This window comes from Dermochelys coriacea, chromosome 2, assembly GCF_009764565.3.
Source record: "Dermochelys coriacea isolate rDerCor1 chromosome 2, rDerCor1.pri.v4, whole genome shotgun sequence".
In the NCBI taxonomy this organism is placed as follows: domain Eukaryota; kingdom Metazoa; phylum Chordata; order Testudines; family Dermochelyidae; genus Dermochelys; species Dermochelys coriacea.
Genome location: NC_050069.1, coordinates 22,342,907 through 22,414,995, shown reverse-complemented (window position 1 = coordinate 22,414,995; position 72,089 = coordinate 22,342,907). Strand labels below are relative to the sequence as shown.

General features: G+C 42.7%; 1 protein-coding gene across 1 annotated transcript; it reads right to left on the bottom strand.

Moving 5' to 3' along the window:
- Positions 1 to 11,592: 11,592 nt before the first annotated feature.
- Positions 11,593 to 67,964, bottom strand: TMEM65 (transmembrane protein 65). Its single transcript, XM_043507374.1, is given in 9 exon segments — positions 11,593 to 17,228; positions 17,231 to 17,259; positions 19,294 to 19,413; positions 27,971 to 28,013; positions 30,673 to 30,727; positions 31,990 to 32,057; positions 34,822 to 34,866; positions 58,307 to 58,387; positions 67,343 to 67,964. Coding segments are annotated over 9 exon segments (834 nt in total). The 5' UTR covers positions 67,662 to 67,964; the 3' UTR covers positions 11,593 to 17,154.
- Positions 67,965 to 72,089: the final 4,125 nt, after the last annotated feature.

Below are 72,089 nucleotides of genomic sequence, written 5' to 3'. Positions count from 1 at the left end.
TGCACCATAAAGGAGCCTCTGCAGGGTCTGGAGGCGGAAGACATGGACCTGAGTAAGCAGACATTTGAGGCCCTGCCCTCCCTCCTCCACAGGTAGATGGAGAACCCCTGCAGGGACCCAGTGCAGTCCTGACCAAAAGAACTCCAGAATCGATGTCCGCAGGTTGGTCAGGAAAGCCGGGGCTGGGACCAGGGTGTTGAGCCGGTACCAAAGCATGGACAGGACTAGCCGATTAAGCACTAACGCTTTCCCTCGAAGGGAGAGGCACCGGAGTAGTCCTGTCCATTTCCGGAGCCGCTTTATCACCCCGCCCTCTAAATTCTGCCAGTTCTCCGGCGGAGAGGGATGCGTGGCAGAAAGGTAAATGCCCAGATAGAGCAGCGGACCCGTGCTCCACCGGATGGCATGAAGCGCGGGTGGGAGGGAGCTCGCCTGCCACCAGTCCCCTACCACCAAGCCAGAGCTCTTGACCCAGTTGACCCGCGCAGAGGAGGCTGCTGAATAGATGGCCTGGCAAGCCTCCACCCGCACCAAGTCGCCCGGGTCCTGGACCATGAGGAGCACGTCATCAGCGAACGCCGATAGGACCAGCCGCAGCTCCGGCTCCCTCAGCACCAACCCTGTCAACCTGCTTCGGAGGAGACAGAGGAAGGGCTCGATCGCCAGAGCGTACAGCTGGCCTGAGAGGGGGCACCCCTGCCGTACTCCTCGCCCGAAGCTGACCGGTTTGGTCAGGGTCCAGTTGAGCCTTACCAGACACTCTGCGGAAGCGTACAGCACCCGGAGAAAGTTCACAAACCTGGGTCCAAAGCCAAACGCCTGCAGAGTGCTCAGGAGATACCCGTGATCCATCCTGTCGAACGCCTTCTCCTGATCTAAGGACAGGAGGGCGAACGACAGACCATCCCTACACCCAAGTTCCAATAGGTCCCGGACCAGATATAGGTTGTCGAAGATGCTGCGGCCCGGGATGGTGTAGGTCTGGTCTGGGTGGACCAGGTCCGCCAGCACGGACCTTGGCCTCAGGGAGATGGCTTTTGCCACGATTTTGTAGTCCGTGCTGAGGAGCGAGTCGGGACGCCAATTTCGTAAATCGCGGAGGTCCCCCTTCTTCGGCAATAAGGCCAGCACGGCTCGCCTGCACGAAAGAGGGAGGACCCCGCTCTGCAAAGACTCGGCCCAGACGGTGACTAGGTCTGGGCCCAGGATGTCCCAGAACACGCGGTAGAACTCCACGGTCAACCCGTCCATGCCCGGAGATTTATTGGTGGGCATGCGACGGAGGGCTTCCGAGAACTCGGCCAGAGTGAGGGGCAGCTCTAGCCGGTCTCGGTCGCCCACGCTGACCGTCGGGAGCTCCTCCCACAGCACTCTGCAAGCGTTAGGATCGGTCGGCTCCGGGGAGAATAGGCTTGCGTAGAAGGCTCTTGCCCTCTCGCACATCTCCACCGGATCCGTGAGGGGGGTGCCATCTTCTGCCAGTAGGCAGATGATACGTTTCTTAGCTCCCCTCTTTTTTTCCAGGGCGTAGAAGAAGAGGGAGCCGCAATCCATCTCCCGAAGGAGACGGATGCGGGATCGAACAAAGGCACCCCGGGCCGATGGTCCTCGAGGGTCCGGAGCTCCTCCGCTTCTCCCGGCACGCTCCGCAGAGGGGTGGATCCTCGGGGCTGGCGGCCAGACGCCTCTCCAGCTCTAAGACCTCCCGTTCCAACTGCTCTATCGCTGCATCCCTCGTCGGGGTGCCCCGGGTTAGTCAGCAGAAGAGCCGGGCGCGCACCTTCCCTACGTCCCACCACCGCCGTGCCGAGGGAAAGGCACGCCGCTGCCCTCTCCAGGCCAGCCAGAACTCCCGGAAGGACGCCACGAAGCCCGCATCCTCCAGCAAGCTGTTGTTAAAATGCCAATAGGCGGCCCCGGCCTCTCCGCGCAGAGGGAGGCTGTCACGGTGGCTATGTGATGGTCAGAAAATGGGGCCGGCCGGATGCTGGAGGAGTGGGCTCGTTCAAAGATGAAAGCGTGATAAATAAATGCGGTCCAACCGAGAGTGGCGCGACCGATGGGCCTCCACCCGGACAAAGGTGAACGTGGAAGTGTCATCCGGGTGGTGGTCGCGCCAGACGTCCACCGGGAGTGGTGTTCGACTATCTCCTGGAGGACGGATGGCGGCGGGTCTTGCTCGGTCCCCGAGCGGTCCCGTTCCTCAAGGGTGATGTTAAAGTCCCTCCCAGGACCAGGCACTCCTGAGGATCCAAGGTGCCGAAGAAGGCGGACACCTGCTGATAGAATTGCAGCCGCTCCGGGCTCGCTGCTGGGGCATAGATGTTGACGAGGTTGACTACGAGCCCCTCCATGCGGACCCGGAGGTACAGCAGGCGACCCGGCACAGCCTCGGGACCCCCAGCACTCGGGCCGTAGGGGGGGAGAACAGGGTCGCCACTCCACCCGTATGAACTGGAGGTGGCTAAAGTAGACCCTGTCCCCCAATCCAGCCGCCAGCTGTCTTCGGCCGGTCGGATCCGTATGGGTCTCCTGCAGGAAAACACAGAGTACCTCCCCTCTGAAGGAAGGAGAGCACCTGGGACCTGCGGAGACCCATCCTACAGCCACGGGTGTTCAATGTTGCGATGGTAAAGGGTGCCATGAGGAGGGCTGGGGGGGATCTCGCCGGCAGGGATGCTCGTGGCTCCCGGCGGGAGCACAGCAGTCCGTGACCCACCCCGTAGGTGAGTAAGGAGTCGGAAGTGGCGGACCCGCTGGTAGGCCGCGGCGCCTGCCCGGTCCTTTTCCCCTCCCATGAGGGCCCTTGCGGCCCGGAGGATTTGATTAAAGTCCCCCCATCGCTGGAGGGCAAGCTGGACTTTGTTGCGGGAGCCACGGACTTCTAGGAACTCCGCAACTCCTCTCGCAGCGCATGGGGGGCTGGGGTTATGGTCTGGTTGCTCCCGATGGGGCCCTGGTACAGCCCCTGGCCCAGCGAGACGGGCAGACAGGGTGCGGACCCCCGACGGGGCTCCTGATGGGTTGACCTGAATGCTGGGGCGATAGGGGGCGGCGGGGAGGGAGGATAGCAGCCCTGTGGGTCGGGACGGGCAAACACAAAGGCCATTCCCTGGAGTCATCTGTTGGAAAGGGGAAGGAGACAGTCCCAGGGGTGGCAATGATATCTCGGGAGGTGGGCGGGGATAAGGGCAGGGGCAGGGGTAGAGGTGAGAGTCTGGGTCGGGAGAGGGCTCTCACGATGCCGGGCGCAAGCTCTCTGGTGGATTTGGCAGCCACGGCATCAGGAGGTGGACTTTTTCTGTAGGGTCCTCTCCCGGAAAGGAGGTCGAATGCTCCTCACCAGCGAGGGATGCCCTGGTGGCTCAGGTTCCAGCCGCGTGGCACTGGCTGTCGCCTCAACTGGCTCGACGGCTCTCAGCGGTGCCTCGGCAGCGGGTTGATGGAGGAGTCCAGGGGCTCTCGGAGGGTGGGAGCAGAAGCAACGGTTAGGGGGAGGGAGTATGGGGAAAGGGGGGTTGGAATGAAGTCGCCCAGATCGAGGCCCGCGGCATAGGATCGTCCTCCCTGGGTGACCGGGGTCAGACCCAGGGCCTCGATCTCCTCATGTAGAGAGGGGAAATTGTTTTCCGCTACCCCGGGATTCTCCCGCCGGCACCTGACGCGACGGTTACTTCGGGGCACACTGGGGTTTCAGATGGTGCCTCGGGGGTCTTGGGGGGAGGGACTCCCGTGGAGGGGAGATGCCGCCTTCCAGTGTGCCACGTCTTCCAGCCAGCTCTGGTGGATGGAACACACCGTGGGTTGGAGCGGAAAGGCTCAGCATCGGTGCACCCTCCTTTGGTCTTCAGGGGGGCCTCCGAGTCAGAGGGAGGAGCAGAGCTCGAGGCCTTACGCTTGCCCCGCTTCCCTGGACTGGGCCAGCCTCCATGGCATCATCCGGGGGCGGGCTAGCGGGGTTGTGTCAGGGGGCAGAGGCGAGGCTCAGGGACTCGAGGGGGTAACGGTGGGGCAGGCCCTCTCCCATGCTTGGCGGTGGTCCCTGCAGCACCCTCCTCCACCAGGATCGCAGATGGCAAACAGCGGGGACGGGGTTCTACGCTTATGGGCATAGTGGGGGAGGTGCCCTTGGGCCTGAGCGGGAGCAATGGGGACTGGGAAGGAGGAGGGGCAGTTCGGGCGACGGGAGACAGGGGCAGGGGCGGGCTGATGGGGGCCGGTGTACTGCCGGGGCTAGGGTGTTGGATGCCACTTCTTCCGGGCCAGGGGGCAGTCCATCGGACGTGCCCATCGCCCGGCCGCAGGGTAGCGACCGGGCCTCCCCCGTGGAATGCACCTGATAAGGGGTCCCCTGGTAGGGGACTAGGAAGGACACCTCAGTGCTCTCCGTCGCGTGCCCCGGCGGCAGTTGAAGCTGCAATTGCCGGAGGAAGGATAGACGTGACGGAGGCGGGTCTTTGCAGCCCAACGGGAAGAGGGCTGATGACAGAGATGGGCTTTCCCAAGGCAGAAAGGGCGGGTAACAGGGCGGCATTGGGGAGAAAGGGAGGGATGGAGGTCAGGACAGGCGGATGGACGCCCAGGTCCTCTAGAGGCTCTAAGGGACGACACACGCCCCCCACTGCCAGGCCTCTCTACCGCTCCTGGGCGGCGGCCTCCGATGCTAGAGAAGAAGACGACCTTGCCATACATTTTGGAGGCCGCCACAATGGCCGTGGGCCCCACCACCCTCGCCAACGCCTGCACATAGGTCTCCACGTGGGGTGAGGCGGGCACCAGGAGGCAACGGAGGCTGTGCTTCCTGGTCATGGTGGGAAAGGGGCCCCGGCCGCTATAGATGGTAGCGGAGGAGGCGTGGCTGGAGAAATGATGTAGCGGCAGCGGGGGAGCTGCCGTCACCTGGGCGTATCTGGGGGCCGGGGGAGGGACACCTGCAGAGCTGGTGGAGGGAACAGCGGGGAGGGACGCCCCAGCTGGAGATGGGGCCGGGGCATCGGGGGCAGCCCCTGCCATGGAGGGCCTGGTCTTTTTAGCGGGGCCCTTCCCCTTCTTCTTCCCCTGGCCCTTCCCACCAGCTGGGGGGGCTCCCCCCAAATCTGAGGGGGAGAGAGACGTGGCAGCAGTGGAGGTCACCCCGGTGCCCGTCGCTGCTGGTGCCCCAGCGGGGGCGACGGCAGATGGTTTGGCAGCGGAGGTAGAAGCTTGGGGGGGTGACAGAGGGGCAGGCGGGGGAGGGGGAGCTCGGGCTACTGGCGAGGTCTCACCCGTCTCATCCCCCGCCATCATGAGCAAGGAGGAAAGGGAGGACATCAAAAGGAGGAGGGGAGAGGGGAAGCAGGTCGACCACTCCTCCCCGCTAGGCTGCAGGCAGGGGAGGAGGGCGCCAAAAGGGGTGGGCTGGACAGGGGGCAATCAGGGGTTAGGGGTCTGTCACCGACACAAGGTGGAAATTCCGGCTCCTCTTGGTGCACTATGGGGGGGGGGGGATTCAACAACATTGAGGGTGCAGTGAAGAGGGTTGCAACTAAAAAGGGGAATTGCACAAGCGCATGGGAGGGGGCATGGGCACACGGAGCGAGGGGCTAAGCGGTCTGGGGGTAGAACAGGGAAACCAAGGGGCTAGCTTCAGAGGCTGGGGCGGGGCAAACAAACAAAGGCTGCAGAAGGAAATGGGTGGGGCAGGCAAACAAACTGAAGCTAGTAAGAGGGGCTGGAGCAAAAGAGGAGGCAAAGCAAGTGGCAAATGGGGCAGGTAGTAAAGGGCAAAGCTGGGGGGTAGGCAGTCCGAGGGGGTACATGTGCCCATGTGCACTTGCACAAGTCTTTTTTAGCTGGCTGCTGCTTCTGGCCCAAAGGGTGGAAATAGGGCATGGCAAGCCAAGCAAGCAGCTAAGTCCAGAGGCAGGAGCTGAGGCAGATGGTATACAGTCAGTGGGGGTGGTGGAGGGGGCAGCGGTGGTGGTAATAGTGGTGGGGGTTGGGGGGGGACACAGAGATGGATCGGGGGGCAGCTCCACACCACACCCCCCGTGTCCCTACAAACACAGTCAAAACCCCCACCACAAGAGCACAGTTTGAAAATTACTCAGTCTTAGGGCCCCCTCCACAGTGGTCTGCAAAGTCTCTAGGTGCTGCCCCACTGGCAGATGATCCTCTTCTTCTCCTCCTCGGGCTTCAGCAGCTCCAGGCAGTGGCCTCTACAGCAGCAGCAGCTCCAGGAACTCCAGGTAGTGATCCAGGCAGGCAGAAAGGACCTTCTCAGGTGGTGGTGATGGTGTTGATGTCCACAACAGCAGTGGCTGGGGGTCCCACTCTTCCTCTCTGGGGAGTGGGCTAGCAGCCCCCCCCCCCGGGGCTGCAGTTGGAGCAATAGCAGCACCTGAGAGTGGGGGGTCCAGCAGCCAAGTAGCAGAGAAGGGGGGGGTGTCTGGCCCAGCCATGGGAGCAGCTGCAGCAGCAGGGAGAGCTTAGGGCCTAGCAGCAGCAGGAGTAGCGGCTTCCCACCTCCCTCCAAGCTAGAACGCTATGGGAGAGCAGTGGGAGGGAGAGAGAGAGAGATTCGCTCCACGCTAAACAAATCCCTGGTACCAGGGTAAGTGAAATGGCAGCTGCTCCAGGTCAATTAAGACACCTGGGTCCCATTAATAACTTTCCAGAAGGCAGGGAGAAGGCTAGGTTGATTGGGACACCTGAAGCCAATCAGGGGCTGGCTGAAACTAGTTAAAAGCCTCCCAGTTAGTTAGGTGGGTGGGCATGTCAAGAGCTGTGGGAGGAAGTTGTGCTGTTGGAGAGATTGAGTAGTACACACCATATCAGGCACAAGGAAGGAGGCCCTGAGATAAGGGTGAAGTGGAGCTTGAGGAAGTGAGGGCTGCTGTGGGGGAAGTAGCCCAGGGAATTGTACATGTCATGTTTCTAAAAGGCCAGCTACCATAGCTCATACTATTAGGGTCCTGGGCTGGAGCCCGGAGTAGAGGGTGGACCCCGGGCTCTCCCCCCTTTACCTTCTGATTAAGCACTGAGACTGGGAGACAACAGAGACTGTGCAAGGAAGGATAACTTCTCACCTCCCTCGCTGGCTTACGATGAAAATGGCTGAGTAGACTGCGACCCTTGTCTCTAGAGAGAGAAGGGCTAGGTGGAGGGTCACAGTGAGCCTCTGAGGCTAGCAAAATCCGCCAGGAAATGCGGGACCCATGGAGGCAAGGACAGAGCTTTGTCACATTATGTTTATATGCAAGTTATCACGCACAAAATTAGAGTGCACTGAACTTTTTGCCTATATATTTGTCAAAGTTTGGCTGATTTTACTTCCCAAAAATTTTCACATTTAGTACCTATTTAAATACCTCTGCAGAGGAGAGAATACCCTAGCTTGAATATACTAAACACACTCACCTGTAGCACCTCATATGAAAAGAACCAAGGTAATTGGTTATAACTTAAATGCCAATTCCTGCATTGCTTATTTCAATGGGCATTTTGTGTGAATATTAATGGGCATTTTTCCCCACAGACTGGAGGACAGTCTAGTTATGGAACACAAAAAAAGTTCACTGTAGCAAATATTTATATAAAACTCAGTAGTTTAATCATAGACTCATAAGATTGGAAGGGACCTCGAAAGGTCATCTAGTCCAGTCCCCTGCAATCATGGTAGGATTAAGTATTATCTAGACCATCCCTGACAGGTGTTTGTCTAACCTGCTCTTAAAAATCTCCAATGATGGAGATTCCACAACCTCCATAGGCAATTTATTCCAGTGCTTAACTACCCTGACAGTTAGGAAGTTTTTCTGAATGTCTAACCTAAACCTCCCTTCCTGCAATTTAAGCCCATTGCTTCTTGTCCTATCCTTAGTGGTTAAGGAGAACAATTTTTCTCCCTCCTCCTTATAACAACTTTTTATGTACTTGAAAACTGTTATGTCCCACTTCAGTCTTCTTTTGTGCAGACTAAACAAACCCAACTTTTTCAAATATTCCCTCAGAGGTCATGTTTTCTAGAGCTTTAATCATTTTTGTTGCTCTTCTCTGGACTTTTTGTCCAATTTGTCCACATCTTTCCTGAAATAGGCTGCCCAGAACAGGATACAATACTCCAACTGAGGCCTAATCAGCGTGAAATAGAGCAGAATTACTTCTTGTGTCTTACTAACACTTCTGCTGATACATCCCAGAATCATGTTTGCTTTTTCTGCAAGTGTTACACTGTTGACAAAGATTTAGCCTGTGTTTCACTATGAACCCCAGATCCCTTTCCGCAGTACTCCTTCCTAGGCAGTCACTTCCTATTTTGTATGTGTGCAACTGATAGTTCCTCCCTAAGTGGAGTCCTTTCATTTGTCTGTATTGAATTTCATCCTGTTTACTTCAGACTATTTCTCCAGTTTGTCCAGAACATTTCGAATTTTAATCCTATCCTCTAAAGCACTTGCAACCCCTCCCAGTTTGGTATTATCCACCAACTTTACAAGTGTACTCTCTAAGCCATTATTTAAATCACTGATGAAGATATTGAACAGAACCGGACCCCAAAATGATCCCTGAGGGACTCCACGCGACATTCCCTTCCAGCTTGACTCTGAACCACTGATAATTACTCTCTGGGAATGGTTTTCCAAATAGTTATGCACCCACATTCTAGTACTCCATCTAAGTTGTATTTCACTAGTTTGTATATGAGGTCATGCGAGATAGTATCAATAAGCCTTACTAAAGTCAAGATATACCACATCTACTGCTTCCTCCCATCCACAAGACTTGTTACCCAGTTAAAGAAAGCTGTTAGGCTGGTTTGACATGATTTGTTCTTGACAAATCCATACTATTACTTATCACCTTATTATCTTCTAGTGTTTACAAATCAATTGCTTAATTATTTGCTCCATTATCTTTCCAGGTACTGAAGTTGAAGATGACTAATCTGTAATTCCCCAGGTTGTCCTAATTTTATAGATGGGCACTATATTTGCCCTTTTCCAGTCCTCTGGAATCTCCAGTCTTCCATGACTTTTGAAGATAATCACTAATGTCTCAGATTTCTCCTCGGTCAGCTCCTTGAGTATTCTAGGATGTATTTCATCGAGCCTTGGTGACTTGAAGACATCTAACTTGTCTAAGTAATTTATAACTTGTTCTTTCCCTATTTTAGCCTCTAACCTACCTCATATTCACTGGCATTCACGATGTTAGATGTCCAATCGCTACTAAACTTTTTGATGAAAAACAAAAAGTCATTTAACATTTTTGCCATTTCCACATTTTCTGTTATTGTTCCCCCCACCACCTTCACTGAGCAACAAGCCTACCCTGTCTAATCTAATAGAAGACAATACAATTTGGGCTGTTTGAACACGAATATTCATGTAAAAGTATATGACACGAAAAGGAGTCCAGCAGAGCTGGCTGTATTTTAAAGAAGCCTTATTGAGCGCGCAGGAACAAACCATCTTGATGTGAAAAAAGAACAGCACATATGGCAGGTGACCAGCTTGGTTTAACAAAGAAATCTTTGGTGAGCTTAAATACAAGGAAGCTTACGAATGGAAACTTGGACAGCTGACTAGGGAGGAGTATAAAAATATTGCCCGAGCATGCAACAAGGTAGTTAGGGCAAGTGTCGGACCCTTACTGAATGGCGGAGGCAACCTAGTGACAGATGATATGGATAAAGCTGAAATACTCAATGCTTTTTTTGCCTTGGTCTTCACAGACAGACAGCTCCCAGACTGCCACACTGGACAGTACAGTATGGGGAGGAGCCCTCAGTGGTGAAAGAACAGGTTAAGGACTATTTAGAAAAGCTGGACATGCACAAGTCCATGGGTCTGGATCTAATGCATCCAAGGATGCTGAGGGAGTTGGCTGATGTGATTGTAGAACCACTTTGAAAACTCATCGTGATCGGGGGAGATCCCGGGTGATTGGAAATAGGCAAATAAGAGTGCCAATCTTTAAAAAAAGTGAAGGAGAATCCAGGGAACTACAGACTGGTAAGCTTCACCTGAGTCCCTGAAAAAATCATGAAGCAGGTCCTCAAGGAAACCATTCTGAAGCACTTAGAGGAGAGGAAGGTGATCAGGAACAGTCAACATGGATTCACCAAGGGCAAGTCACGTCTGACCAACCTGATTGCCTTCTATGATGAGATAACTGGTTCTGTGGATATGGGGAAAGCGGTGGATGTGATATATCTTGACTTCAGCAAAGCTTTTGATAGGGTCTCCCACAGTATTCTTGCCAGGAAGTTAAAGTATGGCTTGGATGAATGGACTATAAGGTGGATAGAAAGCTGGCTAGATTGTCAGGCTCAATGGGTAGTGATCAATGGCTCAATGTCCAGTTGGCAGCTGGTATCAAGCGGAGTGCCCCGGGGTCAGTCCTGGGGCCAGTTTTGTTCAACGTCTTCATTAACGATCTGGATGATGGGATGGATTGCACCCTCAGCAAGTTTGTGGATGACACTAAACTGGGGGGAGAGGTAGATACGCTGGAGGTTAAGGATAGGGTCCAGAGTGACAAATTGGAAGATTGGGCCAAAGGAAATCTGATGAGGTTCAACAAGGACAAGTGCAGAGTCCTGCACTTAGGGCGAAGAATCCCATACACTGCTACAGGCTGGGGACTGACTGGCTAAGCAGCAGTTCTGCAGAAAAGGACCTGGGGATTACAGTGGATGAGAAGTTGAATATGAGTCAACAGTGTGCCCTTGTTGTCAAGACGACTAATGGCATACTGGGCTGGTGATTATTACCCTCTATTTGGTACTGGTGAGGCCACATCTGGAGTATTGCATCCAGTTTTAGTCCCCCCACTACAGAAGGGATATGGACAAATTGGAGAGAGTCCAGCGGAGGGCAACAAAAACAATTAGGGGGCTGGGGCACATGACTTACAAGGAGAGGCTGAGGGAACTGGAGTTATTTCATCTGCAGAAGAATGAGGGGCGATTTGATAGCAGCCTTCAACTACCTGAAGGGGGGTTCCAAAGAGGATGGAGATAGGCTGTTCTCAGTGGTGGCAGATGACAGAACAAGGAGCAATGGTCTCAAGTAACAGTAGGGGAGGTCTAAGTTGGATATTAGGAAAAACTAATTTCACTAGGAGGGTGGCGAAGCTCTGGTATGGGTTACCTAGCGAGGTGGTGGAATCTCCATCCTTAGAGGTTTTTAAGGGCCGGCTTGACAAAGCCCTGGCTGGAATGATTTAATTGGGGTTAGTCCTGCTTTGTGCAGGGGATTGAACTAGATGGCCTCCTGAGGTCTCTTCCAACCCTAATCTTTTATGATTCAATGAATGACAAATATACAAAGATAAGTTTGTGATCATGTGTCACGGTTACAGGGTGAGCTGCGCTTTTAGAGCCCTTTCAGTCCCTCTTAAGTGCTCCCCTCATGTGACAGGCCTGGCTTCCAGCACTTCATTCTGGGTGGAAACATGCAGTCTTACCACTCAGACTGACCTCTGGGCTGCAGCCCCGTTTACCAGCTGTGTTAACCTGAGGGGCACCAACTGAGGTTGGCACATGTAAGCCCTCTTCCTCCAGGAGCCTGTGACAGAATAAGTTTGTAGTGACACTGAAACAGCTTCTTCAAAACAAAGTAATATTTATTTGCCAAAGGGAACTCAGCATTTAGGAAAAGAAGTTAAAGCAAAAAAAGTGTCCTATATGTATCCTGATTTACCGATGTGCAGCCTTTCTATGCATAGCTGAGGTAGGTCCAGCTTATTCCAGACCTCCCTCTGAGAGTTAGTTCGCATCTTCACAGACCCTCTCTGTCTCAGTCTTATCAGTGTGTCAGCCTCAGTCTGCTGACAAGCCTCTCTCCCATCTCTTTCAGCAAATCCTTTAATTGACTGAGGTCTTTTGATCTTTCTCATTAGCCTTGACAAAGCAGCTGTGTAAGCTTGTTGGCACCAGGTAAGTTGTTTCTCTACAGCTAATAACCTGGCTACTATGTTTTGCTGAGACATTCCTTATCTAGGAGATTGTTTTCCTTTTCCTGCTTGGTTCCTCTAACAACCCCTTTTGATCTTACCCCATAGCAAGTAACTCATCATAAACACACGGAGGTATGCACAATATTCTTAAAAAATAAGATATTTCCCAGTTTGGTACACACCATATTATCAAATGCATGTTCTTTGCTGGTTATTTCTAAAAACTGTCTCTGAATCTATCATGGGCAATGGAAGCAAAAGGAATGGCTCAAACTACAGTAATCACTTGAATCATTTGTTAAAAACACACTGATAATGAAATTTAAAGTTACAATGAAAGACAGTACTCCTTTTCATTTCAGAATATAAACAATTTCACATCTACCAAGTTTTTAATGTTAAAGGCCCATTTTACATACAGTACAAAACTGATAGAAATAAATGAATGGAGTAAGAACAAAGTCTCTTAAAAAACTTGTATGGACAACATGGTAGTTCTTCTGTTATATGCTTGGTCTTTTCAGATCTGTGTTTTTAAGAACAGAGCCAGAGTTCTCAGGATTGCCCTTGTTCATTTACTAAAAACACATACTGAGAGATTCATAATACTGAATATGCACAAATCCCTCATTCTGGATCAGGCAAATACCCTATTTTCTCACTACTGAGGTACACAAAAGGGTTAAATCTTGTAGCCTTGTTGAGCCATCCCACATACAGGGGGACATCTAGCCCCATTGAAAACTGTGAGAACTTCCCCACTGGTGACAAAGGTGGCAGGATTTCACCCACAGCATTCACTATTCCTTTCCCAAATCCTGGGAGACCTAGGGAGTCACCTTCATGATCTCCCTGTCCACGGCTGAACTGAGACACCCAAGACTATTTCCAACCACATGTTGCCTGCCCATTATACTTTTTCATGGCCAGGTCAATAGTTTTAAAACAAAATCACATTCACTTCTTTGAAGATCTTTTAGTTCATCTTTTCTTGTTAAAAACACTTGTTGCAGAACAATAGTTTACCATACAGTATCAACAAAATGCACTCAATGTACATGCACAAAGTAATAAACAATAGTACATGGAGTTAATATTGTCATTTTTAAATGAGCACTACTACGACAGCTGAATTTAGCTATGTATTTGTTCTTACAAGCTCTCAAAATAATGAAAATGAAGTTAGTGTTCCAATTTTAAATCAGTTAGTGAAGTACAGAAGCTTGAGTATTGCCTAAAAATGTCAATGCCAATATTGTAATGGGAAACACTGCTGAAACTATTCTGTGCAAAATACTATACATTAGAGTTTGGTACTTATCTTCAGCAACATGTTACACTTTGAGAATTAGAGGGCCCCCATAAATTGATGAATTATGTCATGTCCATAGCAAAATAACTGTAAATACAGTTAGATTGCTATCCAAAATGTGTTTTATGTGTTCTCCATCTTAAAAAAAATATTAAAGGGACTAATTATAGCTTTTTAAAGAAAAAAACAGGAAAACAGTAGTCAAAAGAAGAAAAGCTTATTGCAAACTGAATACATATGCAGAGGAAGAAAATCAAAGTGTCCTTTCCAGGCAAGACAACTACCTGGATGATCAATTTTAAAGCATTCAAGCGCCACATAAAACACAAACTTATACTGGAAGGAAGATTATACTATGCTACAACAAGGGACATTTGAATTGATATTACATAATTAAGGGGATACTAACCGAAAGTTTATGAGAAGTCATCTTTTTGTGCAAAGTGCAGTTTTGAGACACTACTTTATCAGTACTATCTCAAAGCTTATTAACAAGTTGATCGTATTTCTTTGTTCCTTCTTCATCCATTAGGATTAAAGAGCTGGTACTGCTGTGGCAGGGCCTCTGGAAGTGGTCAAGAGGGAGATCAGATTTACCACCCAGGAGGCGAGCTGCTAATCAAACATGTTAAACAAATAAGGGCTGTAATAAAGTCTTTCCAACAGCAAACAAAACACTTAGTTTCATGGGATTTAATGTAATTGTTACTATCTTTCTGTAGATTAGAAAAACTCATCTAAGAATGCAAAGCTGCCAAAATAAAGTGCCCTAGGTCTACCCTGCTTTTGGTATCTTCTTCCATATTATACATAGAGAGGACCCTCTCCTTTGTAGGCTATAAGGAATTTAAAATTATAGAACAGATGGGTCATATATGGAAATATTAAAAATATTTAATATGGTAATTGCAACTATAACTCATCACTCACCAACATAAACATAAAAAGATTATACAGGGCTGCAAATAAGTAAAATTAATAAGGCAAAAAAGGAAAAAACCCACGAATCTGCTTTTCCAATAAATGCCATCACAGCAAAAGTAATAAACAAAGGTCTAGTTTTAACTGTGAATTATATTCTGCAAATCAGATCCACTAATCCAGACTGATTTTCTCCTCCCCCCTCCCCGCCATTTGACTAATCAGAGAAACCACCTGTTTAAGCATTTTTGGCATGTGCACTCATTCATCTTAAGATAGCTTTCAACAGAAAGATTGAGAGAGATCATCATATTAAGTTTCTAAATTAGGAAACCATGCCTGCAAACATTTGCAAATAAAAAGCCCAGTAGATTTTAATTTAGCCATAGTTGTATGAACATGCATAAATATGCATAAATTCAGATACATTTGTTCTACTCATGCCCACTTCATACATTCATTCCATACATCTCATCTAGCATTCATCTCACACCCACTTTCACTCCATCCCATCTTCCTACCCAACGTCATTACTCATTACTACCCAGACAACTCACTCCTCCACCAACCCCCCCATTCATTCCACTCATTCTGCGTACACACACACACAATGCACATGCATTCTATGCATGCAGCCCCATACCCACCAATTGTACATGCTCACTTCACACACCCATGTATGTTCCACCCACCTGTGCTGAACACATCTCACCCACCCATTACACACACAAAAACATACCCCTGCACCTCATACCCAATTCAATCCATGCAGTCATCCCATCACCCACAAAACCCTCCACTAAACCAGCTCCCACATTACACAAGAAGAGGGAAAGCATACCATAGGCTTCACCATTTATAGACAGAGCCCAGGGCAAGGATGGGGATCCCAGGCGTGATGAAATTGTCCATTCTCCCTTCCGGCATAAAACACCATGCCATGCATGATTCCTCGTTTTCTCTCTCTCCCCATTCCTCCCCGCAATGGCTTCCCACACCTATATGCTTTTGGGAGGGACCAGCTACCCACTATCTCCAGTGTTTGGGGGACTGTCAAGTGAGGGACACTGCCTAATCCACACCCTGGCTCTGCAGGCATTAAACTCTGCTGGCTCCAGCCCTGGCTGCTGAAGACAGTTCCACCCCCAGGGGAGGAGTTTGCCAGCAACAGGGGGTTTCCCATCACGTGGGTATGGAAACCCGACCTACTGAGTAGAGCTACTCCTGGCCAGTATGATTGAAGTCAGCAGAGCTCAGTGCCTGGGATGCAATGTCCCTGCCTCTAAAGGCCGTGGGGCTCTGGGATTTGGGAGGCAGTGGGTTCCCTGTTCTCAGCTACCGAAAGATTAGAGATGGGAAGTCAGCCAAAACATGAAGATTTATGGAGGGGGGGGGCAGGCCATCAGGGCCTTTCCCAGAGACTCCTAAGATAAGAGGGGAGCTGGGGCCAGGGTGGGTAGGTTGATGTCAGGGGCTAGAGACTCATTGGAGGGCAAATGCACGTAGGCAGATGGGGGAGGTCAAGGGGAACTGCAGAGCTGGCAGAAAGCAGCAGCTCCCCAGCCAATTCTAAGACTGAAGAGCTGAGCACTCTACCAGACCTCAAGCCTTTGCTTACCCAGCTAACAGATAGTGGATCAGAGCTTGTGTGCTCCACATACTGAAGATCAGACTGTCCATCAGCTTGTGTAGCAGCTCCAATTGGCTTTTGTTCCCCAGGACGCAAATGAATAGGAAAGAACAACCAAAGAGAGGCTATTTCCCCATATATTAGAGGTATTCCCCACAAATCCATATCATGGTTTGAAAATCTGTAGTCTACAGGGAAACCTGTAGAACTGGCAGGTCTGGAAAGTGTCCAGAGTTGCCACACTGGAATCTGATTTGACTGAAACAGATCTTCAAGTTATATCTTTCTTGGACAGAACACAGCACTGGTTCATACCCTTTGCACGAAGTGTTCAACCTCATTTTTTGTCCTGTGCACTCATCTGGAAAAGACTTCCTGTACGTATCATCACCTCAAATATAACTCTCCTTTTCCAGTTTCATCTTAAGAAATCCCTCCCTTGTCTACAGCTCTTCTCAGCCTATCTGCTATTCTGTACAAAACACAGTTTTATTATTTTGATCCAGTTATCAGAGCACATAATTACTCCATTAGGGGCTCAGCTGGAATTCCTGGAGTTTGGTTGAAGTCCAGGAAGAGAGGAAAGTTATGCTTACTGCAAGTAGGTGCCGTAACTTATTTGAGTGGGTGGTTAGATGAAAGAAAGGATACTCCACACACTAACATTAAACTTGATTCTCAAAATACTGCTGGGAGGTGGGAATTGGGTGACTGTGTATAAACTCTGAAGGATGAACCTGGTAACAAGGCACCACTATAAACACTTACCTTGTCAAGAGGTGATGGCATGTAATGGATGGTTTGTAAGCCACATTAGCTAGAATTATGAAGGAGTGCAAACCAAACAGTGGGGGGTTGCTGAAACAGGTCTATCCTGAGGAAATGTGAAATGGCTCAAAGGAAAAAACTGCAAAAGTGCTTAACAACATCATTCCAAATCACCTGCCAACTGGCCCCATTGATAGTCTGGACTGGAGGACCTGATGAGCAGCTAAAGGATCCTTTTTGGCATGCATTTACAAATTAGGCAGCAGCTGTGAAAACCCAAAACCTACACAGTACATCCAGAGCAGGCAATTAAGTAATAATCCTGTTACCAGATGAAGGTGAGAGGGAATCAGTAAATGTCAGTTGCTACTATAAGTGAAAACATTTCAACAACTTACATTAAATAAAAAGCTAAATGGGTATCTATAAACAAATGTGTGTGAATAAGACAAAGCCACAATAAATTAGTGTATCCATAAAACAACATGCTGAATGTTTTGTTCCCAGGTCTATACATTGTTACTGTCAGTTAATTCCTAAATATTCTGACAGCATAAGTGAATAATTGAGGGTACATTATTTACATTTTTATTTGTATTGTAAAAAGGTTATTTTTCTCTTCCAGTTTTTTTTCTTCATCTCCAAAGAAGAACAAGGAAACATTCCTAAAAGGCAGCCATGGTCACTCCATACTTTACCTAAGGAAAAAAATGGAGAGAAATTAGCAGTGGTTTTCAGAGTCCCGATGCAACACATTTGCACAGTGGTAGCCCCCCAATCCAGGAAATAGGTCTTATTATGCTAGCCACTGCAATAGCACATAATTAGAAACTAACCCTGTTCTGAAGTGCTTACAATATAGGAAGACCAAAAAAAAACCATAAATGTGCAAGGACAGCAACCAAGGTAACATGTCAAATTAGTTCAGTGCGTGGGTTTTTTTGCCCCAAGTCAGGGAACATACAAAGAGTGTGGAGAGGAATATATATGCAGGTGGACAAGACTGACAGTGGCAAGGCACAAGGAGTGGGATACACACCATAATAAAAGAAGAGTGTGTGAGTAAGTGGGGGTGGGAGGGAGCGCAGAAACTGTGAAGGGTCTTGAAAGAGCCCAAGAACTTGAATTTCTTGTAATGAGAAGACTACACTGTGGAGGGATTCAAAAAAGGGGTGACATGGTCATAATGACAGGCAAGGAAGATAACTTAACAGCTGCATTTAATGGAATGGGAGGGAGTGAAGGAGGTGTCAGGGAGGCCAGAGAAGAGGAGGTTATTGTAATCAAATGGGAGATGAGGACCTGTAAGATTTTGCTGCATGTACACAAGAAATAGGTCAGACTTCAAACATTATGGAGGAAGAACTCACAAGATTTGGGCTTACATGTCTAGGTCGAAGGAGAAGTCAAAGGTGATGTGCAGGTTAAATCTTTGAGCAAAAAAAAAAAAATATGGTAATATTGTGAAGTGACAAATAAGGGTTGAGTGGGAAGGTTTTGGGAGGAAAAATAGTGAGTTCAATTTTGGCCATGTTAAGTTTAAACTGATAAGACATCCAGAAGATGTAGTCAAAGAGAGATTCTGTAAAGCCAAATTGGATAGAGGGAGACAGCAGAAAGACAGATTTGAGAATCACTGGGATGAGAATGGAAGCTGAATCTATGTGAATGAATGAGCTCTTACAAAAGATGTATAGGAAGAGCAGCAAAGTAGCTCTACAGTTAACTTTGTTTAAAGTTCAGGAGTCGGACTCTCAAAATTTTAACATTTGGGATTAACAATTAGCATAGGAAAACCCTAAATGCTAGAGGCTGACGAGTGTGCCATTCAAAACATTGGCACCTGTATAAGGCTAGACGATTCATTGCTTCTTTTGCTGCTGGTGGTGTTACATCAGGAGATACAAACACACAGCTCTCCATAACGACTTTCCAAGATAAATGCTGCAATTTTTTTTACCCTAATTTCCACCAAGGTAAACTATTCCCACATTACTTTTTCAACTTTTGCTTGGATATTTCCTTCATGTTGCAGCTGTAGCATTTATTTCATCACAATGAATTGCCACAGAAATAAACTGACAAATTTAATTCCTCCCATTTTAAATGAGTCAATATCAAATACTTCAATTTTTAATAAAATTAAAATATCCAACATTTTCTCTCTGTAAGATGATGAATATCCAGTAATTCTGAAAATGATTTCTATCTTAAGTCTAGGCAGTGGATATTCCTTTAACATGCACATTTTACTATGAAAGGTGTTTTCATATCCAGATTTATATATAAATTAAGGATTGGAATTAGATTTGTACACACTACTGATATATTCCCAGAAAGCATTCAGTAAGTCTGACACGAACAATGAATATAAATACCAAACTCTCTAAAGGACAAGTACTGCCAACCATCACGTTGACTGACTTCACAGACACCCACCTAATCTTACCACCACAGCCAGAGTTCACCGACATATGCAGATTGGGTGGCTATTTTCCACCCCTATCCCTACTGCAGCCGGCCTCTACTCACCCAAACAACTCCAGATCTCTCTCTCCCTCCTCTCCCCCACCCAGATCTGCTTCCCCTCAACTTGACAACAATATTCAGTAATTTACCAAATACCAAAAGCTAAGTATTTGATATTTGGCAAAAATGAAAAAAATTGGATTCTGCCCATCCCTGCTAATGAACAGTGAAAAGTACACACAAACTATACATAAATATATTTACCACGTGTGCACTGAGACGCGTTTGCCACATATCTGCTTGCTTGGGTGTCAGATCCGGAATTGACAGGCCCATTCTCGAAGCCAGAGCTTCAACATAGCCTGCAAGACTAAAAAAGAGCCACATGTCAGTAGTACTCAGGCTTTTGGATTTGAAAATATATTAGCTGGAGTAATGCACAACTGAAGTTAAATTACTTGTGCAAAAGTAGTACTAACTTATACTGTAAAGTTTTTCTTCTTGCATGCTGTATTGCTCACCCACCAGTTTGGCATATAGAAGAAAATATTCAGACTTGAAAGTTCACATTTACATTGTAAGTGCATATTTTTGACTAATTCACTCCCTAATTAGTCAAGCCTTCCAGAAAACCCAAAACTTCATGTAATAAGACCTGGGTATTATTGTAGTTTGACACATTTACAGTAACTTTATGAACAAAATATTTCATCATTTAGCAATGTTTTTCAGTACTAGAAAAAATCCAGTACATATGTAAGAGCTTCCCTCTCAACAATTATTCATGGAACATTCTATCATATCATATATTTGTGCTTTAATAATCAGTTGCTGAGGCAGAAATCAATGTTCAATATGTTTTTTTCCGATGGAAAAGAAAGTAGAAAAGTCTCACACATTAATTTACCATTGATAACTACTCAAGTCTGGAGTCTAAAGACATCTTTCCCCCCTCTTATATACCTTTTTCTTAAAATGTAACAGTACAACTGTAAAATAAAAGTTAGTATTAAAATGTAATGTGAGTATTCAGCATATTTACCATAATCCTTATCATACAAGTAACTACATGACAAACAAAAGTTACCTTTTTAAAAATTAAACTGAAAAAAGAAAATTTTCAGAGAAAAGTTCTTGGCAGAGTTAATCCATTTAGCCTTTTGCAGTATTATAGCTGTGTTGGTCCCCAGATATTAGAAAGATAAGGTGGGTGAGGTAATATCTTTTATTGGACCAACTTCTGTTGGTGAAAGAGACAAGCTTTCATGTGGACACAGAGCTTGACCGCTTCTCTTCCACCAACAGAAGTTGGTCCAATAAAAGATATTACCTCACCCACTCTACCACTTTTGTGATTCTCAAGGCACATTAATACTTTCAAAATATATTAAAATTTTATGAGGCACTGTATTTGTAGATTGCCCCTCCCAATACAGGTAAGTAATTCCAAAGCATTACTAGTTTATATGCAACTCTTCAGGTTTTTCAGTTTTCCAAGAGCAAATTGTTATTACCATGAAATTCTCTATGTAAAGATTCTAAAAGCCTGTTACCTCTTGTCAAAGCTTTGGCAATATTCCAAAGCATGCCTGGAACTTTAGCTACTTGCTGGGGAACACTTGGTATTAACAGTGCAGTGTTTTCCAACTGCAGAGGCATGCAAGTTAAGAAAGCTTTCTCTCTTTTAACCAACTTATCCACCTGGAGGTTAGTCTCACTTTTATCGTTAGGTGCAGATAGTGGGCTGCTACACAGTAAAGGTGGTGGAAATGAGTTTGGGGAGGACTTGGCTTGCCAAATAAGCCGCAAGGAAATAGTTATGGAGCTCTAGGTTGCACAAGTCCTCTGGAAATAAACTCCATAAAAAGGAATGTATTCCAAAGATGCAGGCCAGCTGAACAAACCTGCCTGAAGGCAGATTGTTGGGATGTTCCAGATCACTGTCTAGGCACACTAGTAAACTACATCAGATGGACTGAAGGATGCAGAGTCTATCCAAACTATAATATAAAGTCCAGTTTATAGATTAGGACTGAACAGTTTATAACTACTTCCATATTTTTTCCTGTATATGAAAAGCTATTTGAAGATACTAACACCAAAAGATTCTCACTGTGGGATTTGTTCTTCCAGAATGAGACAGCATTGAACTAACTGAGGCTAAGACAGCATATGATGCTATCCAAAGATCTTGCCCAAAATCTCAAATACTGACTCCACACACTGCTTGTGGCAACTTCATATTCTAGTACAGAATGTATGTCATGCTGAGATGATCAAGGACATTTTTAAGGAACTGCTCTAAAAAAAGCTTAGCATGAAAAATATTAAAATGTTGGATTTATGGCACTTTAGTTATGTTTCTCTTATCTGAACACAGTTTTGCACTTTCTGGGCATTTCATTACTTTAATGCAACTTGAACATTAATGAACTGACCTTAGGGTCAAGTTTTCAGCTGGTTCTCTACTGAGTCTCCATTTACACATGCACAAAAACACATACACATACATACATGGGTCCACATTTTGCAGGTACAAACATTTGTGCAAACACAATTCTAACCCTTATCAATAGGCAACTGTTTCATATTTGCATCTACAGAACACATTGAAATGAATGGGTTTTGTGAATGCAAGCTCTGTTTGCAAGAATGGGTGAAAATTCTATTTATCATCTGCAAAGTATGTGAATATACTTTTCAATGGATACAGCAAAACTTTTAAAGCTAAACTTTAGCTACTTTGCTATATGTTTGGAATGGAGCAAAGGCTAAAATACCGAAATGGGAAGAGAAAAATGAGTGTGAATAAAGATATCGTAACTCCAGCTACTGTAAGAAACAGATAAAGAACAGTTACTTACCTCATAGTAACTGTGGTTCTTTGAGACGTTCTGCACATGTGGATCCCACTCATGGGGTCCACGTGCCCCAGCACAGGGGTTGGGAACATTTTCACTAGCCGTGTCCAGTAGACATCACACATGTGCCCTGCATGCCCTCGTGCCCGTCCCCTCCAAAGGCACAAAGATCACAGAAACCTCAACCGCTATTCAGTTCTTTTTGCCATCCAATGCCACTTGTCATTTATAAGACTCTAAGCTGTGGGGACGGTGGCTGTGTCATGGGATCCACATGCGCAGAAAATCTCAAAGAACCACAGTTACTACCAGGTAAATAACCATTCCTCCTCCTTCACAGTACTGCACATGTGGATCCCACTTATAGTGATCAGCTAGCAGTTATCTGTAAGAGGTGAAAGCCAGGACTTACTGGAAACGAGACGGCAAAACAACTCTACCAAAATGGGTGTCAAGTCTTGAAGCAGAAATTAACTAATAATGTTTCGTAAATGTCTGAGCTAAAGACCTGGTAGCTGTTATATATATTTCCTATATTAGAACTTGACTTAAACATGCTATCTATGAAGCTTACATTCTGGCAGAGTGGTTTGAATGCTTGACAGATGTCTCTTCCTGTTAATATCATAAGCAGTTCCAAGACATGCTAAACCCATTTTGAAAGTCTGTGATGAAATAGCCATCCCTTTTGATTTATCATCCTGAGCAATGAAAAATCTGGTCTTTTATGAAAAGATCTAATGCTAGCTAGGCAATATAACAGGGACCTCACATCTAAAATACATAATTTAGATTCAGCTGGTGAAGAATGAAGCTTTTGTGGGGAAAAGCTGGTAAATGCGTGAACTGATTGATATGAAAATCTGATGGCAGTTTGGAAATAAAATATGGTTGCAGTCTCAGTTACTGAATCCATGTGAAAAAAATGTGTATGGAGGATTAATCCATATGGCTTGAAATATGCTTATTCTACTAGCTGGTGTTAATTGGCACCAGAAATGCTACCTTCACTGTTAGTAGATGAACTGGACAATCTATAAAGATTCAAAGTGGGGACGCCCTTAAGTGAAGAAAGCACTAAATTTAAGTCCCATGTCGAAGCAATCTTTCTCACAGAAGGAAAAAAATGTGAACAATCCCTTTAATAAATCTATTCACTGATTTATGAGAGGGGAAAAATATGCATCTCCCTCTTTTGGAGAATGAAATATAGATATCACTGCCAAATGGACTTTGATTGAAGAGATAAAATCTTGAATGCTTTAAAGGTAAGAGGCAATCTAATATTATTGGAACTGAACACTGAAATGGAGAGTAACCTTTTGACCTTGCCCATAAAGAAAAATGTTTCCATTTGGCCGTGTATTTAGCCCTAGTGCAAAATTTTCTACTCTGAAGAAGAATGGTTTGTACGTCTGAAGAATGCTCTCTGTCTGTTGAGGACATCCAGATATCATCCAGGATGCGAAAGGCAGAGAGGCTGGGTTTGGGTGGAGAATCAGACCGTGACTCTATGATAACAGGCCTTCCAGAACTGTGAATGTGATAAACTGATGACAGTAGCATTTGATCTGAGAATCAAAACTGACAAGGTCAAGCCAGAGCCACCCATATAACTCAAGTCTTTTCTTGCCATATTGTCTAACACTCTTGGAATTAGTGGAAATGGAGGGAAAGCATACATCAAACGGCGTGACCAAGAAATCATGAATTGTCTGTTAGAGATTCCAGATTCTTTCCTGCTCAAGAGCAAAATAGCACGCATTTCCTATCTTGAACTGATGAAAATAAGTCTATCTGGGGAAGTCCCCACACTTGAAAAAAATCAGTTTAGTATTGCATTTTTTTACTTCCCATTTGTGAGATAAGTACGTTTTCCTCCTCCATGAGGCCACTAGACCATTTTTTCTTTTCTGGGAGATGTAGAGCTGTCAGTTTTATATGATTCTGAATGCACCGTTCCCGAAGTTTTATGGCTTGTTGGCAAAGAAGGCCTGATATTGTGCCTCCGTCTGTTTAAGTAATAGGCAGCCATGGAATTGTCCGTGAGAACTTGGATTTAAGAATTCTTTATGACAGGTAGAAATGCTTTGCAAGCTAATCTTACCTCCCTTGGTTCAAGTACGTTTATGTGAACTGTGGATTCTAGATATGTTCAAACTCATGATCTCCAGTCTTGATTTGTGTGTGTTCCCCAGCTCAACTTGGATGCATATGTTATCAAAGTTTTGGGTGCAATCAGAGGGGCAAATGGAATTCCTGCACATACATTTCCATGCATCGTCCACCATTCCATTGAGAATAGAATTTGATCTAGGATCAGCACTTTCACTGACTTAGTGTGGATTGCTGGTCTGTAAACAGTTTTGATCCATGCTTGAAACAGCCAGACGTAACCTGGCAAATGGGGTTACAAATGTACACAAAAGCATATGGCCTAGAAGCTTCAGGCATATCCTTATTGTTGTCTGTGGGTAAGTATGGAAGTGAAGAATCAGATTTTTTATTATCTGAAATCTGTCCGGCGCGAGGAACGTCTCACTGCTATTGAGTCTAAGAGAGCTCTGATGAATTCTATGTATTGGGATGGAATCTGAGTAGACTTTTTAAAGTTGATCCTTAAACCCAGGAATGAAAACAAACAAATCACTCTCTTTGCTGCCACTATGACCTGTGTTCGTCACTTCCCCTACACAAGCCAGTCTTCTAGGTAATGGTAAATATGCAACCTTCTCTGAGGAGATGGGCTGCACTGACAAGAATTTTGTAAATGTCTTCTGTACTGATGAAATTCCAAAGTAGTACTCTGAATGAGTAATGACTCCCTAGAGCCATAAAACAGATACTTTCTGTATGCTGGGTGTGATTGATACATGAAAGTAAGTGTCTTATAAGTCAAAGGTAATGAACTAATCTGTGGGATCCAGCGCAGGGATAACTGAAGCAAGAGTTACCACGTAGAACCTTGCATGTCAAATGAATTTGTTGAGGTTCTGAGATCTTGAATCGAACGCAAGTCACCTTTCTTTTAATATGAGGAAACAGGGAGAATACAAGCCTTTTCCCATATACTGCTGAGGAACTAACTCTCTTGCTCCAAGCTTGAGCAGTTTTGTCAATTTTCTGATGCATGGCACTCTCATAAGAAAGGTCCCTGAAAAGGGACTGGGAAGGAGGCAAGGACTGAAACTGAATGACATAACTATCCTTGATTACTTAATCTGTGGTGATTTCTACCAAGCCTCCAGGAAATAAAATAGATGGGAACCAAAGGGTGGAGTAAAAGAGCATTAAATTTGATGTCTTTGTGTCTGACCCAACTGAGTAATTCTAGAAGAGGGTAGTGGAGTTTACTACTACTTCCGATATCTACATTTCTTTCTAGATTTTTCAGAAGGGCCTTTGGTGTCAGGAATATGAAAAAGAAGGATATTGAGCATTCCTATATCTGGAGGATGAAAATGGAGGCTGAAACTAATTTCTTTTTGAAAGAAGGATTATATAAACCCAATGAGCTGAGTGTGCAACTGGAGTCTTATTTAATGCAGAGATTCATAAGTCTTGGCACTGAATAGATTTTGACCACCAAATGGCAGATCTTCAATTGTCACTTGCACTTCTTTTGTTAAACCTGATGCAGAAAACCATGATGAGCATTGCATCATGATACCTGTAGTCACTGAACAAGCACTCAAATCAGCAGCATCTAATGTAGCTTGAAGAGAGGTTTTAGCAATAAGCTGCTCTTCTTCACAAATAGCTTTAAACTCCGCTCTACTCTGAGCACAATTTGTCCTTAAACTCTGACAGTCTACCCACTGGACAATCATATTTAGACAGCATGATTTGATAATTTGCTATCCTAATCTGTAAAAATGCTGAAGAGTAAATTTTCTTTAAAAAAAATCCAATCTCCTTAGGGACAGATTTCCCAGTCTGTTTTGATCGTTCATTGGCTGCAGCAACAACCAGTGGTGATGAAGCGAGATGATGATGTGACAAAGATACTCAAACCCTAGAGGATACCTGATATCTATGATCAGTGTGTTTTGCAATAGCTGAAATGGAAACAGAGGTAGCCCAGAAATCTTTTGTTGGATCCAATATTCTTTCATTAATAGGTAGTGCAAACCTGCTTTGGGATGCTGACTGTAGAATATCAAAAAGTTTTCCTAAACTGTCACCATAGTAAATTCTATTATTTTTGTCATATGCTTCAATGATTCCTCAAAGATTTTAAAAATCATACGCTGAAAGTGGTATAGCCTATGAAATGGCTTCCATCAGGTAAGAAAGAAGATCAGAAGAATTGTCCTGTTGGGCTGGTATTTCACCATCACTTACAATTTGTTGTTCCTCTGCATCTTCAACTTAATGGGTGATCAGAATTATAAGGTTTACAGTAGGTGACTCGTTAATAAATTTCATATATTGTGGGAGAACTTGTCCCTCAAAATTGCAACTACTGAAGCCAGGAGAGCCAAATATGGCCATGGTTGTGGACCATATGGAAAGTAGTGGAGGGAATCAAGGAGCATAGTAATAATTAGAGTCCTCCGGTTAAATAGGAAGGTCTTTTCCATATGCCTGCCAAGACTTATTTTCTTTCCATTCGTGCAATTTCCTTTTTGGTGGAGGACTCCCGTCAGAGTCTTATGGATGAAGAAACCTCTAATGCAGAACCAGGGTTTTGGAGCAGAGCCCAGAGCTGGAGCATGGAGCACCTCTGGACCAGTGGAGCTGCAGGTTTTTGCCTGGAGCTGGAGTGGAGCCAGAGCACAACTCCAAAGCCCTGTGCAGAACCCATAACAGAAGATGGAAGGATTTGATTGGGACTTAAATCCTTAATTGTATTGACATGCTGGTTCAAAGCAATTTTCTTTAGCGGTACCCTGGCTTCCTTTTGAGGAAGGGATATATTTGGTATCAAGATCGGGGAACTTCTAGGACTGATGACATAAGATCTGGATTGACCCTGAGGTTTGGCAGACACAAAAGAAGCTTTTGGAACTGCAAATTTAGCTGTAAAAAGGTCCCTGCAGAGAGAGTGTTGTAGATGCCTCTCCCTGCTTTGAAGTTTCCTCAGCAGCTGAAATGCTGGCCCAGAATGGGCTTGGATCAAAGCTGCTGTACCAACGAGGGAAGCAACGCTGAAAGGGAGAGTGCTGCTGAAGCCTGTGCAGAAGAGGAGGAAAGCAGGTGACTGACTGAATTCTTCTTCGAGATCTTTTAGCTGAAGAGGAAGATTTCTGTCACAGCTCTGTGCTATGCTTCAGCACGACCGCGCTCCTCTGCACTCTCAGCACTGGCATAACAGCTCCTTTGAAGAACTCCTCTGCCCTCCCAGCCCCAGAGACAGGATTTGGTGCTGCGAAACTGAGACCTGGCCTACACTAGAAAAGCAGGTCAGTTTAACTATACTGGTCAGGGGTGTGACATCCACACCCCTGAGCAGTGCTACGAAGCCGACCTAAGTCCCTGTGAAGACAGTGGTAGGTCCCTTCGCGTCCCCCACACCTCTCCGCTGGGTTTCAAAGCCCAAGCAGAAATTTTTAGCCCTGTACAGCGTGCCCTGCAAGCCTGAGTCAGTTGACCTAGGCTGTGAGACTTGCTGCCCTGTGTTTTTTTCTTTGTAGTGTAGACACACCCATAGTTGTTCTGACTTGCTGGCTGAGGCAGTTAGAAGGAACTGGGTGGCAGTTGGCATCACTGTGCCCTTTATGTACTTGGGGAATGAGGGCATAAAAAGCAACCGCCTCCTGGACACTGCTACTGAAAATGTTCAAAACTCCTGTGCTGGGGCACATGAACACCATAACTGGGAGCCACATGTGCAGTAATTTGAAGAAGAATGCAGCTTTATTTCTGAGCAAAGCAAGGAGAGAAGGGCAATTATTTTGGTATCTTTATAGGTATCTGGTTTGTTAATACACATTTCAAGAATTAGAAACACCCAAAGGGATTTCTACAGTATATTAAGCTTTGTTGAGTAGGTGGTGGGTTTTTTTTTTGTTTTATTTTTTTAAGATCAGGCAATAACATACTTCAAGCAAAATCCAGACTTACCCAAGTCCAGCTAAATCTGAAACAAGATTTCCCAAAGCCGCAGCTGAAAGATTGAGAAACAGAAAAGCATTATTTTACAAAACCCGCTGACTAAAGAGTAATTAAGATATATAGCATGAGTATCCAGAATTAAGTTTCTTCTCTTACACTAGGATTTCTTTTAGCAGCACAATTTGTAACATTAGGTCTAGCAGAGCTTTAACGTCATAGGTTGTGCACTTATTTTCTTGAATTTATTAAATTAAGGAAATTCACTCAGATCTGGGACATGGCATAACAAATTTTCAGACCACAGCCATAAGCCAACTTTGTATATCTGACACAGGAGCTAGGAGTCCTTAGTCGGAGTCGCACAAAAAGGCTTCCAGTCAGTTAGCAGAAGCAGCAGCCCTCGCACTAGAAGTTGTATAGCTAGGTATGACAGATATTCCAGTAAAAGGCAGTGGTATCCCATGGACATAGCTTCTGCCTCTCATTGAGGTGGAGTAATTATGCTGACAGGCTAGCGCTCTCCCACAGGCAGAGTGAGTCTTCGAGACATGCTACAGTGGTACAGCTGCATTGGTCATGTAGACTAGCTCTTATTCTGAGAAATATATTTAATACATGCCTGAAAGAGTAATGTTTTACACTACACACATTTAAAACATTTATGTTGCAAGAGCAGAACTCGCAAGCAGGTTTACTTTTTTGTTGTTAGATTTGTTTTTAATTTAATTAACATTAAAAAGGTAAAGTCAGTCTACACAAGGCAAACCAATTCCTCTTGCCTTCTGGGCCACTGTCCACATGTGCAGAGAGAGTACATACCACTGAAAGTAAACAGGAAGTACTCCAACTTCGAAACTTATATTATTTCTTTATCTCAGAAGTAAAAATAAAGGAGATAATTCTGATAGTTGGTATAACATGTTTGGTTTAACAGATACCCCCAGCACCAAAATACAACAGTTCACTTGGCCAATGGAAAGGCTGTAAGTCTATCCAACATGGAGTGGTCACAAAGCATTCCATGGGGACTGCAAAACACTAAAGACACCACAGTGCCTCCACAAAGCCCAAAGTGCCCGTTAGGCTTTGCCTGTCTGTTACTTAATGCCATTGGCAGTGCCTAGACACAACTTTTTCAGATCTGGTGTAAAAATTTCTAAGACAATCAGTGTATACCAACATGCATATTGAATCTTGTATGGGCAAGCAGAACAAAAAGCTTTAAATTACCAAACTAATCTTAAGGATAGTTCTAGTTAACTTAGATTTTCTTCCCAGTTTAATAAATAACTATATCTATACACATATACATATATACACACACACAAATATCACATAACAGAAGTAAATCACCATGGCATAATCAGACACCAATTCCCTCTCAATCAACAGTTTTTCTTGATGATATTTCACATTTTAACAGGGACACCGTAAAGCAAATTACAAAGCATGGCACTATTTTTAGTCACATTTTTGTGGCTTTTATGTTTGACATTTTCCAACTGAGCACTCTTTCTAGGTCTATACTAGCCATGTCAAGAAAGTCATTCAAAAAGGTCTGCTAATGCTACTGGATTATAACTAAATTCCTGTTGCTAATGTGTATTTTCCTAAAAACAGAGAAGGAAACTATTCATTCTACGTCCTATTAACTAGTATTTGAGGAGAATACCCAGATGGAGAAACTATACATCTCTGCATTCCAGAATGATAGAGATCTATAAAATCATGAATGTGTGGAGAAACTGAAGTGTTATTTACCCTTTCACAAAATACTAAAACTAGGGGTTCACCCAATGAAATTAACAGACTGCAGGTTTAAACATAAGGAAGTACTTCTTCATTCAACACACAGTCAATGTATGGAACTCCTTGCCAGGGGATGCTGTGAAGGCCAAAAGTATAACTGGGTTCAAAAAGAATTAGTTGAGTTTATCGATGATAGATCCATCAATGGCTATTAGCTAAAATGGTTTGGGGATATAATCCCATGCCTTCGGTGTCTCTAAACCTCTGATTGCCAGAAGCTGGGACTGGATGACAAGGAATGGATCACTCGATAATTGCCATGTTCTGTTCATTACCACTGAAGCATCTGGTTAATGAGTTAAACAAAAATACTTTTGATAATTTTGTAGTAAAGCAGAATTTTGCAAAAGAATTACATCTAGATTTATACAAGACAAAGTCATCCCTACTTTCATATCAGCATTTAAGTGCTGTTTTCTCTGCAACTGGAACTTTAGAGTCTTCTTTCAAACAATGACAGAATTAAAACAACATGTTGCAAATACTGGTAAACAGACAAGATCATTTAAACATACTTAAGAGCTATAGACTGTGGGCCTGATTTTGCAAGGTGAGTTCCCTCAACTCCTGTGTACTTTATTTGGAGTTGCAGGCACATAGCAGCTTGTAGAATCAGACCCGTGGTGGTTTACAGCTTTCCTACACAAATGCCACTTTAAAAAAAAAAAAAGTAACAACTGGATTGTTATACAATCTATCAATATCTTTAGAGGCTATTTCATCTGAAAATTACATTATTGTATATGGAATACTTACTTTTAACTACTGAGAGTTGTTTCTCTATAAACAAGATTCAATTATGGAACAAAGAGCAGCTGCTTCAAATCCATGTGGCTTATTTTCAGTCTAGATTGAAGGAATTTGCCATTTTGGTTTACATTTATTGTGTTTATATTACTTGCCTGCCATAGTAGTTATTCCCAGGACAACTCCAATTGATAATTCTATTTGGGTTCCCTGAAAATAAAAGTTTGTCTTGTCATTATTTGAGGCATTAATTGTCAGCAATAAGTTAAGAACATTCATATTTAACATAACAGACTGACGGCTGCTTGCTTCATTATTTAGAAGTACAGAGATAGGTAATACCATAGCTTCTACTTGACCAATACATCTCCTTCCAGCCTTTCCCGTTCCCTTAAATACAGGTCCCTGCTTCATATATTTAATACCTCCTATATTCATTTCATACTATATATTTGTTGCACAGTGGCTATCTACTGGACATCAGAAAACAGGAGTCCCAATCTCAGCACACTAATTTCCTATTTTAATTCTCTTAGCTAAATGTAAAACTAATACATCTTATAATTATTCGAACACTTTTACATTTTCAAATGCTAATCAAAATAATAAATACTCAACACCACATGAGATAGTTAGGGCCTTATTTGTCAGATGAGGAAGATGACAATGCGATAAAGTAGCATGCCCAACCCCCTAGGGTGAGTGGTAAAAATCAAGATTAAAAGTAAGAGTTTTTGGCCTCTACTCCTGTTCCCACACCACTAGTTTATTTTGCTTTTAGGAATTATTTTGGGGAAGTTCTATGGCCTGTGTTATACAGATATTCAGACTAGATGATCAAAATGATCTTTTCTGGCCACAGAATCGATGAACTATGTAGAAATATTTGAAAGTGTTATTCCAATTAAACCCACCTAGATTAATAAAATGCTGTATATAATAAAAAGCAGCAAAAGGACTTACAGCATATCTATAGGACCACTTATAAGCAAGTCACGAACATGGTTTACAAACATTAAGCATGACAACACTCCTGTGTGCTATGTGTATATTATAGCATTTTATAAATAAGACATGTTTCATTACATGTCTAATGTCACATGGCAAGCCAGTGTCAGTCAACAGAACGAAGTATTCTTCACACATTAGACCGCTCACACTGCACAGATCTTTAAGAGCAGAAAAAAAAGCAAGTTCTTTTCAAACCAAGCAAAAATAAGATCAGCTCTAATTTTGCCCCTTCAGACATGATCATCACTATTCTGAAAAGGAAAAAAAGCAAATTTTGAAAATATTCTGTATAAATAAATAAAATGTGAAAATATTCCCAGTGGAAGTACTAAAATGGGACTGAAGTTAGCAACATGGTAGAAAAAAAGTCTTCTGGAAATCATAATAAAAGTGACGAGTAGAAACTATGTTTATTTAATCTGAGACACTACAGTTCCTTTATCAAAATCAGACAAACTTACCGCAGCAATCATAATTGCATTATCCAAGAATCCAAACCCTACAAAAGGTATTGCATTGTGGAAGAACACTGGAAGAAATGAGTAATAAGAAGTAAGAATCTATAGCTGAGTTCACTCATTTAAATAAATCTAAGTTTCAACTGTTCTTCAATTGCGAGATATCAGATTTAAAAGACAAATTACGACACACACATGCAGTAGTCTTTCCCCAGTTGCTTTTATATAGCTTGGCCTTGTTGTCCTGACCTTTTTGTTTTCACTGGGTATGCTCACACTGCAATAGAAGACCCACAGCACGGCTGCAGCTATCCTCAGCTAACTTGGGCTGTGGGGTTACAAAATATCAGTGTAGACATTTGAGCTGAGGTTGGAGTCCAGACTCCGAGACCCTGAGAGGGTCTATAATTATCTACATTATCTTGGCTTCCTTAACATGTTCCTGGAGCAGTGTTTTTTTTAAGATTGTAAACTCCTCAGATCAGGGAGTATGTCTTCCTTCATGTTTCTTGGCCAGTGCTAACATTTTCTACACTTAAATCTGCTCCTCATTTTCCTGCTTGAAGAACTGAGTTAGTTTCATCTCCATTTTCTGCATTCCCAACTCTTCCCTTTTTCTCTACCCCTCACCTTTCCTCTGATAGTTCAAGAGAAGAAAATGCCACTTGATATAACTCAATATTGTAGTAACTTGGTATGGTCTATGACATGAGTACCTTCTTTCAATAATAAGCAGGCTTTTATTATAGCACAATTTTCTTTCTGCTATCATACCCATCTCTTCTGCTAGGAATGTGTCTTTGTATGTGTTTATACAGCACCTGTCTCAGTGGAGCCCCAGTCCAGATTAGAAACTCTAGGTGCTACTATAATATAAATATTAAATAGGGAACTGAAGTATAACGCATATAACTTAAAAAACAAATGTGGGGAATAGACTCATTTAAACATCTTTTTTGGTATATTCCCAACGTTTCTGCCATTTGACACTTTTCCCCCAGTATCTTAAAATCTATGGTCTTAAAATTTACGATATTTTGTAAACATACAGAGGTACAACCACGGGGGGGGGGGGGGGGGGGGGAAGAGAGAGAGAAAGAAAGAAAACCTGTGAGTATTGATTTCACATTGAAGGGAAACCGAAAGGATAACAAAAAGGTGAACGGTACAGTCAACTCATACTACCCAGTAGAGGCACCTAGATATAATCTGATTTTTGGAACTAAAATACCATACTTGAATAAGTTTTTTTTGCCCCCAAATACTAAAGGTTTAGTTTGGAATTTTGGAACTATTCTACATGACGGTAAAACTGCTCTCTTTTCATATCTGCATTTGAAAATGTGTAGTGGATTGAGATTTGTAAACATCTGGTATGTTAGCATGCTTGAACATGGAGAACATTAGAAAGGCAATAAATAGAAAACACGAAGTGTGAAACACTGCAGTGCCTTTCAAGATCTGTATTGCCAATTATGTATCTGTAGCAAAGGCCTGATCAAACTCTTAAATGAAATCAATGAGATTCTAATAACTTCAATAGGGTTTAGACTGGTCCCTGAACGAGTAACACTACAAACAACTTACACAACTAAAAAAGGGGAAAGGGTGTAGTAGTGTGTTTGTCCATTGATGTACAAGAAAAAGGTACTTGCATTCTCTCTGTTAATAAATAGAGCTGAACACAATTTGTCAAGAATAATTTGGAGCGGGGTGGGTTTTTTCCCTGTTTGTGAATTATCTGTGATCAAAATGAAGTTTTTATGCATTTGTTCACTGTTTCACGTACTCAATTCGGTCACTGCATGCAAGTAACTCTTTGCAGACTAACAGCATGAATACTTTTGATCTGAAATTTCCTTTCCATTAATATTCTGCAATATTTGCTTAAATATAAATTGCTTTGGCAAACATTCCTGCCAGTAAATCTGTTTGCTAAAGTGTTTATGGAAGATCAACATTAAGCAGATGTAAGCGCAGTTAAAAAATTAAAATATTTCTACCTAGTGTATACAAATAGTTTTATATTTTCTAGTCCCTCACCCCCACTCCATACACACAGGATAATCTACTTCTGTGGGATAAGAAATAATTTACTCAGATACCACTTCCTGCCAAAAAAGAAATTCACTGAATCTTATCACCTACAATTTTTAGCCTAATCCCAAACTTACATCTATAGGAGAGAACACTGTGCTATAACCACACTGACTTGACTACTAAATTCTCAGAAATTTTATCCAACACCTATATTTATACTGCATGTGCACGCACGAGTGCGCACGCACACACACACACACACACACACACACACCCCTCTACCATCTTAATAATGTAACATCTGTAAGTAGACGATTAAATAAAAGAAAGCTAAAACTAATACTGCAAAAGGTCAATGACAAGAATAAGAACCTGATTGGTCATTAAAATTTCCAGCTCCAAAAAAATGCTACCATAACAACACAACTTGGAACTAATACACTGTTCTGTATTGGCTTTGAATTTCTTTTCCAAGGCAGTAATAGTTTGTACTTGGGGTTTGGGTAAACTAGACATTAGGGACAATAAGACACCAAATATATCTGGTCATTTCCCCAATTAGCGTATTATGAAACAGCAGCAGGGTGGTTGCAGATACTTTTTAATACCTCAGTGCACTCCAGATGTAGGTTCTCTCACTAGTCTCTAAGGAAAATATGTAGATAGCTCCCATTAATGAAAGGAGGAGTTAGAATAAATCTGAACAGTTTTGAGAAGAAAGTATTTAAAGTATGAGCAATCAAAGAATATATACAACTATTAACTATATTCAATAAGTATTTTTTTTTCTTTTACCGTGTTTCAGCTGTCCTGGGGATGGTGGTGCAACTTCCAACTTCTCTATACAGGTCAAAACGAAATTAGAAAGTTAGTCTAATCATACTTCCATTTCATTACAATATAAAATGTTTACAGTATCTCTCTATTTTCTGCCTTCTAGGGTAATATAAAGGAATGCAATTGTAGTGGAGTAATGAAAATACAGGCATGGATCAATATATTATACAAGGATACAGCTAAATTGGATTCAAGATAGCATGTTAGTCATGATGATAATGTTCTCTAGTAATTTTTAAATATGGAATAGAAAAGCCTCAGACTAGTTCCATGTAATTATTAAACTGAAAAAAAATATCAAAATTATGCAAAATACGTTGCCTATATTAAAAAAATTTGATGAGCACCTTTGCTTTAAAATTTGGGGGAAGTTCTGGAAAACAGCAATAAGGCAGTAATAGGTCTACATAAATAAATAACAGTACATTTCATGGTGCATGGGTGAAGCCCTTACAGAAGTATGTTTAAAAAAAATATACTCTAAGTATAGAGCAGATAGCATTTTGTATATGGATATTGGAAATAAGTTTATCATCTCTCTAATAGCATGGATTTTTCATTGTTGATGCAAGATTAAAAGTAAACAATACTACAGTGGCAGAGGCCACTGCCTTTAACAGCAGCAATTGAGTTCCTGAAGCATGAGAAAATCATTTAGGTATCCTGGGCACAAACCATTAAGAGCCTGAATATAAGGACCAAGATGATAAGGTAATGAAAAGAAATACAACCTTGAATTGTGGGGACCAAACTGGTGGTGGTATTCGTTATGTGGACCTGAGTCCAGGAAATTAAATGCAGGTCCAACACTGACCCTTAGATATGCATGCACTGCCACCCTGATGTTACCTTTGCCAGGATCAGGGACACAACCTGAAGCTGGGCATGTTATCCAGGCACTGGACATTAAAGCTCTCTCCTACAGGTTGCTGCTGCAAGCCTGTAGGAATTGCATTTCAAAGGACAGCACAAGGGAACTCCTGATTGATCACCCAATCATGCTCCAACATGCACAACTGTACTTTGGCTAAAGCCTGCAGTACCTTTATTACAGATGACGATGCTTGAGAAGGAAAGAGCCTAGCTTTATTCTCAGAGCCCAACTCTGAGTTTAACGCTGGCAAAAAAAAATATTCTTTTAACAAGCAATTAAGTTTGAACGAGAATAATTGAGATACAACCATGAAACTCCAGAACACCATTTTTGCAGTCACTTTGTAATGCAGGGGTACGCAACCTGCAGCACGTGAGCTGATTTTCAGTTGCACTCACACTGCCCGGGTCCTGGCCACCAGTCACAGCCGGGGTGCCATCCGCCAGCATGGGGTCCCGGCCACCAGTCCCGGGGGCTCTGCTGCTGGCCTGGGGTCCCGGCCCACAGCCAGGAGCAGTGAGGGCTACAGATGGGGGCAAGAGGGGGCGCAGCTCAGCACCCCCACCTTAAGAATTGTTCCAGCGCCACTGTACTGGGATAGTTTTAAGTCCTCATTTGCTGCTTACATCACTATCATGCCACATGGAACAGCACACTGCGTTTGACGTTGAGATTAGAATGTACATGCAAGAACTGGAATCAGAATTTTCTGACAGATTTCAAGATTTCCAGCAATTTGGCCCAATGCTCTCTTTTCTAATTAAACCTGAAGAGTTCAACAAAAGCAACTTGGATTTGTCTGTATTTCAGTGGATGGGTGTTGAAGATTTCAAAATGCAGCTCATTCAGTTAAAAAGCTCAGAATTGTGGGCATCAAAGTTGGGAGATCTGCGGAGTGCACCTGAAGCTACCGAGAGAGGTCATGGGGCCTCTATTCTGACCTGTTGGATGTTCCTGCCAGTGAAATTTAACTGTTTGAAGAAAATTACGTTTGCAATGCATTCAGCATTTGGATCCACATACCTGTGTGAACAGGTATTTTCACACATGAAATCTATCCTCTGTCCCTCTCAGAGCTGTTTAACAACTGATCTCTCAGAAGCCTATGTGCAGCTTAAAGTACCCAAATATGTGCCAGACATTGGAAAACTCAGCAAGGAAAAGCAAGGCCAAGGATCACACTAAACTGATAAAATTAAATTAAAATGCAGATCTTAAATGAAGGTTCTTAAACATTTTAAAAACCTTATTTACTTTAAATACAACAATAGTTTAGTTATATATTATAGACTTATAGAAAGAGACTTTCTAAAAATATTAAAATGTTTTACTAGCACGCAAAACCTTAAATTAGAGTGAATAAATGACGACTCGGCACGCCACTTCTGAAAGGTTGCCGACCCCTGTTGTAGTGTATAAAAGCATGGCTTTAAAGCACAGAAATTTGTAACACTGAAACCACATTAATGTCACTATTTTATCAGCAAGATAGCCCCCAACAGTTGAAAGACCAAAATTCTAGATGTAATTAAAAACTTGAAATACACTTCACAGTACATCCATACACAAAAGTTGCGTTTGATCTTTTGAATTTTCAAGGCTAAGCACAATGGATACAAGCTGTGGTTTGTTTGATTTTTCATTATTTTTAAACTAGAAAGGGACAAATTGAAACCTTGTATATCAATACTAAAGGAAAAACAAGCAAAGAGTCCTTAATTTTTCCCATTTTTAAAAAACAAAAAAAAAGCCAGTAACCCCTGGAACCTCAGTAGAACGTTCATGCAGAAGCTTCAGTTTTAAGAGTTACCATCATACTATAAATTCAATTCACAAATAGGGAGTATGTGTATCTCAAAAATGAAAGCAGCCCTGGCATCAGGTCTCGAGAGGGCTTCTCACCAGACCTTCTGGCTAAGGCACACAACTGAAGGAGACACCAGATTGCGTCTTGCAGCAGGAGGAATGAAATGGAAAGAGAACCTTACTAGCAAGCCATTGAAATACCCTGTATATGTGGAAGTGTAAGGCATTCTCTATTTCCTAATAACTGAGGCCAAAAAAAAAAAATCAATCAATTAGGGAAGTGGTTTTTTTTCCCCCCCAACAACTTCTCAAATCTAAGTTCTTTACATGTTTATAGTTGATAAATTGTTTTAAAACAAAGTTAGATTTATTGCAAAAGGATTAAGCTTGAAGGACATAAATCTGAACGCTAACACAGCACTGTTTTTCCAATATGTTCCTAGTTCAGCAAAAAGACAAAATTTGCTGACTGTGGCTGATTTATACTCCTTCAAGCAATATATAGCAGTTTAGATCCAGGTTTTTTTCCTTCCATCCAGAAGGAAAATGATTAGGTGAATAATAGCCGGGGATATTCAGGAAATTAGTCAAGTCTACTAAAGAAGCACTAATGCTAGTTTGCAAGTGACCAAATGATTAAGAAATAAGGATACAATGAAACTGGCAGCCTTAAAGAAATACACACCGTCTACTAGTAATTCAAGTAATAACTTGTTATAATTTTATTTTAAAAAATTAGAATCACTCTCTAATATTATAATCTTGCAATCTTCTACTGGTGATATTTGATATGGGAATGGATGCTCCCATAAATATGTAAGGTACAGCTGGGCAATATCAAGTCTCAATGTAAAAGTGTTAAAAGTCTAAACAGGGTATTTTGTAAGAAAGAATAATTTCAGATACTGTACTGGTCATATTTTAATTGTCTCCTCCTAAGCAGAACACAAAAGAAACATTGTTATCAGTTTAACAGTGGATGCTGGAAAAGGGGGAGGAAATAATATGAACAGTCAAGGAAAGTACTAATACTCTCAATCTAGTACTCCTACCATACACAGATTGAAGGATAATTTCTTACCTGGAAGTTAGTTTCTGTGCCTCAGATCCATCAGTCCAGAACACAAGTTTCTCTCCGACCTGCCTGTCAAGGCAAAGCCAGCAAATCACTTGCCAAGATAATCATAATCAGGACAGTGAGGGCTTTAAACACACAAAACAAAAGAACCAAAAGTATTTTCCATGTCTATCAGAAAGGTAATCTAATCTAACCTAAAATCCTTTATAGGAGTCAGAGTAGCAGCCGTGTTAGTCTGTATCCGTAAAAAGAAAAGGAGTACTTGTGGCACCTTAGAGGCTAACAGATTTAGAGCATAAGCTTTTGTGAGCGAAGTGAGTTGTAGTTCATGAAAGCTTATGCTCTAATAAATTTGTTAGTCTCTAAGGTGCCACAAGTACTCCTTTTCTTTATAGGAGTATCCATGAAGAGGAAAGGGACTATGCTTAGGGGAAAATTCTGGACTGGTGGATAAGATGCACAGAAACCAGATAACACTTACTTAAGAATCCTGAAGGAGGTGGACTCTATATAATAACTGCTGAGCAGTTGTCAATTTTACTCACTGGGATAACCTCATGAGGCAGTAAAATCATGAAGATCTCTAAAACCTAAAATGAGATGGAAATAAAGCAAAACACTTAGGCTATAACGGTTAGTGAACAAGTTCATTGCTTTTCCAGTGGTTGTCAGATATTTCTGGAAGGAAATGCCAAAACACAAGCTGACAGTATCTAGAAACAAAAAATTTCAGCCACTTGTTGCACACAATATAAATGATTTCCAGTTGTCATGACAGTCAAACCATGGAAGGATGTTGACTAGCGAAATGCCTAAATAAATGCTGTACTATATTAACTATTTAGATACATCAAAAAAAAAAAGTCGAGAAAATTCTTCACATGATTTGCAGAACATGGGAAAATGCGACTCCACATCACCACTGGAAAAAGATATTTTCGTCCATAAAATTCTCTGCATATTTGTGGTGCTGTTCAGATAAAAGACAAACATAGAACAATTAACAAAAATAACGGAAATATGCAGAGAATTTTATATGCAGCATTGTTGTAGCTATTTCAGTCCCAGGATATTCAAGAGACAAGGTGGGTGAGGTAGTATCTTTTATGGGACCAATTTCTGTTGGTGAGAGACATGTTTTCAAGATACACAGAGCTCTTCCTCACAGAATTTTAATGACATCTAGAGAGACTGCCTCATTCCTCCCTCAAAAATCTGAGAAGCTTCTACAGTTATTCCATGTTTCTGTTTACTTAATCCTACTCTTACATCTGAATATCAAATATTGTACAATACAAGGAGGATTATTTTTAAAAATAAATATTTAAACTGAACTGCCTTCAGTGCTACTGGACCACATTTTGCCCAATCTCCACAGAAGGTGCTAAAATGAGAACAAAAACATTTAAGGTAACAACAACATGACACTCCATATTTACTATAAGTGTATATAAGTGATGAGGATTGAATCCAAAACCTCTGGATCTAAAACCCTGAGCCCCTACTGGCTAAGATAAAGAACCAGGTTCCTTAACTAAAAGGCTATAGCAGACAAACCCGTATATGTTAGAAGGAGACAGTGTCACACCATGTAGGGTGATTATGCAAGGAAAAGCAACAAGCTTCTATATTTATGCACGATAGTGACAAAAGTGTGCTTGGCACTTCATACATATGTATTAATATGAGGCTCCTTCCCTGAAGAAACCTACATTATGTCATGTTCCCAAACATACTTCAAGAAACTTAAATTAATAAACTCAGTCTGCACATTTTTGTAAATCACACACAAAATTCAAATGTTGTATATTACTACAGGATGTACAGAGCTTTGGGTACCGACTTCTATCTTCAGTACCTACATGATGTGTCTTACCAAAGTAACTTAGCCCCTCACTTTTTTTTTGTTTTAGTTATTTTTATATAATGTATATGTATATGTATATCCATCCTCACAACCTTCCTATGAGGTTGGTCAGTGCTATTATTCCCCATTTTATAGCTGAGGAACTAACACACAGAGAGACTTAGTGATTTGCCCATGATCACCAAGGAGGTCTGAGGCAGAACAGGGAATCCAAGTCAGTTCTCCCAAATCCCATGCTAGCACCTAAAACAATGGAGCATTTTTCCCCCTCTCTCGTCTAACTCTACTTCAGTACCTTAAATTTATAGATTTATTTTAGAATCACAGAACAACAGAAATGCTGGGCATAAATGGCCCTCAAAAGGTCAGCTACTCCAGCCCCCTACACTAAGGCAAGACCAAGTAAACCCTGGCAGACGTTTATCTAACCTGTTCTTTAAAACCTCCAATGATGGGGATTCCACAAGCTCCTGTGAAAGACTAATCCCACGCTTAACTATTTTTATAGTTTAAAAGTTTTCCCTGATATCTAACCTAAATCTCCCTTGCTGCGGATTAAGCCTATCACTACTTCACCTACATTCAGTGGACGTAAGAACTGATTACAGACCTCTTTATAACAGTTAACATATCTGAAGACTTATCAGGTCCCCCCTCAGATCTCTTTTCTCAAGACTAAACATGCCAAGTTTTTTTGTTGTTGTTGTTGTTTTTTTTTTTTTTTCAATCTTTCTTCACAGGGCAGGTTTTCTAAAACTTTTAAAATTTTCGTTCTCCTCTGAAGTATCTCCAATTTGTCCACACCTTTCTGAAAGTGTGGTGCCCAGAACTGGACACAGGACTCCAGCTGAGGCTCACCACTGACGAGTAGAGTGGGACAACTGCCTCCCTTGTCTTGCATTTGACATTCCTGCTAATACACTGCAGACTACTGCCTTTTTAGAAACTGCATCACATTATTGGCTCATATTCAATTAGTAGTCCACAGTACCCCCCAAATCCTTTTCAGCAGTACTACTGCCTGGACAGTTACGTCCCATTTTTGTAGTTGTGCATTTAATTTTTCCTTCTTAAGAACAGTACTTCACATTTATCTTTATTGATTTTCATCACGCTGATTTCAAACTAGTTCTCCAATTTGTCAAGGTGTAGGAGGGGGACATTTTTGATATCCCAGAACCCAGTAACAAGCCTAGACCACTGCTGGCTAGAATACCAATTGTTATGCTCACTGCTGAAAGCAGCTAGCAAGGCTGTTTCTGAAGCCTTAGCACAATTAGCAGGTCAGGAGGGGAAGTGAGAAGCGAGCCACCATGAGGAGTATAACATGACCCCGTGCTCTCTTGAGACGAGTATTTTCCAAAGCATGCGGTTTTGCAAGATGGAAAGTCTGGCAATAGTTAATTGCTGTGTCAGATACAGCTGGTTAACTGATGAAAAAGTCCACAATACAGGCTAGAAATCTCCAGACTTAACTTAGCTTCTACAGTTTTGTTGTTGTTGTTTTATGAACAAGCTTTGCAATACTAAGAAATCGGACACTTGAACACATCTCAAATTCCTCTGCAGACAGAAAGCTGGTCACCGGAAGTCTATAGAAATCCACTCAAAACCTCATCAAGACGCTGTATAAATATGAATCTGGGGTACTCTACTAACCTGTTGTGGAGGCATGTAAGTGCTTGAGACTAAATAAAGTAGATGCTTTAAGTGAAAGCACTTTTGTTTGCCTGCTTGCATCAACTATCTATCAGTCGGAAGTGCTGTGCCCCTACTGCCACCACCTCACAGAATAAAGTTACCAAGAGCTCTGGGTTCAGCAAAACCCCAGGTAACAAAGGTCCTTTTGAATTCTAATCCTGTCCTCCAAAGTACTAGCACATATCCCTAGCAAGCCCTCCCAGCTTAGTGTCATCAGCAAATTTTATAAGCGTACCTTCTGCTCCATTATCCAAGTCATTAATGGAAGCATTGAATAGTGCCAGACTCTTGTGGGCACCAATAGATATGTTGCCCTGGTTTGATAGCAAGCCACTGATAACTGCGCTCTGAATAGTCTTTCAATTAGTTGTGCACCCACCTTATGAATAATTTCATCTAAACCACGTTTCCTTAGTTTATGAGAATGTCATATCTGTCTCAAAAGCCTTACTAATATCAAGTCTACAGCTTCCCCCCTCCCTATCCATATCCACTAGGCTAGTAACCCTTATCAAAGAAAGAAATTAGGTTTGTTGGGCATGATTTGTTCTTGACAAATGCATGTTGGCTATTACTTATAACCCGATGATACTTTAGGAGCTTACAAACTGTTTGATTATTTGTTCCAGTATCTTTCCAGATACTGCAGTTAAACTGGCTGGTCTATAATTCTCCAGGTCCTCTTTGTTCCTTTTTTTAAAGATATGTACTATGTTTTCCTTCTCCAGTCTCTGGAGCTTCACCCATTCTCCATGATTTCTCAAAGATAATTGCTAAAGCTTCCAAGATTGTTTCTGTTAGTTCCTTGAAATTCACCCTAGGGTGAATTTCATCAGGCCCTGCTGACTTGAATACATCTATCTTTCTACTTCAGTCCAAATAGAATTAGTACATAGCATGATCCAAGACATACCAAACCACAGACCAGGATCTCTAGTTGTAAGATGGCATCATTAGATATAAGACACAACTCCTACAAGATGCTTGGCAGAAAGAATGCCTCAAACATCCAAATAAAAGAGGCAAACTACATGATCTCCATACTCAAAACTACAACCTTTATAGCTCTTTTCAGTGGTCTTGGTGTAGTGCCAAGGAGGGCCTCAAAGAGAAGGACCAACATCTTGAAATTAACCCAGTGTTTTATAATAAGCAAGAGTACTGAGGTGATAGGGTCTCAGTGGCTATTTGGACTAGGTATTTAGTTGTTCTTGTTAGAGAATACTGCACTCATTCCTCATGTAAAGAGTTAGAATAACCCATCTTTGACATCACAAAAGCTCAGATCATTGTGGCCAACTCTTTGTTTGCCAATAAGAGGCATAAGCGTTCTCTTGCCAGTCTAAGTAAAATCCATTTAGAACATAGGATTTAAATTAATAGTCTCAACATTTGGACTTGTCAACTTTGACAATGTCCATTTAAAATACAGTATCAGCAATACATTCACCTCATGTTATTTTGTTCCCATCCCCATATATCAGTTCATCCAGATTACATTCTTCTCATTCCCCATAACTCATATGACCAGTTATAAAAAGTTTCTATTCTTCTTCCTTAAGAAGTCACTGACAGTCTGGTTTGGTATTTAGAGCTCCACCACTGTTGCAGATATCCATTTTATTGGTTTCCCCCACACTTTAAGTTTTATAGTTTGACAATATAATTTCATTTTACTTCTCTAGTCCCGCTATTGAACAAATAAAATAAAATATGGAAAGATTAATAATAGATGCCAAGTTTCCTCCATGAAATATGCTAAAGAATATGGCAATTAGAGCTGGATGAAATTTAAAAATCAGTTTCAGTCAACACAAAAATATTCATAAATTTGTGTCAACTTTGGCAAACTGTTTTGACCAAACCAAAAAAATAAAAATAAAAATGGTAATTGTGAAGATGGCAGACTAGGTGCCAGCTCACGCCAAGGCCCTGGGTTTCACTGAACACTGACAAATGCATAGCTGGCTATGTTCCGGTCTGGCTCATCTGAGTATTAGCATTGTTAAAAGAGATGTTAAAATTATAAGAATGTGTTTAGACTTTATAAAATGCTTGTAAGATGCTGCATATATTAATCTTACTTCTTATATACGTATCCCATGTTATACGGGTTTCAGAGTAGCAGCCGTGTTAGTCTGTATTCGCAAAAAGAAAAGGAGTACTTGTGGCACCTTAGAGACGAACAAATTTATTTGAGCATAAGCTTTCATGAGCTACAGCTCACTTCATCGGATGCATTTGGTGGAAAATACAGAGGGGAGATTGATATACACACACACAGAGAACATGAAACAATGGGTTTATCATACACACTGTAAGGAGAGTGATCACTTAAGATAAGCCATCACCAGCAGCAGGGGGGGGGAAAGGAGGAAAACCTTTCATGGTGACAAGCAAGGTAGGCTAATTCCAGCAGTTAACAAGAATATCCGAGGAACAGTGGGGGGTGGGGTGGGGGGGAGAAATAACATGGGGAAATAGTTTTACTTTGTGTAATGACTCATCCATTCCCAGTCTCTATTCAAGCCTAAGTTAATTGTATCCAGTTTGCAAATTAATTCCAATTCAGCAGTCTCTCGTTGGAGTCTGTTTCTGAAGCTTTTTTGTTGAAGGATAGCCATTCTCAGGTCCGTAATCGAGTGACCAGAGAGATTGAAGTGTTCTCCGACTGGTTTTTGAATGTTATAATTCTTGACGTCTGATTTGTGTCCATTCATTCTTTTACGTAGAGACTGTCCAGTTTGACCAATGTACATGGCAGAGGGGCATTGCTGGCACATGATGGCATATATCACATTGGTAGATGCGCAGGTGAACGAGCCTCTGATAGTGTGGCTGATGTGATTAGGCCCTATGATGGTGTCCCCTGAATAGATATGTGGACAGAGTTGGCAATGGGCTTTGTTGCAAGAATAGGTTCCTGGGTTAGTGGTTCTGTTGTGTGGTGTGTGGTTGCTGGTGAGTACTTGCTTCAGATTGGGGGGCTGTCTGTAAGCAAGGACTGGCCTATCTCCCAAGATCTGTGAGAGTGATGGGTCGTCCTTCAGGATGGGTTGTAGATCCTTGATGATGCGTTGGAGAGGTTTTAGTTGGGGGCTGAAGGTGATGGCTAATGGTGTTCTGTTATTTTCTTTGTTGGGCCTGTCCTGTAGTAGGTGACTTCTGGGTACTCTTCTGGCTCTGTCGATCTGTTTCTTCACTTCAGCAGGTGGGTATTGTAGTTGTAGGAATGCATGATAGAGATCTTGTAGGTGTTTGTCTCTGTCTGAGGGATTGGAGCAAATGCGGTTATATCGTAGAGCTTGGCTGTAGACAATGGATCGTGTGGTATGATCTGGATGAAAGCTAGAGGCATGTAGGTAGGAATAGCGTTCAGTAGGTTTCCGATATAGGGTGGTGTTTATGTGACCATTGCTTATTAGCACCGTAGTGTCCAGGAAGTGGATCTCTTGTGTGGACTGGTCCAGGCTGAGGTTGATGATGGGATGGAAGTTGTTGAAATCATGGTGGAATTCCTCAAGGGCTTCTTTTCCATGGGTCCAGATGATGAAGATGTCATCAATGTAGTCCAAGCAGAGTAGAGGCATTAGGGGATGAGAGCTGAGGAAGCGTTGTTCTAAGTCAGCCATAAAAATGTTGGCATACTGTGGGGCCATGCCAGTACCCATTGCAGTGCTGCTGATTTGAAGGTATACGTTGTCCCCAAATGTGAAATAGTTATGGATGAGGACAAAGTCACAAAGTTCAGCCACCAGGTTAGCCGTGACATTATTGGGGATACTGTTCCTGACGGCTTGTAGTCCATCTTTGTGTAGAATGTTGGTGGAGAGGGCTTCTACATCCATAGTGGCTAGGATGGTGTTTTTAGGAAGATCACCAATGGATTGTAGTTTCCTCAGGAAGTCAGTGGTGTCTCGAAGATAGCTGGGAGTGCTGGTAACGTAGGGCCTGAGGAGGGAGTCTACATAGCCAGACAATCCTGCTGTCAGGGTGCCAATGCCTGAGATGATGGGGAGTCCAGGATTTCCAGGTTATACGGTAACATTTAAGTGTTTGCTCTGTATCTATCAAAATGTTTGCTAAGACTATAAACCCCCACAATCAGGGGAGAATCATTACCAAGTATGAAATGCTAGTTTACTACAAGAAGTGACATCTTTTCCCCAATGAAAGAAGGCCTATAGATGTCAGACAACTAACTGTGGGACTTCGGTGGACAATTTGTTGATCGCTTCTCCCCAAACCCATGAAAGAGAGACATGGACAAACTCTCCTCCCATCAGCTTAAGGTCTGGGGGAAATGGATAAAAATCCCTGTTAAGAAAAACTGTTGTCACTGTGCTGCTTGGAATTCAGAAAAGGCAATATTTCTAAGCACAAATAAGGGATCCCCAAGCTGCTTGGCTTAGCCCCACAAGACATATAGATCTTCCATATTTCAGCAGCTACTATTACCTTTTGGAACCTAAGACTCTCTCATGTGTGTGTGTATAGTTACCTGCTTTACTTTGGAAATAACTCATTTCTTTTTCTTAGTTAATAAATCTTTAGTTAGTATTATACGATTGGCTACAAACATTGCCTTTGGTTTGAGATCAGAAGTACAAGTGACCTGGGATAAGTGACTGATCCTTTGGGACTGGGGGAACCTGAATATTGTGATTTTTGGTGCAAGGGACCATTTATCACAAAAGGCAGGCTTGCCTGGGGGCAAGATAGACCTGAGTGCCAGAGGGACTCATCTGTGAGCCCATGTAAAGGCTGTTATAGTGCTTTAAGACAGCTGTTCTCAACCAGGGGTACATGAACCCCTGGGGGTACACAGAGGTGTTCCAGAGGGAACATCAACTCATCTAGATATTTGCTAGTTTTACAACAGGCTACAAAAAAAGCACTAGCGAAGTCAATACAAACTAAAATTTCATACAATGACTTGTTTATATTGCTCTATGTACTATATACTGAAATATAAGTACAGTATTTATATTCCAATTGATTTTATAATTATATAGTAAAAATGAGAAAGTAAGCAATTCTTGAGTAACAGTGTGCCATGACACTTTTGTATTTTATGTCTGACTTTGTAAACTAATAGTTTTTAAGTGAGGTGAAATGGGTATGCAAGACAAAATCAGACTCCCAAAAGGGGTACAGTAGTCTGGAAAGGTTGAGAGGCACTGCTTTACGAGATCACACTTGTTACTTGGTTGATGAAATCTTATTATAGAATATATAACCAATTTGTGGTTTGTGCCCTGTTCCTTGGAAGTCTGCCCTGAGGTTGGCACTCATGGTCATGAGCTATTCTAAACAGCTTGACTGTAACGTCAAAATGAAGGCAACAGGCTATACTCATTTTCACTCTTTCCCTGGTGCAATGATTAGCCCTTGTCAATCACGATGGCAATTCATAATCAATCCAGGATAGTCACTGAGCCAGGGAAAGAATCAAAATGACTACAGCCTGATGGTTAGGGTACTCACCTGGCATGTGGGAGACCCACACTGAAGTCCTTGCTTCAATAACCGACTATTTATACACAGCAGAACAGCTTCAGCAAGTCCAGTCATTAAAACATATTCTAACGTACACATTTCAGATAAAGATTTATTAAAGATTTACATGCATACGTTTTTTTAAATGAATTAAAGAAAGCTGGCTGGCATTCAATAGCAGATGGGATATTTATATTTTTGAGTATAGCCAAAAAGCTATAAAAGTGAACCTAAACTAGGGCTTGTCTACACATTCAGCACTGCAGCTGCACCGACCGCTGCAGTACGTCTGGTGAAGACACTCTATGCCAGTGATTCTCAGCCTGTTTACCACTGTGGATCACATATGCAGCTCTCTATGTGTTATGCAAGCCACATCCACACAATATATATACACTACCTGTATGGCACTGAGGACGTCACTGGGCTGCAGCTGTGTGCTGATTGGGCCGCAAGTGGCCTGTGAGCCACAGGTTGAGAATTACTGTTCTATGACGATGGAAAAGCTCTCTTCATGAGAGGCAATAGCTATGCTATGCTAGCTAGCAAAGCCCTGCCACCAACATAGCGCTGTCCACACTGGCACTTACGACAGCATAACGTAGGACACTCATTGTTCACTCATTCACATCCGTGAGTGACAAATTATGCCGACATAAGCTGTAGTGTAGAGACAGCTCTACTGGATGTAAAGCAGCAAGAGACAAGGGTTGTTTTAAATATGCAAATAAATTGGAACTGGATAATCTAAACAAGCAAAAAAAAATATGTAGGTTTTTGTTTTTAATTTTAAGTCCCTATGGCCACAAAAATGACCATCCGATTACGAAGAGGTAGTGTTGTTTCAGGCCCAATCCACACTGCAGTAATAACTATATCAGCACACGCTTAGAAACATCACTGTTCAAATAAGGATTTCTGTTTGTAGTTTGGACAAGACAATTCTTCATGACCTAGGCTGTAATGTGATTGCCTCAGTTATAGAGCTGTGGTAGACCCTTACATTACAAACAAACTTCATATTGGAATACAAATACCCATCTCAGATTAAAGGTCTGGCTCTGCCAGCACACAGTTATGTAGGGCATGTTACCAAATCTGCAGATAGATCAAAAACAATAGGCCAATAATAGAGTTAAACCTACTGGACAAACTACATCACTGCTGAAAGATAGGTGAAAACTGCCCCATTTAGATCAGCTGAGTAGGAATGCTGAAAACTGATGAGTCTAGCATTGATGTTAACTATTTAACTACTAGTCATTTAGCAGAAAGCCAGCTATTCAGATTGTAGACAAAGTTAGAATAAAGTACTCCACCACTTGTATCCAGAAACCTGACTTCTGCACATGAGTAAGTATGCTTTGAATTTTATATGTTTAATTTGAAGGTTTCAAAATGCTTTTCAATTTTCCCTTGAGGCAAATTATGAGAGAAACTGAGGCACTACAATTATCTTGCCTCTGGTTGCACCAAGTAGATGGCAATGCTGGGAACAGAAACCAGAATTCTCAAGTCCCAGTCCTCTACTCCAATCATGTATCAAAATACTAAGGGTAGGTCTACACTTCTACCTGAGGTAGAAGTCCCAGCTCAAAGAGACATACCTGTGGTCGTTTTGATTGAACTAGCACCCTAAAACACAGTAAATGTAGCATCAAAGATGTGAACAATTAGCCACACCAAGTATATATCTGTCCAAAATACTAGGCAAGTGCCTGGGACAACTAGACTCTCCTGCCATTCCTGCTGTCCTGGCTACAGCAATCTGCAAAGATCAATGTGGGAAAATACCATACTGGTCTGAGAGCATGGATCATTTTAGGTGACATGCACAAAACGGAACAGGCATCCAATGCTGTGCTCAGGGAAAGTATTTGGGGTTACTGTGCAAATATAGTATTAAATCACCATATACCAGTGTGTAGCGGGGGGAGGGGGGCTATTAGATTTACAAAATACAAAGATAGAGAAGACACTGTTGATAGACTCACAAGTAATGTATCTGGAATCGAGTGTGTGTGTATGTATTACATGACAGAATACTAATTTGGAGAGGAGACAGAGAAGGGCAAATAAATCTAAGCAGTCTAAAAGGAATTTGTCATAATTCAACCAGGAGAAATCATGAACTTCACTGTGATTAAAGGTTTCCCAAATTTTGAAAGGGGTTAGCAGGTGTTATTTAATCACAGTAAGACAATCAATAAAATTACAGTCAAAAAGGTAAAAAACTGGAAACAGAATAGGAAACTCAAACAATAGCTAGAAATAGAGGATGAGCATATGGTGAAGAACTTACCAAGAAAGATATCTGAATCAAACAGCACTGATGAGTTCGAGATCCTAGATTTATTTTGGGAAAGAAAGCAATTAAAAGGGTAGGCTGAGAAAGCTGGAAGGTAGATTAATGGGGTGGGGGTTTGTTTGTTTTTTTAAGGTCAGGTTTGGCCTGATGGCCTTTCAGTTCCGAAGACATATGTCATAAATGTAAATGGAAGGGTAAACACCTTTAAATCCCTCCTGGCCAGAGGAAAAACCCTTTCACCTGAAAAGGGTTAAGAAGCTAAGACAACCTCGCTGGCACCTGACCAAAATAACCAATGAGGAGACAAGATATTTTCAAAGCTGGAGAGGGGGAAACAAAGGCTTCTCTCTGTCTGTGTGTTGCTTTTGCCGGGATCAGAGCAGGAATGCAAGTCAGAACTCCTGTAAAAAGTCAGTAAGCAATCTAGTTAGATATCCGTTAGATTCTGTTTTGTTTAAATGGCTAATAAGATAAGTTGTGCTGAATGGAATGTATATTCCTGTTTTTGTGTCTTTTTGTAACTTAAGGTTTAGCCTACAGGGATTCTCTATGTTTTGAATCTGATTACCATGTAAGATACTTACCTTCCTGATTTTACAGAGGTGATTCTTTTACTTTTTCTTTAATTAAAATTCTTTTTTAAGAACCTGATTGCTTTTTCATTTTTCTTAAGATCCAAGGGTTTGGGTCTGTGTTCACCTATGCAAATTGGTGAGGATTTTTATCAAGCCTTCCCAGGAAAGCGGGTGTGGGGTTTGGGGATGATTTTGGGGGAGAAAGACGTTTTCAAGTGGGCTCTTTCCCTGTTATATTTGTTAGACGCTTGGTGGTGGCAGCAATGAAGTCCAGGGACAAAAGGTAAAATAGTTTGTATCTTGGGGAAGTTTTAACCTAAGCTGGTAAAAATAAGCTTATGGGGTTTTTCATGCAGGTCCCCACATCTGTACCCTAGAGTTCAGAGTGGGGAAGGAACCTTGACAACGTATGTTCTTAATGCATGGTTTCACTATGACAACTAACTACAGTGGCATCATATGCTTCCATTTTCATGTCTCCAAAGCCAGAGCACATCTGCTAGTTTTAAACAAACAGTGCTGCAGACAACCTGGACTCTGAAAAATCAAGTTTTTCTTTCTGCATCATTAAGCTTCTGTGGTATATATGGGGTTCACACAAATAAGAGGGCAAATTTTGGCATGGCAATTGGAAATTAGTTAACAATTCTTTTGATGCTTTATAAGAAGGAGCTGGCTTCTATTCTCTCTCTCTTTCTCTCTCATAGCCCTTGAGTATCAGGAATAAATCTTATATTTGTCACTAAGGGAAGAAAATATTACTCTAAACGCAAACTGGAAACTTATCAAGTCAGAAGATGTCATTTCATTATTCAGTGCAGAGCCACACTTTGAATATTCTTTGAAAATTTAATTTTAAAGGCCAGCCTATTGGAAGCCAGCTTTGATATGCAATCTCTTTCTTTTAGTCTTAAAATTATACAGGTTCATAGATAGCCTATTTTATATGTTCCATAGAATATGGTCATACAGAAGTATTTAAAACAATTTCCTTGGCTCCTTGAGAGGAGTGAAGCCTAATAAAATAAAGTATGCAACCATGAAGAAAGTAGCTCTCATGACACTAAAATCCATAACAAATATGTTGTATTTTTGTAGCAAATTTTAAACCCCCTTTATTTACTCTTTAGTAACTGTGGTTCTTCAAGTTGTGTTGTCTGTATGTATTCCACTTCTGGTGCACATGCGCCCCATGCATTTGCAACTGGAATCTTTTAGTCAACAGCATCCACTCAAGCTGTGCCCTCATGCTCCCGTACTGAGCGGAAAGCGGTCCCAATCGCTTCTCAGTTTTCTTTGCCAATACAGAATGCAGGTGTGATAAAGGTCATGGAATACATATGGACAGCATCTCAAAAACAAACAAAAAAAACAAACAGTTATTGTAGGCTAAGTAACAGTTTTCTTCTTGGAGCAATTGTCCATATGTATATTCCACTTCTGGTGACTCACAATCAGTAATTTGATGTGTATGAGGAGGGTGCTCAGAGTCAATTTATATAAGCATTGCCATCCAGCTCTGCAATAACCACCACCAGATCTCAACACCTCAACCAAGGAATAACGTCTCGTAAAGATATGGACTAATCCCCACATTACCACTTTATAAATCTCAGAAACAGATACACTTCTCAGGGAAGCTAGAGAAGCTGCCTGAGCTCTACTGGAATAAACCCTAATTTGCACCCAAGGATCTAAACTGGATTATTTCTAATTCGTGTTAATGCAATTAGATTTAGATAACTGCTGGATAGATACAGCCTGGCCTTTTAACATGTCTGGCCATGATGTTAAGTGAGTAGGTATGTGATCCTGAAAAACCCGACAGGCATTGTATATCCCCCAAAGTTTCAGCAGGCTGATGGAGAGGGAGCCTCTTCGGAACACAAGCCCCTAATTTTTAATGTTCCTAGATGCACTCCCCAGCCTATTGCACAGGCATTCGGTAATCACTGCTTTGATTGATGGAGGGCAGGAAAAGGGGACTCCCTGATACACATTGTTGTATTCCATCCACCATTGTAAAGAGTGAAGTATTTCTGGAGGCACCTCGACAAGGGTGCCCCATGTCTGGAACTTTAGCGATAGACTAACTTCAGCCACCACTGAAGAGAGCAAAGGCGCAACCTCACATATTGCATTATGTATGTGCATACGGCCATATGGCCCAGTATCCTCAAGCATACTGAGATCATGGTCAAAGGGTGCAACTGGAGATACCAATGAAGTTGCTGAATTGTCTGGAACTTTTCAGATGGAAGAAAGGCCCTCGAATTCATAGAATCTATAAGGCTTCAATGAACATAATTTTCTGAGTTGGGTACAAAGTTGATTTGCCCTTTTAAGAACAGACCTAGATGATCAAAAAGGTCTAGCGTGAAAAGTTGACAAGACTAAGGACCTGTTCCTTGGATAGTCTCAGAGTAGCATATCATCCAGGTGCAGGAAGATATGAAGTCCCCTCCTCCTGAGGAAACCCACCAGACCCTCCACGCATTTAGGTAAAAACCCATGATGGCGGCTGATAAGCTAAAGGGGACCATATACTGTAGTGGTGGCCAGCAATGAGGAATCTGAGGAACTTCCTGTGGCCTGGGAAAATTGCCATGTGAAAATAAGCATCCTGGAGGTCGAGGGCAGCAAACAGGTCATGATTCAAAGCCAAGAGAATGATAACCGGAGTACCCAGGCAAAATCTAATGTACTTTGTGTGTCTTGAGAGCACAGAGATCAAGGATAGGTCTCATTCCCCCCCTTTGGCTTTGGGGATTAGGAAGTACCAGGAGTAAAATCTCTTTCCGTGAAGGTGATGAGGAACCTCCTCAACAGCCCCCAGAGTACACAGGGTTCATACCTGATGTAACAGCAGTGAGTTCTGAGAGAGATCCCTGAAGACAGATAGGGTAGTAGGACGGGAGTGGGGAAAATGGAAAGGAACTGAATGATATAACCCAATCTCACGGTGCTCAAGACCCATCTCTCCATAGTTACTGTCCCCCAAGCACCGTAGAAGTGAGACAGCCTGACCCCACATAGGTAGGGCATGGATACGACACTGACAACTGAGGCACTGCTCTCAAAATGCCCAAACAATGTGTCTAGCCAAAAAAGGAAGAGGATGGGCCATTTGAGAAAAAACTAGACCCAAAAGGTTTCCTTCTCCATGATTTGTACCCTTTTCTGGGGAAATCTTGATGCCTTACAGGGTAGAAGGACTGCTGGAAATATCACCGAGGATGATATTGCTGTTGGTTCCCAAAATGACATCTCTTTGTAGCCTGGGTATAAGTCCCCAATGAGCATAGGGAGACCAGGAGACCTTAAAAGAATGTAATCTCTCCTCAGTTTTCTTCAAGAATAGGAAGCAACCAAATGGCAAGTACTCTATGGTTTGCTGGATCTCAGGAGCTATGCCAGAGTTTTGTAACTATGAGATTCTTCTCATTGTTACGGCCAAGGCCCTGAGCCTGGATGAAGCACCAACTACATCCAAGGCTGACTGTAAGAATGTCTTGGCCACTAAATGGCCTTCTATAATAAAGACTTTGAACTCCTGCCTGGAAGATTCTGGTAACTTGTCTACAAAATTGGACATAGCATCCCAGTTCACAAAATTATTTTTTGATAACACAGCTTGCTTGTTTGTCATGTGCATCTGCAAAAAGTGGGAGTCAAGCAGATCTTTCTCCCCATCAAATCTAGCCTTTTGGACTCTTTCTATGGGCACCGATTTATATCTTACCTGTCTTACTTTCTCATTTGCCACTATCTCAATCAGAGAATTCGGAGCTGGATGAGAGAAAATAGACTCAAAGCCCTACACTGACACACAGTATCTTCTGACAGCAAGCTTTGCTGTGTGCATTAACAAAGCAAGGGCATTCCACAGGGATTTACCAGGCTCTTGTATTGCTTTGTTTATAGGGAGAGCAACTATCCAAGGAATCCATGGCAGGAGAATAGCCACCAATGTGTAGGTGTTTTCCTGTACAAACTCAGCCTGAATTCCTAAGGCTGATGCCATGCAACTAAGCAGATCATGAAACAATCTGAAGGCATCCAGCACTGAAGACTCAGTACTCCTATGTCATTTGGCGATGAGGAGAAAAATATAGTTGGGACCAATGGAATCCCTTTAGGAATGACATCTGACTGCCATAACGGTTCAGGATAGATGGAGAGGGAGCCGATGGCTGCAGGCCTGGTGGTTCTGGCAGGGAGCCCGTTGTAGGTACAGGTGAATTCACCCTACAGTGTACAGACAACCAGCATTTCTCCAAACAAAGGACTTCCACAGAGGCATCGTCAACCAGAAAGAACTAGGCCAAGGTCTCATGTCTCTACTGCAGGAACGGTACCAATCCCATTACCGACTGTGATTCCTACTGTGTCTCGATAACCTTTGAGATTGAGAGCGATGGGAAAGGGGAGGGAGCTTGACTGTGAGGATCCCTCCAAATAGCTTGACGGTGTTGGTGGGGTCACTGGACGGGGCCACTAAACATCCAGCATCATCCATAGCTCAACCCCATGATGCCATTGGTACCAAAGGAACAGTCAACAGGACCTTGGATATTGGTACTGGCCTCAACCTCACACTGGATTCCAGAAGAGGCATTGGTACCAAAAACGAAGATAGTCCAAGGACAGCGGATGCAGGCTGCACTGTAGAGAGCACCAGTACCAAAGATTGTATGCATGTCAACGATGCTCTTCATGCAAAGCAGAAAGTCAACAACAACCCTGCACCAAGATAAACTGCAGTACGAAGGATGGCATCAGCAACAACAGTAAGTTTGTCATCAAACCAAAGGGATCTGAGGATGCCAAGGATGATAGCACTGTAGTCGACTAGTCCTGAATGAGCGGCGAGTCGGGCAGAAAGGCACAGAAAATCTGCTGCTGCCTGATATACAGTCAAGGAGGAGACCGACAATCTCAATGGGCACCTAAGGCAGTACTGAGTCAACAATACAGGCCCTCTCTGCTCCCACCTCAGTACTGGAGAGCATGTTGATAGTCCCACTCTCACCGGTATACTGGAGATTCTCAGTGCTGCTCAGTACTATTCTTAGGCAGAGAAGTCAAGTCCGACCTCTGGAATGGCCCGGGGCTGTCTTATGAGGTTTTTTCTCAGATAGCCCAATGGTTCCTCCTCCTTCTACATGAGAAATTTAAGCTTGGCTGAGAAGTCCCAGCCCTGGTGCTCTTTGAGGGGCCTGACTTTCCAAAGTGGTCCCCAGCGTCCAGGTAGGCTTCATAGCCTGCTCGAGAAGGCGCTGATTCAATCTTAAGTCTCTAGCCATCTGGTTCCTCTTTTTAAAGGACTTACAAATAGAGTGCCTTTCCTTAGTGCGTCCTTCTCCAAGGCACAACAAACATCTATCCTCGCCAATTTAAAAACAAGAAGTACAAAATGAATAATTCAAACAAGTCTTCCAAAGGAATCCAAAGAACAGAATGAAAAGGAGTACTTGTGGCACCTTAGAGACTAAAATTTATTTGAGCATAAGCTTTCGTGAGTTACAGCTCACTTCATCAGATGCATTCAGTGGAAAATACAGTGGGGAGATTTATATACACACACAGAGAACATGAAACAATGGGTTTTATCATACACACTGTAAGGAGAGTGATCACTTAAGATGAGCTATTACCAGCAGGAAGGGGAGAGGGGGAAGGAAGAACAGAATAGAATGTAAAACTATCTGAGATGAATGGAAAATGGCAGACAGGCTGAGGAAACACCATTTAATAAACTAGAAAGAAGAGAAACAGCAAATGCTGACGTGCCATAACTCTGCTAAAGTTTAGCAAAATCTGGGCTATATATTAAAAAACTGACACTTTATTCTTTAGATAGACATATTGCAATGAACACTGCAGAAGTACCTTTAACTTCTTTCATATAGTACTGAGTTTTGCATGAAAAAAATCACATCCATTGGATAAAACATTTTTCTGAACTTCTGCCTTTAAAACCAAGTAAATATGGTTCACATGGGACAAAAACTGAAAATTCAAAAAGCCGTCAGAAATGAAAGGACGAATTTAATTGCAAGCGTTGTTAGTACGTCCCAAGACTCAAGCAAGCATGCTATTTGTTATGAAGGAAAATTTCACACAGAATAAGAGTAAACTAAAAGAAGATCATTTCAAACAACAAAAAGTGTTCCATGATATTTTTAAAAACAAGCTATCTCCAACTCTCTTCATCTAGCCATTTCTATATATTTTTTAAAATGGAACTAACTTAAGATTTGTGACAGTTGCCCTGACGTCTCTGTTTCTATACCGTATCTATCTGTATTCCATGGTCTTTGTCTTTTTATAATGTAAATTCCAAAGGAAACAGACTATGTCTTCACTCTGGCTAAATAAGATCAGCAGTGGCTAAGAGCTGGCAATTCAGGATAAACTATTCTCCTTGCTTAAGTAAAACACCACATTTTATTTTCTTTTAATTTAGAAGACAACTAGAAGACACCAGAACTAAGCCCCGATGGAGAAAATAATGGAACTAAGCATATGCACACTCTGAATACCGCTTATGGCTGCTAAAGTGTTTTTAACTAGGATAGTAATGTGAACTGTAAAAATCAAACTACACATTTAGTGTTAGCAGAATGTTGATCTCCTCTAAAAGTCCTATTATATCAAAAAGTAGCATATTTTCCTCTAGAAAAGTTAGTTAAAAATTTAACTTCTTACAGGTATAAATGTCTTCCTTTTACAGATATAAGATTACTACTTTTACATAAATTTTCAAACTTAGACCCCGCTCCTGCAAACACTTGTGTATATACTGATGGGAGGAGGGATAGCTCAGTGGTTTGAGCATTGGCCTGCTAACCCCAGGGTTGTGAGTTCAATCCTTGAGCGGGGCCATTTAGGGATATGGGGCAAAAATTGGGGATTGGTCCTGCTTTGAGCAGGGGGTTGGACTAGATGACCTCCTGAGGTCCCTTCCAACCCTGATATTCTATTCTATGATTAACAATATACTGAACTTTATGTATGTAAGTAAGTAATCCCATTAACTTCAACATGACTATTCATGCATTTGAAGTTAAAACACAAGTAAGCATCTGCAGGACAGGCCTTAAGGCTCAAATTTGTAAAGACATGCATGTAAAAGTGTGCAAGCATAATTTATGAAGTAACTTGGCACAAAATAGATATGCAAAATTGCACATGCACAATTTTGAAAATTTTGGCCTAAATCTAAATTAGAATATTCCATTTCATTTCACCTATGAACAAAAATTACTGCTTTGGTTTTTGTAAAAAAAAACAAAACAAAACAATATTTTTAGTGGTGAAAATACTTCAGTACCAGGGTACTGAATATTTAGTGCATCAGATGTAGCTCTTTCCTAGCAAAGAGATACTGATGGTGTAAGGTACATGTTGCCAATGTTTACTGAGTGAACAAAGCTATTTCAAAGAAGCATGCCTATTTCAGCATTAACTAAAAGTTATGATATAGATCATAAGCCTCTCCACAAGAAGAAGGAAAAGAACAACTTTCTACAATTGAGCTAAAAACATTCCCATAATAATTTTTGGACTTAGCTGACATTCTTGAATTATAAACAGAACTGCCAACTTTATTTCTGCTAACAAAACATGCCAACTGCTTCAAAACAAGCAAGCAGAAGTATGTCAAACTGGTAATTTCCTACATTTTTTGTGCTGCATAAAGCCAGCAAACATAAAAGAGATTTTACCATACCAAAAGTACTAGTTGACTCTGGTGATGTTACCCGCTTCGTTGCCTTCTCAAAGGGTACCAGTGGTTTTGGGTATCTGGATGCTAAACATTTTAAAAAGCAAAAACAGGAACAAGTCATTCTCTAGTAGCTTATATTATTTAAAACCATTCCAGCTACCATAATTTACCTGCCAGAAAGGATAGGGCCTTTATAAGTGATAGAGAGACCTAATCCTATAAACAAAACTCCCACTAATTGCAGCACCAGTGTCTTTAATAAGATGTTTTCATGACAAAGTCTGTAGCATCAGGCTCTGAGAATTTCTAGAGAACTATTGAGAATAGAGAAATAGATGCCATATCAAATTAAAGAAGTGGTCTTCATAAAAACATACACACAGAACACTGCAGGATGGAGGACAAAGCGAAATCTGGTGACAGTCATAAAACGAGTTAAATTGCACTGAATAGTTTGTTGCTGAATCTAGTGTGAAAATGGACAGCTATATGTTTAGACATTTTCTGAGATAAATTTCAGGCTAATTCTGTTTTAAATGATTAAATGCTTCCTTTGTAATTTAGGCTATTAAACCCTATCCCACTTTTGGTACTCTAATAATATATCAACAGCCTCACCCTTTCTATAAGAAGCTCCTGTTTTCACAGGTTATACACATGGAACCAGGATCAAGTCCTAAACAAAATCAACACAATGTTAGGTTTGAAAGTTTAAACACAAAACAAGTCAGGAAATTAAAGTTAAATTTCTCAAAGCAATTTTAACTTGACCATATGGCATATTAAAGTAAACATTTAATCTAGCAAAAATACTACATGTGTAATAGGAATGTTATCTTACCACCATGAGAAATTTAAAATTGAGTTTCCCAACTATTTAAATTTGCAATTTTATTCTTGGATTGACATAGCGTTGTGTATTTTTTTAGATAAAGTTTAAATATGTAGAGGAATAAAGGAATAAAGAAAACTAGATGAAGAACTGCTGAGTTGTGCAGCTCTGTAGTGCAACCAAAGGTAGTTATGCCACTAGAAACAAAGTTTTTCAGCTCCTCGAGAGCAGTACATGTTAAAGCTTTTTTAACTTTGTAGATTAATATTTTTCAAGTTCTCAGCTCAGAAGGCTCATAACCAAGGTATCCAAAGAAATTCCTAGTCTTCAGTCTTTTCTCTCTTCTCCACCTGCATCTGGTGCTGATTGTTTTGCAGGCTACAAGAGGTCCTATAACCTTAGTGCCATCCACATTTGCGGAGGGCAAAGATTAGCATGAAGCTTCATCCAGACTATTTTTTACAAGGCAGAATAATTTCATCTAGGGAATAGGAGAGTGAAGAAATCCAACTTTTGACCCTATTTACTTGGTGGGGTAGTTGTTGTGTTCACTGATGAGAGAGGTCTGACCCTGGCCTCTATATACTAATACAGTTACCTGTGGAGTTTTTAAGCCCAATTGGGTATTCAGTTCTCCCTGGCTAAACGCCATAATAGAGTGCCAATCTGAACAAGGCAGAATCCACAGTTCCAGCCATCAGAAAGGGGTGTGGCTGGGGCAGACCAACAACGCCAAATCTGCTTTGCACAGCAACTTGCTTCATTGAATACTTTGACTCAAAAGCTGCTGTGACAATTTTGTGGATGAACATAGAGTCGTGATTCTGACAATAAAATACATTTTTTCCTCACGCCAAGTATTGTACCAATGCAAATAAAGCAAGACTTAACTCTGAATGTCCCCTGGTTGGGCTGGTTTGCATGTATTATATACCCACATTCTCTTTTACCAAAAAAGCATTGTTTATTATTCACACCTTATCACCTACAACTTCTGCTATTTGAACAAATGATCAAAGAATGTATTTAAACATAAAACTGAAAAAAAATTCTTAAAGTTAAATATGATTATTGCTGAACATGTCAACAGAAAGTAGCAATGAAAGGCTTCTAACTTTCTACTGTGGTGTAAATGCTTACCAATTCTATTCTCTACCACAGAAGACCGTTAGCATTAATGTATGTTGCTAAGCTTCTCTACACAGAAATATTAACAAAGCATCAAAAAATAGTAATTCTTGGATTCCCAGAAATTGATGTTTTGTGTAAAATATATTCAAAGTACAAGTAAGACTGACCAAAGTTCAAACTCAATATTGTTTGCATTTTCTTTTAACATTCTAGACAAGCTATACAGCAGTTGCTGTACGTGCCTCCTTTATACAGAGAATTGACACTAGCCTTAGAGGCTCAGAAAAGAAAAAGCACGGTGAGATGGTGGAGGAAATGTACATTTCCATCTGAAATATCTTAGTCTCATTAAGTCTATGAATTAACCTTTTGCACTCACTAGTGGGTTTTGCAAACACACAGCTGAAAGAGCTGTCATATTGGAGTAGAACTGTTTGCTCCCGTCAAAGCAGCTTATTCTTGCAAAACTGTTACGAATGTTTAGCAGCACAAGCACAAAGTCTGCCCAACCACCGATTATCAAAACAATGATGAAATCAATCATTTTATTCTCCCACTGAAAAAAAAAATTGCTTGCCTTGGGAAAACACAAACCATGTAAGAGTTAGCCAGAAGGCAGATGGTTCCATCTATGCATAGCTCAAAATCCACCTGCACATATATACAATAGCCATAAAGGGATGCCAGAAGAATCTTCCCTTCAGCTTCAACCATATCTGCCATATCACACTGGCAGAAATATTCCCCACAGTAGACCAACTAGTCTATCCAAAATACATACATACACACACACACAGTCCCACACCCTACCCAGTGTAAGGAAGCTTATTTTGCAGAGGAAATGATCCCAGCAGAATCATGTAAGTGGTCACTGGGTCAAAGAGTGGCACTCAACCCACCGGTCTTGATATGCTTTAGTACACTGTGCAGGGGTGTTTTCATGAAAGTCACTTAAGAAATGTAAGTTTGATCAAACTGAAAGTAGAAAACTTGAATGTAACCATCTTTTCACTGAAAACAAATTTTTTCCACAGACATTTCTTAATTTTCATCAAAAGATGGTTTTGTTACATAAAAGGAAATTTAGAAGTGTAAATGAGTCTCTGTGTTAAGTCATTTTTGACATTAGCTGTAAGTCTTCCCCACTACTCTGGAATCAGTGACACCTCCTTCCTCTGACCGTATTTTAAAAGGGTAGGGCAGAGAGAAGGAATTAACTTTGTCCCACTGCTAAGCAAACTTATCAGGGGCACCATTTTTACTCACAAAATAAAGCAAAATTGGAAGCATTTCAGGTATATTCAAAACAGAAAAGGGAGGAATTTGTCAGCCCCGCCACTTGGTGATTTTATAATTGTAAAAAGGGAGGAAGTAAAATATGATGCGAGTCCATCTGTGTGACTAAGATAATGTCTGTAAGGGACAGGTATTACATTTACAAACTGTATTTTCCAGGAAGAATAGAAACTCTAAGACATAATCCTCAAGCTTCTCTGTCTGAGAACAACTTGCAAAGAATTTCCATATTACAAGAAAAAAAAATTAATGTTGAAGATACAGCACACTATCAACTGATGTATTGTCAAAATTTTAAAATGGAACGCTTTCAAAAAAAAAATGTATTCCACCTCAATTGTCAGGACATAGCAAGGTAAAATATTATCCTGACAACACAACCTAAAAAGCCAATTCTATACTTTTTTCTCCTCCCAGTCTTCCAATCCAGAGCTACATGCTCTTGCTCCACTGCTCTCGTGAGAGGTTCCTCTATGTCAGTGATTCTCAACCAGGAGTATACCTACCTCAGGGGATACACAAGTTTTCCAGGGGATACTCAACTCGTCTAGATCAGTGTTTTTCAACCTGGGGGTTGCAGCCCTTGGGGGATGGGGGGGTCCACAGGACATGTTTAGGGGGATTGCAAGTGCAGGACTGGCATAAAGGGGTGGCAAGCAGGGCAACTGCCCAGGGCCCCACACCACAGGGATCCCTGCAAAACTAAGTAGCATGCTTCAGCCCTGCTGCCTGGGGCTCAAGTTTCTGACAAGGCTTCCAAGTGAAAAACAGGCTCTAATATCACAATGAAATGCAAGTAAAATCTTTATATTCCAATTGATTTATTTTATAATTATATGCGAAAAACGAGAAAGTCAGCAATTTTTCAATAATAGTGTGATGTGACACTTGTGTCTGATTTTGTAAGCAAGTAGTTTTTAAATGAGGTGAAACTTGTGGTACACAAGACAAATCAGACTCCTGGAAAGGGGTACAGTAGTCTGGAAAGGTTGAGAAGCACTGCTCTATGTGGCTCCCTTCAGGGCACTGCCAAGCACACAGACACAGGACTTTCTGATTGAGGACTAAAAGTATAAAGGAGAACTTCTGTTTTTAAAGTACACTTCTAGCCCTTTTCTAGATAGCCCTAATAATGTCTACCAGTGTAAACCAGTCAGTAGGATCGCGGAAAGAAAACAGAACTTGGGATCCACTTCGGCAACAGGGAGCTGGAGGGCACCTAGAGTTCTCCAACTAACACCTAACAGAAAACAAATCAGTTATGCTTGGAATGCATCCCAAGGAATTATCCTATCCACTCAGCACATCCTCGTGCATAGCTACATGATCACGGTGGACAGGAATGGGTCACGTTTTGGAATAGTAACGATACAAACTTTTTTCATAGGCCCACCTGTTCGGATTGGTGGCTTCTAAATGTTAAGGGTGGTGGCTCTGGCTCACCTATCTGACAATTGTTCTTCAGTGCAGCAGTGACCATACGTAGGTTATTCTTCAGCCTCTGCTGTTAGTGGAAGCTCCAGGCAAGATGTCCTGCCCTATCTAGCTGTAAGGCAGTTGGTAGATGTAGATGGGACTATATTCTTCTGGTCATGGGCTTGGATAATTAGTTAGAAAACAGGCCCCCTTCGGTTCTTGATGTGAACATGTCTCCTGTCTGCTTACAGCCTCCCCTAACTAATGAGAGTCTCTGCGAGGGCACAGAAGCAGTAGTGAAAGGGGGAGTAAAAAAATCCTACCCTAACTAGGAATTCTTGGTCATAAGGGGCACATACTAAAGGCTCTTCTTCCATAAAGGTGTATTGTGTCAAGAGCTGAAGCTTCAGGACACATCAGAAGATCACACACATGAACCAAGCTTAAGTGTAGATAGTGACAGAACAGTGTACACTTTTTATTATTTTCTCATCAAGGAGAAAGTTTGTTAGCTGCAGCAGGCATGGCAAGTTAAACGAAAATTCTGAAGGCTGAATTTCTAGTAGCCTGTTAACCAAAAGTGAACCTGAAGCAATACCAAACAAACCAATTCAAATATGATTCCAGGCAGTCAATTCCTTAATGTCTTGCTGTACAATGAGAAGCCAGAACAAATGCACTATAATACCAAATTCACATTGACAAATACTAGGCACAACCCAGAAAAAAAAAAAAGGTGAGGTTAATAGATCAGGGAAAGTAACAGGAACATGTGGTGACCATATATGTTCCTCAAAGGGTATATACTGTCTCCCACGTGGAGAAGATATCCTCTAAGGGTATGTCTACACAGCAAAGGAAAACCCAGGCTGGCCCATGCCAGCCATCTCGGGGTTGTGGGGCTCAGGTTACCAGGCTGTTTCATTACTGTGCAGACTTCTGGGCTCTGTCTGGAACCCAAACTCTGGGAACCTCCCACCCCACAAGGTCCTACAGCCTGGGTTTCAGCCCGAGCTCACAATTCTACACAGCAATGAAACAGCCCCACAGCCTGAGCCGGCGTCAGCTGGCACGGCCCAGCCGTGGGTTTTCTTTGCTGTGTAGACATACCCTTAAAGGATATCTTCTCGATGTGGAATCAGGTTGGATTCTCAATTATCCCCAAAAAAGAAAAGGAGTACCTGTGGCACCTTAGAAACTAACAAATTTATTTGAGCATAAGCTTTTGTGAGCTACAGCTCACTTCAGCTGTAGCTCATGAAAGTTTATGCTCAAATAAATTTGTTAGTCTCTAAGGTGCCACAAGTACTCCTTTTCTTTTTTGTGAATACAGACTAACACAGCTGCTAATGGTCCCTTCTGACCTTAGTATCTATGAATCTTTACTCTGAAACCTCAGTTATCCCCAGTAACCTTTCAACAAGTAGCTAAAATCACTTGAACCCTTTCTCCCACATTACATCATTCTCTTTCAAATGCTGACCTTGTAACAATAATTCTTACTTCTGTTGCATCAAGACTGGACTACACTCTACTTGGAGCTGCATTTTAAATCCCCTGGGAAGCTAACATTAATGCAAAATGGGGCAACCCACTCAGCAAGTAGAGCATCCCATTATGAGATTATTCTATCAGTGCTCCCAGATCTGTCCTGGCTGCCTGCAGATTTCCAGGTGGAGTTGAAGGTACTAGTATAGATATACAAATCCCTAAATGACTCAAGGCCTGCCTACTTTGACTGCCTCTTTCTACATGACACATTGTTGAAGTCGAGACCTGTGGAGTCACTCCAGCCAGAGATCCCTCTCACTAAATTGGCAGGGCATTCTACGAGGGACCCTTTTCCTCTGGAATACACAGACACACACACACAAACACACACCCAACTCGAAATAGCCTGGATATGTTGACCTGCACGGGAGTCTCCAAAAATTTTTAGAGGGATTTTTGGAGACAAACGTTATTTGAGGAGTAATGTTTACCAAGGATGGAATGGCTATTTTATCTATACTATGTGGTCCATTTATTTAAATGTGTGAGGTTCCTGCTGAGTCTTCTGTTCATGTTAATTATGCTATTAACTTATTTTCATGAGTGCCAAGAGTATAAGAGAGGTGCCCCTGGTAACTTCACAGATGACGACAAAAGTTATCATTCAAATACAATAAAGATTAATATGGCCTGTTTTTTTCCCTGTTTAATCTTCTAAATACTCAGTTAATAGGTATGCAGACTATGGATTTTATAGAAATGTAGTTATAGAGGAGGGCTACCATAATGCAACTAGCAGTAGTTTAGCAAACTACTTAATGCAATCTGTTTATCTCTGTATCAATCCTCAAACATTATGTTGAAATTAAAAAAAAAAAATCACATTTCTTCTTGTCCTATTTTATCATTGAACAACATGCTTTGGCTATGCTAAACTATGCTAAAGAATACAACTATTCACACCTCATGTATTGCTTTGCCAAAAGCTAGCAATAAAGCTCCACAAAAGCTTGAATTTTCTCAAGAGATATTCACATAGTAATCTTTTAAAATGTCTCTTGCTTTCTATCACAATAGTATAGCATTCATTTACGCAACAAAGATAAGAAAAGCACATTATTTCTTCAGTGATACAGAGCTTCTAGGGCTGAATGTTGTAGCTGTTTTCCATTTACTGCAATGTTTCCTCAAGACTTGCACTGTACATCTACAGGCCATAAAAGTGCCCTTTCCAAGGACATATACGACAGTACTACTGAGGCCTACCTCAAATATGAGCTGATTTCTTTAATATGTTACAGAATCTTGAATATTTATAATAAAAAATCATGGTACCTAACAGTTAAATTATAAGTCAGAATTTCAAATTCAGTACTCTGCTTAATAGGTTTTTTGTTTTTGTTTGTTTGTGTAACATCAAGTTTGAGACCAAAGCTAGGTGAAAATTTTAAAAATTGGCCACCTGCATGGCATCTTTGGAAGCTTATGAACTGCTGCTTAACACTTTGACATACACAAATGTTACGCTGCCCAAGAATTGCCAAGCTACGGGTGTTGAAGGCAGAGGATACAGTCCCTATGCACTGATACTGCACAATAAAGACAAATTTACCTTATATATATATAGTACATTTTTTGAAGTCACATTTTACATGAGTCTCCTACTTACCCTATTGCTTTTTAAGGATTCTATTGGCCCTAATGCATAGGAGGGAGAAAAGGCTGAATTCTTATTAAGTCGGACCTGAATACGTCATTGAATCAATAAATCATACCAACATTCAGAAAACTCATACAAGTTGAGTAACTAGAGTGTGAAAAGGATTCCTTGGAATCATTTTATTCCTCTTCTTCATTTCTCTGTCATTTTACTTCCATCTCTTTTCCTGGAGTTCTGAGAAGCCTCCCTAAAATCTCACATGCCAAATCTCTAAATTCCAGGTAATTTAAGAAGCTCAAAATAGACAATTTAGTCTAGAATGAAATAGCAAGCCCTAGTTTTAACACTTTGTTTTCTGCTTCTATTTTCCTGAAGGTTTTTTTTCTAATATGGTAAAGAGTTCACTTTTTCTCCCTGTCCCTCTTTACCAACAACCTGAAGCTAGTATTAATTTAATAGGTCAGCATACAGTGCGCTTTCATCTTTATTTCACTATACCCTTCCCCAGTTTGATGCTAGACTGTTTTCAAGTCATTCACAGTCTATTTGTTTTACCTCCTCTGCTCTACTCTTCTGCTTCTTAACATCTTCTGGAGACTCTCTCCTTCCTGGTCCTAAAGCCCTTCAAACACACCTTCCTCTACCAAAATAGTTTTTACTCTTCAATGAGCAGAGATAGGCAAGAGAGGAATCATTCCACTAGGCATGTTGTTCCTACTTTTTTTTTTTTTTTTTAAATGGAAAACTTTCGGTGAGTAACCCTGGGCCCTGTGCAGCATCTCATTGCACTGCACAGCCCAGCTCAGCTCATCCAAGGTACCCTGAAGTACGCGACACAGCCACACCCACCCCAGCCCGGCTGCTCAGGACACCTGGCTGGGGGAGCAGGCGATGAGGAACCATTTCCATGTCACTTACTTTGGGGCAGGGTGTCACCGACCCGACCCCTTGTTACAAAGCGTTAGCGGCTGCGGTGGCAGCCTGGCCCCCCGCGGCTAATGCAGCTGGGGAACCAGGTGCAGGACCGGGCACAGGAGAACTTTAGCGGAGGGCTGCGCGTCGGCGTCTCCCCCAGCGCCGCGGGGAAGAGGACACGCTCCCAGCTGGAGGGAGAGTCGCTGCCCGGGCGCGGCGACGCCAGGCTGTAGGCCCCGGCGCGGGCCGGGCCGGGCCGGGCCGGGCAGGGCAGCGCTGGCCCCCGCCGGCCGCTCACCTTGCGCGATGGCGATGGACTCGAAGCGGTGCAGCTCCCGCAGCAGGCAGCTCCGCTCGGTGGAGTGCAGGCTGTAGATGAAGTCGCGGGCGCCCTGCGCCGTGTTCAGCGCCTCGATCGGCTCCTTCTTGGGGTGGGTGCCCAGCCCCCGCGGGCGGCCGGGCGGCGCCAGCCCCGAGGCCGGGGGAAGGCGCAGCCCCTCGGCCCCGGCGCGCAGGGTGGCCCGTAAGGAGCCCAGGCAGAAAGGGGCGGCGGCGGCGGCGGCGGGGCCCCCCGGCCGCCCCAGCCGCAGCGCCGCCCGGCTCAGCCACGCCGACATCAGCAGGCAGGGAGCGGCGCTAGGGAGCTACAATCCCGGCCCGGGAGCCCCGCGCGCGGCAGGACCGGGCACCATCCAGGGCAGAGCCCGGGAAACGAGCAGCCGCGGCCGGGCTCGGCTCCTTCTGGCGCCGGTGACCGAGACTGGGGAGGGGGGGGGGCTCCTCTCTGTCTCTCGGCGGCTGGGGAAGGGCGAGTCAGTCACCGCTCCCTGCGCCGCCCCATGGAGGCTCCTGGCAGCGGCGCTCTCCCCCGGCCCGCCCGCGAAGGGAACACCCCAGACGCGGCGCGCACCGGCGGCGCCCGCGGACAGCGGAGGGGGCGGCTCCGCGCAGGCGCCCGGCCGATGCCTGAGCGGCCGCGGGTGGGAGGCCGGGGGCCCGCCCCGAGCCGAGCGGCAAGCGCCGGGCCCGGGCCCCACCCCCACGCCTTGCTCCGGAGCGCGTGGCTGGGGGCGCTCAGCCGCAAGGGAGTCCCGGCGGCGGCTCCTCCCGCCGTGCTCAGCAGCACCCCCTGGGCACGCTCCCCTCCGCTCCCCGTGCTCCCGGCTCCCTTGGTTCAACCCCCGCCGAGGAGCGGGTTCGGGCCCGGCTCCACCACTGCCATCGCCTCGGTGGCCTGGGCGCTGCCCGCGGCGGGGGGTTCCCCGGCCCGCTGGTGGAAGCGCTGGGCAGCCCGGCTGTGTCTCAGCCGCGAGGCTGGGCTCGGCGGGAGCGGGGCTTTGTTGGGGCGCGGCGAGCTCGGCCGGCGCTTATACCACGCTCGGGTCCGGGAAATAGAACAGGGCGAGCGTCTGACCCGCCTAGGGCTTCTTAGCGCAACCTGGGGCCATTAGCCCGTGTCAGCGTGCCCCGGTGGAGTCACCCCCCGCAGCCCCGTTCCTTTTCCCCGGGGCTGTGGGTGAGCTCGCCTCTCTCTTCGGGGGCGGGGGCTGTCGCACAGTGGAGGGGAGGGAGCCGTGTGACCTGACACGTGCTCTGAGGGGGACAAAGGTCTGCAGGCGTGCCGTCTCCGGGGGCTGGGTTAAGATGCTGTTTACTTACACATCATGTTCCCGGGGTACCGCGCTCTCCCTCGGGGGAGGGAGTCTGGCCAACTGCTTTCCGGCAGCGAAGCTCGGAGAGCTGCCCTCTCTGTTCTCTGTAGATTACACACAGACGGTTGCAGAGCAGCAGCCGTGTTAGTCTGTAGTCGCAAAAAGAAAAGGAGGACTTGGGGCACCTTCGAGACGAACAAATTTATTAGAGCATAAGCTTTCGTGAGCTACAGCTCACTTCATCGGATGCACTTGGTGGAAAAAACAGGAGAGATTGATACACACACACAGAGGACATGAAACAATGGGTTTATCATACACACTGTAAGGATGGCTTATCTTAAGTGATCACTCTCCTTTCAGTGTGTATGATAAAGCCATTGTTTCATGTTCTCTGTGTGTGTATATAAATCTCTCCTCTGTTTTTTCCACCAAATGCATCCGATGAAGTGAGCTGTAGCTCACGAAAGCTTATGCTCTAATAAATTTGTTCGTCTCTAAGGTGCCACAAGTCCTCCTTTTCTTTTTGCGAATACAGACTAACACGGCTGCTACTCTGAAAACTGTAAGGAGAGTGATCACTTAAGTTGAACCATCACCAGCAGCAGGGGGGGGGGGGGACGGAGGAAAACCTTTCATGGTGACAAGCCAGGTAGGCTAATTCCAGCAGTTAACAAGAATATCTGAGGAACAGTGGGGGGTGGGGTGGGGGGGAGAAATACCATGGGGAAATACTGTTACTTTGTGTAATGACTCATCCATTCCCAGTCTCTATTCAAGCCTAAGTTAATTGTATCCAGTTTGCAAATTAATTCCAATTCAGCAGTCTCTCGTTGGAGTCTGTTTTTGAAGCTTTTTTGTTGAAGGATAGCCACTCTTGGGTCTGTGATCGAGTGACCAGAGAGATTGAAGTGTTCTCCGACTGGTTTTTGAATGTTATAATTCTTGACGTCTGATTTGTGTCCATTTGGGCCAGGTTTAGGCACGTGGTTTCTGCTCTTCCGAAACCCATGCTCCTGGGCAAGCTTGAATCATCTCGGAAGAGCCGTCATCGTTGTAACTAAAACTGGCAGCTTCAACCCAGATGGGGGGTGGGGGAAGCTATTTCCTGTTATTACTAATACATTTGATAAGTAATAGCTTCACATTGATATAGCGATTTACATAATCAAGACATGTTACAAACATCAGCAAATCAATCCCCTGTCATTTAGGCAGTGGAAAACAAGCTATGTTTCGCTTCGGTTTCTTCAACCCTTTTCTCTTCTCTTCCTCCCCACCCCCCCCATGCAACAGGCTAATGCTGATAAACCCATTGTTTCATGTTCTCTGTGTGTGTATATCAATCTCCCCTCTGTTTTTTCCACCAAATGCATCCAATGAAGTGAGCTGTAGCTCACGAAAGCTTATGCTCTAATAAATTTGTTCGTCTCTAAAGGTGCCACAAGTACTCCTTTTCTTTTTGAGGATAATGCTGCAACATGTGGATTGCAATCACTGCAGGGGAATTGTTTTTAAATTAAAAGACAGTTCTATTTTTATAAATGCAAAGATTTCAGATTTGTAATTAGGTTGTGCAATAAAATTGTATTCATATTTTTAATGAATTTTTTAATGAGTACTAACTATCCAATATGATCCTAAAGTGCAGTGTTTTTCAACAGAACACTCTAGGACAATTATGTGTCAAAGTTTTAAAGGAATTGGGAAGCTTTTTAAATACACTTATGTGCAAAAATTCAAAAAAGTTCCTAAATTCATAGTCAGGAGTGTCCAGTCTCTGACAGGCAACAACCCATTTGTTTAGCTTGCTTTAAAAAAAAAAAAAGACACTTATTGCAATTATTGGTTTTTACATTTTAACTGTGCAGGATCTCAAACACTTCTGCTACCAGGGGTTTATTTATAAAGTTCCTTATATTGTTGCTGGTTCTTTTAATTGAAAGAATAACAGAGACTTCTGGAAGGTGGAAGCAAGTCCAGATAGTGCAGCATAGTGCCTGCTACTTTTCTGGGGAGAATGCCCAGGCCACTTCTCCTCTCTCCATCCATTCTGAGGAGAAGTTAGAAGCACCTGACTGTAAATGCAACAGCTGTCCAACAGCTGCAGAGGATTAATATCAAGTTCTGAGACAAAGATGTCATAATAAGTGGGGTTTCTGCTACAGTGCATATATAATATATGATGAACTGCTTGTAATTTTCAGCCTACTAAGGGAAACAGAAGAAGATGGGTGTTGGCTTGTATTTCTAGTTAAACATGTTTTTATCAGTCAGCCAACTGGTTTTGGAGCACTATCTCATTTCTCAAAAAGAAAAGGAGTACTTGGGGCACCTTAGAGAGTAATAAATTTATTTGAGCATAAGCTTTCATGAGCTACAGTTCACTTCAGAAAAATGTCACAGTTTTGTAATCTATTCTCCTTGCTCTTTTCCTTGTACAGAAAAGTTAAGCTTTTGATGATAGCCTGGGCATATTTTTAGCATCTGTGGTGCGTTATTAAAAACATAACTATCTGGTGAGTTATGCTGAAATCAATATTTTACAGATAGAGATTTTTATTAATATTAACTAATTAATAAAGCTGGTAAAAGTTTTTTTTATTCAAAAATGTTTCTCAGCCAAAAATAGCTTTTTCACCAAAACAGAAGTTTCCATAGGAAGTATCCCTATTATGAACATTTTTCTGAAGTGGGAAGCGAAAAGAGGGGTTGCCAAGAAAGTGAAAAATTGAAAAAATTCAGAAGAAAAATAAAAAAAAATAGTTGTTTAAAAAATTTAAAAGTTTCATTTTGGGTGGGGTTTTTTGGCAAAATCTTAAGAACTTTTGAAGAAGAATTCTGACGATTTCCCCCCACCTTTTATCATTTCTCATTTTCATGAGAACATTTACGAACTAGCTGTGCTAATTAAGATCCTGATTCTACAATGAGTTCTTGCAGGCAGACCCCTGTGCTTGGAAGGAGCCCCACTGAATATGGAGGTGCAGGGATCCACCCACATGGATTTAATTGTAGGATGGGGTCCTAAATCATGTCACTCTTGTGAGACAAGTACTATCCCCATTTTAGAGATAAGGAAACAGACAGGGAGGAGAGACTGAAGTCACAGGGCTGGTCAGTGGGAGAACCCATAGGCGCCGACCTGCTAATGTGCTGGGGGGCTGCTCCCTCTTGGCTCCGCCCCAGCTCTGCCCCCACTCCACGGCTTCCCCCAATGCCCCACCCTGTCTCGCCTCATAGAATCATAGAAAATCAGTGTTGGAAGGGACCTCAGGAGGTTATCTAGTCCAACCCCCTGCTCAAAGCAGGACCAATCCCCAATTAAATCATCCCAACCAGGGCTTTGTCAAGCCTGACCTTAAAAACTTCTAAGGAAGGAGATTCCACCAG